Source organism: Malus domestica, chromosome 10 (genome assembly GCF_042453785.1).
Source record: "Malus domestica chromosome 10, GDT2T_hap1".
Classification (NCBI taxonomy): domain Eukaryota; kingdom Viridiplantae; phylum Streptophyta; class Magnoliopsida; order Rosales; family Rosaceae; genus Malus; species Malus domestica.
In genome coordinates, this window is record NC_091670.1 from 20,451,658 (window position 1) to 20,512,605 (window position 60,948).

Here is a 60,948-nt window from a genome sequence, read left to right on the forward strand (position 1 = left end):
TTGGAAAACATGTTGTCCCATGATTGGCTATGGCCTTGATAACCCCAAGCATCTTCATTCGCGGCGAATTGAGAATATTGCTGAGTTGGATATCCTTGCCCATAGGACACACCACATGTAGGGACACTTTGCATTATGGTCCTTTCGGCATATTGTGACAATTGAGAAGTAAGTTCTGCCAATTGAGCTTGAATGGTAGCAAAATCCATGTCTTACTTCTCTAGTACCTGAAATCAAGGAAACAAAACCAAATCAAATATCAAAAGTAAAACAAACAAAAAAAAAACACAAATAGAAACAAAGTCAGTAACTAAAAACAAAAGACACGAAAATAAACAAAAAGAAATAACAAGGGATTAGCAAAGTTGCTAATCCTCGGCAACGGCGCCAAAAACTTGATGCGAAAATTATCTTAACACACAAATTTAACCCTCTTTTGACAATTGTAGTACAAGTATAAGTAGGGATCGTTCTGGACCGGGGATTAGGAGGGCTTGCTAATAACCTCTAAACTGACTCAAAAACATAAAACTAAACTTAAAAACACTTAACAATACTCACAAGACTCAAAGCAAACTTAAAATACTCAAACCAGCTTAAAACAACTAAATAAACTTAAACTAGACACTAGGAATGACTTTGGACGAAAATTGACTTTTACTTGAATCAAAACACTTAAAAACAAAAATTAAAACAGATTCTAACTAATTAGACACACTAAAGTAAGGGGGGATTGTAAAACAAATTTGAGAAATAAGATGATGATGGGATAGCTAGAGGCTTTTTCTCCACACATGACATGTATGCAAATAACTCGATTTCCAGTTACTACTTCATTGAATTATGAACGACAATGCTCCAAATTAACCGTGACATCACTAGTTAACTCTCAGATTTTCCTTATTTTATTAGATTGGATGACATCATTCGACAACCCAAAACATTCTTCTAAAGTTGCCTACATGACATCATAATAAAGATACAATAAAAGATCATTACGTTTAATGAAAATCATAAGCATTGACAAAGCACTTGCAACTATGACATCATGTCACTCATGCTAGGAATTGAACTTAACGCAATCGTTTATAAGCAACCTTCACTACATGTGAATATAAGTTTGTAACGATTATGTGAAACTTCCTTATATTCTAGCAACGGATTTATGCATGCCAATTAAGTGTCGACCCTTAATTAACAAATACAAATAAGTTATCAATCAAATAGTTAAGCCAACTGCATTCACGATTCAAAAGTTCATAACTGGAATTTATCAAATTATATTGCACACATAATCATGGCTTTGAAATTACCCCTAGCCAAGAGGGGTTTAGCCACTCATATTCACAACAAAACAAAAGAAAATGAATTTAAACATTGGAAACAAAAGAAAGAAAACACCTAAATGCTCCAACGATCCAAATTGGACAGCAAGCACGTCCAAGCACTTTCCTTCCCTTCCTTTGCTACGGCACAAGGTGTTAGTAAGTGTTTGAAGGTTTGTTTGTATGGAGGAATGGATGTGAAGATGAATGGATGTGTTTGGATGAAGGTTGTATTGAATGCGGCAAAGAGTGGAGAATTGTGTAGATGATGTGTGTGTGTTTTGGATGGATTTTTTCTCCCTTGTTATGGTGAAGGGTAGATGTAATGGGTGTAGTGGATGGATGTTTGTAGTTGTAGGTCAACACACTTGCACACATACATGCTGATTTCTAGCCTTCAAATCTTCAAAAACGTCCATCCTCGTATCTCCATGCTTGCACTATCCAATCTTGGCCTAAAAATGCTCCAAAATGCTCCAAATAGCACTTTGTTGCTAACTTTGTTATTTGAACCTACAAACACACGAAAATAGCTTAAAGTACTAAAATAACTAGAATTAAACTAAGTAAATGCCAAGAAACAAGCTAACTAAGTTGCATAAATATGCTCCTATCAATAGGGCCCCTATCAGAGGCATAAGGTGACATTAGCAGTTTGTATGAAGTTGTTGTGATTGTTGTATTGTTATTGTGGTTCCAGGAATTATGGACAGGACGTGGATACAGAACCCGAATTGATGCGCAGACGAGTACTTGGATGGAATCGAGGATTTTATTGACTTTGCAAGTACACACAACTCGGGTGCAACTCGAATCCGGTGTCCTTGTAGGAGGTGTAACAACACGTTAAGGGACACAATAGAAAATGTTCGATTTCATTTAGTAAGGAATGGAATGATTGAGACATATAATACTTGGAACCATCATGGGGAACAATTAGACAATGCTTCGTCTTCAAATGCCACAAGAGTGGATAATGTTGAACCTATTGTTGATCCTAATGAACAAGTCATGGATATTATAAATGATGCTTTTCCATTTGCATCGACAAACACCAATCACGAAAGGGAAGATGACATGCCTACACTAATGGACAGTGTAGAGTTCGAACAATATGAAAAACTATTAAAATATGCCAACCAAGAGTTATACTTGGGGTGCGAAAGCTTTTTGGTTCTCACGGCCATTATGGAATTGATGCATGGAAAAATAAAGTATCGTATGTCAAACAAGTGTTTCGATTACTTTTTGGCGGTTTTCAAGAGAATGCTTCCGAAGGACAATTGTTTGCCGAAAGACCATAGAGACGCGCAAAAGGTGTTGAAAGGTCTTGGATTGGGTTATGAAAAAATTCATGCTTGCAAAAACAATTGTATTTTATTCTACGAAGAGTATAAAACATTGGATAAATGCCCTGTATGCAATGAGTCAAGGTTCAAAATGACATCTCATAATAAAACCACTAAGACCCACAAAACGTCATGCGTTATCTGCTCCTGAAACCTAGGTTGCAACAATTGTATATGTCGTTGCATACTGCCACAGACATGAGATGGCATAAGGAAAAACGGGTAGATGACGATGTGATGTGACATCCTGCAGATGGGAAGGCATGAAAGAGTTCAATCGAACGTTCCCCGAGTTTGCTGCTGATTCTCATAATGTTAGATTGGGACTTGCCACTGATGGATTTAATCCGTTTAGGGTTTTAAACCAACACCACAGTACTTGGCCAATTTTTGTATTTCCGTATAATTTTCCACCATGGAAATGTATGAAAAAAGAATACATGATGATGACTCTATTGATAACTGAGGATCCTGGTATGTCAATCGATGTATACTTACAACCGTTGGTGGATGAGCTAAAAGATTTATGGACACACAGTGTGTGCACATATGATAAATGTATTGGCAAGATGTTCACTTTGCGGGCTGCAGTGATGTGGACTGTGAACGATTTCCCCGCATATGTAATGGTTTCCAGGTGTTATATGGCATGCCCTATATGCAAGGAAGACATAACATCTAGTTGGCACGCTGGAAAAGTTTGTTACCTTGGTCATCGAAGATGGCTGCCTTGGGACCATGAATGGCTTGCCTTGGGACCACGAGTGGCGAGAGAAGGATAAAGAGTTTGACGGGGAGAAAGAGCATCGCCTCAGACCCAGAGAATGGTCCGGTGCTCAGATTTTGGAACAGCTTAACCGTTTGGATTTTGCTCATTTCGGGACCAATGTCACTAGGACAAGACCTACTACACATATGAACTGGACGCACAAGTCTATTTTTTTTTAGCTCCCGTATTGGTCTAAACTAAAAGTGAGACACAACCTCAATGTTATGCATGTTGAGAAAAATGTATTTGACACATTGGTCGGCACAATTATAGATATTGAAGGCAAGACAAAGGACACAATCAAAGCTCGTCTTGATTTGGAATGAATGGGAATAAGACGGGGTTTATGGATGAATAGGGACAATGATAAAGCCATAAGGGATCTTGCATTTTTTTTCAATGAAACCGAATGACAAGAAAGAATTTTTAAAGTTTTTATCATCTGTAAAGTTTCCCAATGGGTATGCTTCAAATATCGCGTGTTGCATGAACGTTGATGAGGGTAAGTTAACTGGCTTAAAGAGTCATTACTGCCATGTGGTTCTGCAACGCCTACTTCCTGTGGGTATTCGACATCTCTTGCCACCCGATGTAATAAAAGCAATCATGTTGTTGTCCAGTTTTTTTTTTTTGCAATTGACGTCAAAAACGTTATGAAGAACAAACTTTAATCAGTTGCGCCATGACATTGTGCAAGTTCTATGCAAGTTTGAGATGGTATTTCCTCCAACCTTCTTCACAAGTATGATAGACGTGTTGGTTCGCTTACCAGATGAGGCATTGCTTTCTAGACCAGTCAATTTTCGATGGATGTATCCAATAGAAAGGTATATATTCCTCATCTTTTTTATTAATCGATATTAAATATATTACGATTAGTAATATGTGTATCGTATCATTTTCTTTTGGCAGGTTTCTCGGAGACTTGAAGAAAAGTGTACGAAACAAAGTGAAGCCCGAAGGATCCATTATACAAGCTTGGGTGTCATATGAGGCACTTACATTTTGTGGAATGTATTTAAAAGATGTTGAGACAACTTTCAATCGTCCTCCTCGCAATAATGACAGGGGTGTGAGAAAGGAGAAACTTTCAGTTTTTGCCCAGGTCGCTCGACCATTCAGAGATCTGATTTGTGGCAAGTCGTTTTCCAAGAAGGACATGGATGTAGCACATTGGTTCATACTCAAAAATTGTGACGAGACACTGTCACACCTAGACGAGCATGAAAATATGATGAAGTAGGCACATCCTTCACATTTATATGCCAAGAAACACCGCGAATTGTTTCCGCAGTGGTTTCTCGAATATGTAAGTTTGAAGTGTTTTGTATTGGACATATATATTGTACCAATTAAGTTGCTCGAACTAACAAATTTAAATGTTTGTCTAATATTAGGTGAATCAACTGAAAGCATCGAATTCCCCCACGTACAGTGAAGAGTTATATAACTTAGTGTTCGAACCAATTCGTGTTGAATTGTACTCGGGCTGCCATGTCAACGGCGTCAAGTTCTTAGCGGGTGCACAAGATAACAAGTTGTGTACCCAAAACAACGGTGTTCATGTCCCCGGAGGAGGTGAAAGTACAGACATTGAATTTTATGGCAAACTAACAAGTGTCATGCAATTGCTTTATAAAGACCGGTGCTAAGTGATCCTATTTAAGTGTCGATGGTTTGATACACACCCAAATAGGCATGGAAGTGTGAAAACAGATCATGGATTACTATCAGTGAACACTACCAAAACTTGGTACGCTGATGACCCTTACATATTAGCAACCATGGCAAAACAAATTGTGTATCTAGATGACCCTAAATCTGGAAGGGGTTGGAAAGTTGTTCAGAAGATGGATCATAGAAACGTGTATGCTATACCAGAACAAGACCATACTGACGATGACATCAACAATGTTGCTAACCAACGTCTTGAATCTTTCATGGAAAGTGGTGCGGAAACACTCCGAGATACTAATCTTATCCAAGAACCATTTCAGATAGATAGAGTATCTTCAATTAAAATACCGATTCAGTCCATCACGATTGACCTCAGTAATATTCCACAATACGATGGTCCAGTGCGCACGAACGACGATGGTGACGTACCTATCGATGATAAGGAATGGGACACTAAAAATGATGATAGCGACGAAAGTGAAAGTTATTATAGTTCGGATTAAGATTAAGGCAATTTATTTGTAATTTTTTTGTAAAACACATGAAATGTTTAATGCATTATATAGAGTGATGGAAAGAAAAAAATGGTATGAATGATTCCCATTTTATATGTGAATTACTTTGTAAATAAAGTTGTTTTATTTATATTTTATAATAAATTGTAAACAAAATTAAAAAATTAAAAAAAACCAATTTAAAAAACAATTGCGCGACACATAAAATTTTTTTGGTCGCGTAAATATACTTTGCGCGACGAAATATATGTATTCGTCGCCCACGTGTATGAAAATTCAATTAAAGCGCTTTTTTTGCGGTCATTTTAAGGACCCGACATATGTGGTGCGTTTTTAATGACGAACAAGATCAATCGAGAGAAGAAGACTCTTCTCCACCATTCGAGTTCGAAGCCTTTCTCCTATAGGATGGAGGCGCGACGAAAGGTATATATTACAACTTTCATTTCCAATTTTAAAACGTTGCTAATAATTTTTTTTTCGTACTAACATTTTCCTTATCTTTTTCGATTTTAGGAGGGTTCAAAATTTCAGAAGATCGACGTCTTTGCTGACGTTTATGTTCGGCCTGGGAATGAGTTGACCCAGTCCCTTCATGTAAGTAATTTCTTATGCATTAAACATTTATACTAATTCTTTCAAATTGTTTTCTATTAATAATCCATGGATTTTTTTCACAGGCAACTATGGTGGAGAAGCGACAGGTAGTGCTTCAGGAGTCCGCCTCCCACCTTCCCTTGGACATGCCAATCGAGTCTGTGGATCCCCCTGAGGATGCAGGGTTTCACATCATCACAGAGACGTTGGACCAAACTTTCGGTCGGAGGCCAGGGACATATTGTCGGGGGATGGGAAATGTCAGGCATTGGGAGACTGGAGCCTCGCCATCCTCGCAGTCAAAGACCAAGGTTACGACTTTGATGTAGGAAGTCACTGGGCTGAGGAGTGAGCTGGCATCGTACAAGTCTCGAATGTCAATGCTTGTACAAGCCTTCAGTTCCTCCGGAATACATATCCCCGGTTTTTCTACACCATCGCCCTCACAGCCCTTCCACACCGAGCAAGCACAGCAATCAGGCCCATCGACCTCCAACCCTGTCCCTAACCTGCAGCAAGATTACCAAGCAACTCTGAATGACATGCCTATAGATTTTGCCTCTTTATTTTCGTAGTTTTGTTCCCTTTTTTTTTAAACTTTATATTTGTACGTACATTATGATTTATATTATAAATAAAAAAATTATTCATTAATTTTCTTTTTTTTTCTTTCTCATTAGTATGAAATCTGTTTTTTTTTTTTCCTTTTATTCTATTTTTTTTAATTAAAAATTACATGTTTGTGACGATGAAATGTCGTGGCGCAAAATTAAGCGCGTCTTACTCTTCGTCGCGCATTACCACGCGCCTACTATAGATTTCGTACAAAAAGTTTTGAGACAAATTACCCACAAACGCACTTGTACTTGTTTATATCGTACAACAAAAACCTTTGTCCGTATAACTTTCGTGCGACGACTAGTAAAGTGTCGCGCAATTGTTAAGACGCACGACAAATTTGAAGATGTTCATCGCGCAATGTCTTTTTTCACGAGCTTTGCACGACAAAATATGCGCGACGATTTTCTGGTCGCCATAGTTTATGTACGACCAAATAATTCTTTGCGCGACAAAATGTCCCTAGTCGCGCAAACTATTTAATTTAGAAGTGTTAGGGTAGAAATTGAATTCTTGATTATTAATTAATTAATTAATTAATTATTGATATTGATTGAATTCTTGTTTTTTTAATATAATTATTGGTATTGATTAATTGAATTATTGGTTTAGTAATCATATAGTATATTTTACTCTAGGATTAAGAGTATTAAGACTTTTTTTTTCCCATTATGCAATTACGTAATGAAATGATACATAAGAAACAGTGCTTAAACTCTCCTTCAAATATTCTGGGTAGTCCTCCTTCGAATATTCCGCCTTCCCATTATTAGTATTGGTAAATTATGGACGACATTACTCTCTAAAAGAATTTGGTTGTTGCCATTTTTTACCCTTACACTCTTTTAATTTTACCCCTCTCCTCGAAAATTCCTTGCTTCGCCACTAATCATAGCCTCAACTTTGACGGATTTCGGAGCATCACACTGAAAGATGATAAAAGCATCTTGGTATAAAAGACTCAGAAATAAGTATACAAAATAAAAAAGAATTTGATTGGGCTAGGACTGAAGAAGATTGAGAAGATGTAGTGTTGGTGGGTGATTCAAAGTAAGGGAGAAAGAAAGGAGTTGAGGGGAAAAGAAAGAAAGGGGAAGAGATAGCAGTGAAAAGAGAGCCTTGTTTGACGTGAAATAATTTGACCGTTGAATTTGTCTCAACGATGATATTAAGTTGTCCCTGAGATCCTCATGGGACTAATTTGGAAAGGATCCACATCCAAAAAAGAGGGTCAAGAAGAGAGTACCCATTTCAAAGTAACCAAATTTGGTCAAGACCCATAGAATAATCTAGGGTGATACAGCCTTACAATAAAATTGAGAAAAACAAAACTCTTTACAACAAACGGGGACGCCAACTCTCTACAACGAACGGGGAGAGAGACTCCATAAAGTAAAAGTCCTTATTTCCAAAAATCTAAGAAAATAATAAGAGAAGCAATTCCAAACATGCCCCAATTCTCATCGCAAAAGACCAAGCAAGGAAAAAAGCTAGGTCCCCTTTGGGTGAGGCAAGCAAATAGTGTACAAGCAACATTTTCTTCGATGTCTTGCTATTGAATCCGATTAATGCTATTTTGTTTCGCTTGTATCACATTTGCAAAGTGAAAATAGTTAGCAGCTTTTTGTTTCTTTTATCAATTGACAATTATATATATTGATGCACAAAACCGGAGGTCTTGGAACAACGTAAATCCGACCGTGAATCTGCAAGAAATGTAAATAACACAAGATGTATCATGGTTCACCCCAAGGTTTGGGCTACGTTCACACTGGTTATGTATTTATCTGAGGTAGAGAGAGCTTTGAGAGGGGGTGAGGAGCCTTAGGAATTGGCCTTTCCTAATTGTGAGGGTGAGGGGTCCTTTTATAGAACAAGGACTCCTCTCTTATTACATATTTGCCCCTTCCTTTATTACATAATTACATTTAAGTCCCTCGAGTATTTATACGAGGTTTAAATACGAAGGCCCTAAATATGGTATAAACAGTAGTCCCCCAAGTCTTCAGTCAAGAAAGTCTTTTGGCTGGAGACTTGAAATTCAGTCCATGTGTGGGCCGAAGTAACTAGATGTTGTCTTGAACTGATGCTCGATATGAGGCGGTGCTCAATCTGAAATAATGCTTAACTAGAAGTAGCATATGCTGCGACGCTGCTCGGCTCATGGCTTATGTTGCCTTGGTTGGCTCGGCTTGTGGCGTTGAAGGTCAGGGAGTCCCTTTTATAGAATAAGGGCTCGCTCTTCAATACATGAATAATGGGTTAGGAGTGATGCTCGCGGCGAGGCAGTTGCTTAGCTGGCGGCGATGCTTTCTAATGATAGTGAGGGAGTCCTTTTTATAGAATAAGGGCTCGCTCTTCAATACATGAATAATGGGCTAGGGTTGATGCTCTCTAATGATGGTGAGGGAGTCCTTTTTATAGAACAAGGGCTCACTCCTCAATACATGAATAATGGGCTAGAGTTGATGCTGCTCTAATGATGGTGAGGGAGTCCCTTTTATAAAATAAGGGCTCGCTCCTCAATACATAAGTGATGGGCTAAGTCCCCCAACTATTTTTCATGAGTGCTCTCTAATGAAAGTGAGGGAGTCCCTTTTATAGAATAAGGGCTCGCTCCTCAGTACATAGATAACGGGCTAAGTCCCCCAAGCATTTTCCATAAGGCCCTATATATGGTACATAATGTAGTCCCCCAAGTTTTCAGTCAATAGAGTCTATTGGCTGGAGACTTTAAATTGAATCCATGTATGGGCCAAAGTTGCGGTTGTTCAGAAATGATATTTGTATACCCTGCACTGAAGCTTTGTAGGCGAAGCTTTGCAAGTGAAGCTTTGAAGCTGAAGCTCTGTAAATGAAGCTTTTGAAGCTAAAGCTATTGTAAATGAAGCTTTTGAAGCTGGAGCTCTGTAAATGAAGCTTTTGAAGCTAAAGCTTTTGTAAATGAAGCTTTTGAAGCTAGAGCTCTATAGATGAAGCTTTTAAAGCTATAGCTTTTGTAAATGAAGCTTTTGAAGCTAGAGCTCTTGTAAATGAAGCTTTTGAAGCTGATTGACATGAGTGATGCTCATGAATGTTTATCTTTATTGACTTGAGTAATCCTCATGGATGTTGACATGAGTGATGCTCATGAATGTTTATGTATGATTGATATGAGTGATGCTCATGAATGTTTATGTATGATTGACATGAGTAGTGCTCATTGTTGAGGTAAAAAAAAAAAAAAGGCTATTCCTTAATTCAAGGAAAGTGGGAACGTGAGTGGCAAACAAATCAATGGTACAGATTATTTTTAAGAAATCTACACCATTTATTGTAAAATAAAAATAAATTTTAATTTTATAATGAGAAACAGTTCCTCCATTTCCCTGGACGTGCAAAAGAAGTTGGTGAAAAACTACCCATTTTCTCACCCTACTCTTCCCGTCACCCTAAGTCTATAAAAGGGGGAGAGATGACCAGAAAAAGAAGAGGAAAGACGCTGCAGAAATTGAGAGACGACGGTGAAGAACGGACGACAAAGAAGAACAAAGCAAGAAAGTAAGGGGAAAAGTACACAATAGCAGAAAACAAAAAAAGCAAGAAAGGAGGAAGGTGTACACACGGCAAAGAACATCAAAGTGTGCACACAACAAGAACATCAAAATACCCAAAGGTATCAATCTTTATCTTTAATTTGTTCTTGGTTTTGTGTATTGGATGGAGCTTTTTGCAGGATGAATGAAAGAAGAGCTTGGCTTTTCCTCTTTCACCAAAGCCAGAAAGATGGATGGGCAAATTTCCCCATGGCAGCCAAAAGAAAAGAGAAGAACATAATCTATTCTCCTTCCCCCTCAATCTTACCAACAACAGGTAAAGCAATCCACTCCTTTTAATAGGGGCGTTGCTTTGAAAAAAAACCCCAATCATCACCCTTATTTCAAGTTCCCCGTGACACCTTCTCTCTCTTTCTCGGCCAAGCAGCGCCGAGTCACTGACTACCAGTTTATTCTTTTCCGGCGGTTCCAAACTAGAGTATAAAGTCGTAGGCCTCTGGAGATCTGCAACTAAAAAAAAGAAACAATTGCTTGGGTGCCCAAAAAGGTTTCGAAACCGGTTATTTCGTCGTCAACCCAGCGCGCCCAATGATGGTTCTGAGGCTCGCCAACAGCGCGAAGATAGACATACTAGCAACGGCCATGCCGTGATCTCTGCCCAGCAAGTTCGTCCACGCCAAGAAGAAAAAAAATAAGCAGTTTGTGCCGCTACAGTTAGTCCCATGAATTTCTTCAGGGTGGTTTAAATCACCCCGTGAAGTTCCAATCAAACCTAAAAGCTCCGTAAGAGCCCCGACGCCATGTTCTGTCTTCTCAAAGTTGAAGATGTCACGGCAGCAACAAGCACGAATATGGAAAAGCAACAAGAGGCATGGACCAGCAGCGATGAAATCAGCCGAAGTCTTCCTACATTAAAAAGGGTGCCAGAACGACGCCAACTTCAAGCACCAACGGGAATGAAGATTGCTCCCAGGTCACTAATGGATGAAAGAACACAAAGGGCTGCTCAGGCATCTAGAAGTTTTGCAAAGGAAAAGATGGTTTGCAAAGGAAAAGTGAGTAAAAATTGACAGATGCTGCAAGACAAAAGGGAAAAGAAAGAGAACGTATTGTTCAATAGTTCCACCAAAGTCTTTTGAGCTAAGAATTCTAAAGATAAGAAAAAAATGGAAAATATGGTTTGCAAAGGAAAAGTAAGTAAAACTGACAGATGCTACAAGACAAAAGGGAAAAGAAGAGAACGTATTGTTCAAGAGTTCCACTCAAAGTCTTTTGTGTCAGAGATTCAAAAGATAAGGAAAAAATGGAGATTGCAAAGTCTGCAAAGGAAAGCTGCAGTAGAGAAGAAGAGAAAGAAACTTGTCTTCTAAGTCATGCATGTGTTCACTTAGAAAAAAAAAATGGTCAGTTGTCTTCCATGCAAATTCAAAATAAATGAAAAGGGAAAATATGGTTTTCCTCTCCAAACATCACCACTTGAAAGCCCTATTTGGACTTAGAAAATTCGAAGTCTTCAAGTAGAAGAAGAAAGAAGCTGGGTACAAAACCTTAAATAGGTGCAGAAGAAAAAAAATGAGTTTAAAACTCGAAAGGAAGAGGAGCTCCAGCCAAAAGAAATTAAATAAAATACAAAAGTTGCTTTTGTCAAATCAAAAGTAATGTGAAGGTGGTCTTCTTTTCTTAGTTGCATGGGAAGTCCTACTTAAACTTGTGAAGTTCAAAGTCTTCAAAGAAAAGAAAGTGAATAAAGTCTAAGGTTGCTCACGTGGAGAGCAAAAAAGAAAGCCAAGCCACGGCTCCTTGCCTAAATTATGGGGCTTTGTAACTTTAGAATATTAATCAAAAGCATGGAGAAAAAGTTACAGGTCAAAAGTAAAGGGAATGAGGCAATCACATGATGGTTAAAGGATGAAAGACCCAACAATTAAAAAATGGTGTTTATCTGTTCAAAAAACCAAAAAGAAAAAGCTATTTCTACCAAGACTTAGCAGTACTCCCAAGCAACAAATACAAGACCACCAAGGAGTTACTAATGAAATTGGTAGAGAACTCTTGCGGAATAAAAATCTAAAGCAAAGCTTTCCAATACGAAGCAAGTTGACCTCATAAAGCAAAGTTGCCAGTCAAAGGGGGTTTATACTGATTAACAATTAATTGGTATAATTTTCCAAGTGAAGTCAATGGACATGATCTCCAAAGTAAATTTGTCCATTGTATCAGTTGGCATATAATTGATACAAAATTTCTACAAAGCCAAATCCAAATCAAAATGGCACAAAGCCGCTTCAAATAGCACAAAGTCATTTCATAATTAACGAACTACGCCGGTTTGATTCCGTTAAGGATACGTAGGCAGTCTAATATCAAGTTTTAGACACAACCCTAAAACTGAAACGAATCCCTGGTTTATATAAACTAAATTCACTCCTGCTATCAAATACCAAAATGGCACGAAGCCGAAGAAAAGTTTCAAAGGGCACGAAGCCGTATCAAAGTTTCAAATGGCACAAAGCCAAAGAAAAGTCTCAAATGGCATGAACCCATATCAAATTTTCAAATGCTCCTCGCCCGCATGAGCTAAAACTACACAAGGCATCAAAATGCTCCAATGGCTTAAAGTCCTCGCCCGCACGAGCTGAAACTGCACAAGGCATCAAAACCCCAACACCATGAACTACGAGTGACTTGATCCCTCAAGAGGGTACGTAGGCAATCTAGGGTTCGACCTAGGTGCAGTCACAAAATCAAACAAACATCAAAATCCTCAAGTTACATTTTATTTGAATTGGAATCAAAGGGTATTTCTTTCCTAAAAGAAAGGTTGTAATTAATAGGCGCGTAGCCTAGAATGGGTCAAACTCGAATTAATAAAACCCTCTTCGGAAAAATGAACGAGGGTGAAATTGGGTCGAGTGAATTATTAGTTTACATATTATGTACAATTTTTGCTCAACACTCATGTATAATTTTGAAATACTGGGCGTACTTTTAATCACCTGGTTAGTGGCATGAAGGAGAGTACGGGTTGTACATTTCATCACCTAGTTGGTGGCATGAATGGCTAGTTGCCAAATGATACTAGAGTACGGGTTGTAAATTTGATCACCTGGTTGGCGATAATAGCGGGGGGTTGCCGAATAATTGTGGAGTACTGGACGTACTTTTAATCACCTGGTTGGTGGTAACAGTGGCAGGTTGTCGAATAATTATGTAGTACTGGGCGTACTTTTGATCGCCTGGTTGGAGCTATTTTGGGCTTATGGGCCTTCGCCCTCTGCACAACATTCCAGCCCATTTATTTTTGGCTTTGCCGTTTTTTTTTTTTTTTTTTTTACTATTATTACCCTCTGATGGGGTTTATACATATGTCTCCGAAAGATAAGAAAAATAAATTACATCATACAAAAACAAAGGTTTCGGCACAAAAGCTTCGACAGTTGCAAATCGTTGGTGCGTTGCTTTTTCTTTTGCTTTTGTTTTCTGCTTTTCCTTTTCTTTCATTTTCTGTTTTGCTTTTGTTTTTTCCACCACTCTCTCTGTCTCTTCACCTGGCAAACAAAATGAATCGTAATCATAGGAAAATTTTTGCTTTGCTTCTTTTTTCTTTTCCTTTTCCTTTTCACTTTTGCTTTGCACCTCTGTCTTTGCTTTTCTCCAAATTTTGAGCGTTTTGAGTGATGTCCCATCTCTCTTTGTCTAATCACTCAAAAAATATGAACAGATAGGAGAAAAATGGATGCATGACCTGAAAGCGTATGCAGTGAAGGTGGTGGACCCAGAAACAGCAACAGCATGCAACACTTTAAATATGGCCTTTTCAACATATTTAATCTCAGTGTCGGTGAGCTTGATGCCCTTACCGTCAGCATCATCCTTGAGCGACAGCAACGTCGTCAGCATGTCCACATGCTTCTCTCTAAATTCTTGAGGCCTTGAGTTTCTTTCTCCTCGTCATTTGATTAAGAAGAAGACCCAGAAACTGGCCGGCTTCGAGGCAGTGGTGAGGGTTAGGATCCGCAGCATGAGCAGGTATAAACAAGTTGAAAAAATGAACCTGAAGCAAAATTTTCAGTCGTTCCAATGGAGCAACAGCCGTGCGTGACACTACACCAGCTACTCCGCCAGTAACGAGAGACTTGCAGACGTTGAGCAATGCGAGGTTTGGAGCTTTGACCACGCCCTCCTTGGCCATCTTCGCCTCCTCAACCAGGTTGACGATCGTTAAGACCGTCGATTTGCTCGGTTTCTTAAGCCGATCAAAAAGAGGGTGATGCCAGTACGAAGCGTCTGGAGGAGGTGGCGGACTAGGAAGCCATGCATGTGCATGAACTGGTGGAGGAGGTGGTAGTACTGGAGATGGGAAATGGTGGGGAAGATGATGCTTTGGCGGCCATATGTGCATCATGGATTGGTCCATGATGGGGTGACCTCACACATGTAAGGGTCTGATCAACCGGAAAATCAATGAGGACTTTGGTACAACAGAAAATGTTAAGTTTATAACCTTCGCTAGATTGCTCCGGTCATTAGTGTGGATAAGTATGTAAATGGATAGAGACAGGGAAGCAAACACAAAATGTACGTGGTTCACCCAGAATGTCATTTGTACTAAATCATTCACTTGTACTCACTAAAGGAGAGCTTGAACCTATGTACTTGTGTAAGCTCTTCACAATTAATGAGAACTCCTCTACTTCGTGGACATAGCCAATCTGGGTGAACCACGTACATCTTGTGTTTGCTTCCCTGTCTCTATCCATTTACATACTTATCCACACTAATGACCGAAGCAATCTAGCGAAGGTCACAAACTTAACATTTTCTGTTGTACCAAAGTCCTCACTGATTTTCTAGTTGATCAGACCCTTACATTTTTTGGGTCACCCCACCATGGACCAATCCATGATGCACATATGGCCGCCAAAGCATCATTTTCCCCACCATTTCCCATCTCCAGTACTACCACCTCCTCCACCAGCTCCTGCACATGCATGGCCTCCTAGTCCGCCATCTCCTCCAGACGCTTCGTACTGGCACCACCCTCTCTCTGATCGACTTGAGAAACCAAGCGAATCGACGGTCTCAACGATCGTCAACCTAGCTGAGGAGGCGAAGATGGCGAGGGAGGGCGTGGTCAAAGCTCTGAAACTCGCGTTTCTCAGCGTCTACAAGTCTCTCGTTACTGGCGGAGTAGCCGGTGGAGTGTCACGCACGGCTGTTGCTCCATTAGAACGACTGAAAATTTTGCTTCAGGTTCATTTTTTCAACTTGTTTATACCTGCTCATGGTGCGAATCCCAACCCTCACCACTACCTCAAAGCCGGTAAGTTTCTAGGTCTTCTTCTTGATCAAATGACAAGGAGAGAGAAACTCAAGGCCTCAAGAATTCAGAGGGAAGCACGTGAACATGTTGACGACGTTGTTGTCGCTCAAGGATGATGTTGACGATAAGGGCATCAAGCTTACCGACACTGAGATTAAACATGTTGAAGAGGCCATATTCAAAGTGTTGCATGCTGTTGCTGTTTCTGGGTCCACCACCTCCACTGCATACACTTTTAGGTCATGCATCCATTTTTCTCCTATCTATTCATATTTTCTAAGTGATCAGACAAAGAGAGATGGGACATCACTCAAAACGCTCAAAATCTGGAGAAAAGCAAAGACAGAGGTGCAAAGCAAAAGTGAAAAGGAAAAGGAAAAGAAAAAAGAAGAAAAGCAAAAATTTTCCTATGCATTTTGAGTACTTCCAGTTAAAGATACCACCCCTGGATGGAGGAAGAGTACTTCCAGAGAAGATGCCACATCTACCTATGAGACAGATAAGGCAAGTCAAGACGACACCACACTCCGATACTTAGAAGTTTCGTGATTACGAGATCATTCTCCCACAATATTTCCTAATGTCATTTGTACTAAATCATTCACTCGTACTCACTAAAGGAGAGCTTGAACCTATGTACTTGTGTAAACCCTTCACAATTAATGAGAACTCTTCTATTCCGTGGACGTAGCCAATCTGGGTGAACCACGTACATCTTGTGTTTGCTTTCCTATCTCTATCCATTTATATACTTATCCACACTAATGACCGGAGCAATCTAGCGAAGATCACAAAAAGCGACCGTTTTCGTTACCTAGGATCTATCTTGCAAGAGAACGGAGAATTAGATGGAGATCTCAACCATAGAATACGAGCTGGATGGAAAGAGTGCATCCGGCGTGTTGTGTGACCGTCGTAGGCCACTGAAGCTCAAGGGAAAATTTTATAGGACGGCAATAAGGCCAGCGATGGTGTATGGCAGAGAATGTTGGGTGGTGAAGCATCAACACGTACACAAAATGGGTGTAGCGGAGATGAGGATGCTTCGTGGGATGTGTGGGCACACGAGAAAGGATAAGATTGGGAATGAGGATATCCGAGGTAAAGTAGGAGTAGCCGAAATTGTAGGAAAGATGAGAGAAAATCGGCTCTGGTGATTTGGACATGTGCAAAGAAGGCCGACTGACGCTCCGGTTCGAAGATGTGACTACGGGACAGAGGTTCAGGGCCGAAGGGGTAGAGGAAGACCTAGGAAAACTTTGGAAGAGACTCTAAGAAAAGACTTAGAGTACTTGGATCGAACGGAGGACATGACACAAAACCGAGCGCAATGGCGTTTTAGGATTCATATAGCCGACCCCACTTAGTGGGAAAAGGCTTTGTTGCTGTTGTTGTTGTTGTTGTATTACGATTCATTTTGTCTGCCAGGTGAAGAGACAGAGAGAGTGGTGGAAAAAACAAAAGCAAAACAGAAAACGAAAGAAAAGGCAAAGCAGAAAACAAATGCAAAAGCAAAAGCAACACACCAACGATCTGCAACTGTCGAAGCTTTTATGCCAAAACGTTTGTTTTTGTATGATGTAATTTATTTTTCTTATCTTTCGGAGACATATGAATAAACCCCATCAGATGGTAATAATAGTAAAAAAATAAAAATAAAAATAAATATTAAAAAAAAGGGCAAAGCCCAAAATAAATGGGCTGGAATGTTGTGTAGAGGGCGAAGGCCCATAAGCCCAAAATAGCTCCAACCAGGCGATCAAAAGTACGCTCAGTACTCCACAATTATTCGACAACCTACCGCTGTTACCACCAACTAGGTGATTAAAAGTACGCCTAGTACTCCATAATTATTCGGCAACCCGCCGCTATTATCGCCAACCAGGTGATCAAATGTACAACCCGTACTCTAATATCATTTGGCAACTAGCCATTCATGCCACCAACCAGGTGATGAAATGTATAACCCGCACTCTCCTTCATGCCACCAACTAGGTGATTAAAAGTACGCCCAGTACTTCAAAATTATATATGAGCACTACTCATATCAATCATACATAAACATACATGAGCACTACTCATGTTAATCATATTCATGAACATCACTTATATCAATCATACATAAACATTCATGAGCATCACTCATGTCAACATTCATGAGCATCACTCATGTCAACATCCATGAGCATCACTCATGTCAATCAACATAAACATTTATGAGCATCACTCATGTCAATCAGCTTCAAAAGCTTCATTTACAAAAGCTCTAGCTTTAAAAGCTTCATTTACAAAAGCTCTAGCTTCAAAAGCTTCATCTATAGAGCTCTAGCTTCAAAAGCTCTAGCTTCAAAAGCTTCATTTACAGAGCTCCAGCTTCAAAGCTTCACTTGCAAAGCTTCACCTATAAAGCTTCAGTGCAGGGTATACAAATACCGCCTCCGAACAACCACCACTTCGGCCCATACATGGATTCAATTTAAAGTCTCCAGCCAACAGACTCTATTGACCAAAGACTTGGGGGACTACATTATGTACCAAATATTAGGCCTTATGGAAAATGCTTGGGGGATTTAGCTCGTTATCTATGTACTGAGGAGTGAGCCCTTATTCTATAAAAAGGACTCCCTCACTTTCATTAGAGAGCACTCATGAAAAATACTTAGGGGACTTAGCCCATCACTTATGTATTGAGGAGCGAGCCCTTATGTTATAAAAGAGACTTCCTCACCATCATTAGAGTAGCATCAACTCTAGCCCATTATTCATGTATTGAGGAGCGAGCCCTTGTTCTATAAAAGGGACTCCCTCACCACCATTAAAGAGCATCAACCCTAGCCCATTATTCATGTATTGAGGAGCGAGCCCTTATTCTATAAAAGGGACTCCCTCACTATCATTAGAGAGCATAGCCGCCAGCTGAGCAACCGCCTCGCCGCGAGCATCACTCCTAACCCATTATTCATGTATTGAGGAGCGAGCTCTTATTCTATAAAAGGGACTCTCTCACCTTCAACACTACAAGCCGATCCAACCAAGGCAACATAAGCCACGAGCCAAGCAGCCTCGCAACATATGCTACTTCTAGTTGAGCATCATTTCAGACTGAGCACCGCCTCATATCGAGTATCAATTCAAGACAACATCTAGTTACTTCGGCCCACACATGAACTGAATTTCAAGTTTCCAGCCAAAAGACTCTCTTGACTGAAAACTTGGGGGACTACTATTTATACCATATTTAAGGCCTCCGTATTTAGACCTCGTATAAATACTCGGAGGACTTAAATGTAATTATGTAATAAAGGAAGGGGCAAATATGTAATAAGTGAGGAGTCCTTATTCTATAAAAGGACCCTTCACCCTCATAATTAGGGGAGGCCAATTCCTAAGGCTCCTCACCCCCTCTCAAAGCTCTCACTCTCAGAGCTCTCTCTCCCTCAGATAAATACATAACCAGTGTGGACGTAGCCCAAACCTTGGGGTGAACCACGATACATCTTGTGTTATTTACATTTCTTGCAAATTCACGGTCGAATTTACGTTGTTCCAAGACATCCGGTTTTGTGCATCAACAATATATGTTGCTTTTGATGAAATTGAGGTTCAACCATAAAACCAATTGGCAATATGGGAAATAGCCCAAGACCATATAAGCACATAGCAAACCTTGTCCCTCACCAATGTTGGACAACTCTCAACACGCCCCCGCACGTGTGGCGGATTTTCAAGCCTACACGTGGACAACAACTAGGTGACATGGAGCGCGTGTGGCCGTTTGGCTTCACACGAAGACAACCCGCTCTGATACCATGATGAAATTGGGGTTCCACCATAAAACCAATTGGCAATATGGGGAGTAGCCCAAGACCATATAAGCACATAACAAATCTTGTCTTTCACTGATGTGGGACAACTCTCAACAGCTTTAACTAGAATATTGTTGGGTTTATGTCATTTTCCCCTTAAGTTTGGTGCTAGTTCGAGCTATATATTTCAGCAACTCCAGCTCAAAGATACCCCATATATTGATGGAGGCATTAAATTCTATGTTCCATATATAAGATAATGATTGATACCCAAATCACTTTCCTTCGTTATATTATTATATATATCCAGAAATTCCAGCACAAAAGGATTCCATATACATGCTAGGGTTCTAAAGTCTATCTTCTTTTTAGCTAGGAATATTGTCTACTTTTTCCACAAGTTAATCATACCATTCGGAATCCATACAGCTAGGGCTAGTCCATATTTTCCTCTTACGATTCTTTGTTGTCTGTATCATTCCCATGCATGCATGTGTTCGAGTTAACATGCATTATCACGAGGGGACGACTAAGCAAACGCGTCCACACCACGGATATGTCCCAAGGGAAAAGGATCCTCGCCAGATCTTTTTCCTAGGTATTCCATGATCGTGATTGTTCATCGTATATCGTGCGATCAGTTTTCGTTAGGTACTATTTATATTTAATTTTAAATTTTAAATTTTGAAATATTTCTGACCGCACAATATACGATAAACGATTATGACCATAGGATCCTTTTCCTGTCCCAAGTGAACATGAAATTAAAAACAAGCGAGGCACGTGAAAATTGTGTTGCTTTTTCCATGCATGATTCAAGACTAATTTGGTTCATTGTGTTACTATAGCTTCATTCAACTATGTACTCCTGTGGAGTTTATTGATTCGAATGTAGGTAAATGTAGTTGATCATTAAGTATAATACATGCATCACTACTACTGTTGTGCGGAAGCACACACAACAACGGGTTGCCAACGGGTCCCACACCCACAAGTCGAATTGCCGATATTCCCTTCACTTTAGCCATCCGAGAGCAACGGGTGTGGAATTTTTATCAAAAGGCACTACTACAATATTAGCTTTAGGTGGCGGATAATAGAAAATTTTATCGGATAAATTATATCTGACACATCATTTAATTACTGGCGAATATTAGAAAAATTCTGTCGGATATATCCAACATAAATTCCTAACGGATATTTACTGGCGGATATCAAGAAAATACTGGCGGATATTTACTAGCGGTATTTTTGAATCTTTTTTTTAATATTTTTTACATATTCTGGCGGTTTTTAAGTTAATGGTGACGGTTATAACCGACAAAAATTGACTATTTTACTTTATGGCGGTTATTATTTTAGTATTCTGGCGATTATAACCGACATAAATGAAAATTTTATTATTTTAAAATGTTATATTGATTAAAAATAAATAAATAAACACATATTTTAATATATTTTTTTTCACTCATGACCCTAAAGTCTAATGAACCCAATTCCCACAAGCCATAAATTTTCTTAGAGAATAATAACAACAGACTACAATCTAAAGCTCTATTATTTTTGTAATAAGGATTATGCTCCCTCACAGGCAAGCAACAAGATACAAAGAAATTTAAACAATTTTTTCCAATGCGTCACAATGCACATTGTCTGACACATAAACACACATGAACATCTGGTGTAATTTATCATGTCTGATTTTATTATTTTAAAATGTTATATTGATTATAAATAAATAAATACATGTTTTAAATATTATATTTTTTGCAATTTTTTACACATGCTATCTATAGTATATACGAACATATTTGACGGTTGGATTGTTGAAACTAGTTTTGTTGAATGCATATCCTATCAAATTGATAGATGATCGGATCATATTTATATATATTTTTACTTCGAATTCACTCATCTTTTCTTAGTTAGTTCCTTATATTTTTGAGCTATTTACGTTATTTTTGTGTTTATAGGATTTGTTATGCAAAGAAAATAAAAATGGCACAAATGAGTTTTTAATTATTATCTAGTTCTTAATTACTTGAATCTTGGCTAAATTCGTCTTTTTAAATTATTAATTGTCTGCTTCCCATCAATGAAAATCACTTATTTGTTTCTTTAATGGATTAATTAATTTGTGTAATGTCACAGACTAAACAAAAAGTGAGGAGCTGCCTTTGCAGCTAGGAGGAAAACGTGAGCCTTGGCAGTGACAAAAAGATGGAAAGCTTGCATGGACAACACATGTGGAAATATGTTGGGGCAAAGCGTGAAGTGGAAGGCAGCAAGGCTGCCAAAAAGAAAACAGAAAAATAATAGAGGGAGTTGGTGGAGGCGGCAAGCTTGAAAAATGGAGTGGAAGGAATAAGAAAATAAAGAAATGGGAAGGTATGGGAATAATGGAGAAATAAAGAAGTGCAGTGAATGGAATAGGGTTGGTGAAGTTAAATTGCAGCCTTGAAGAGAGGTTACGGGAGAACGCTGCCCTTTGGCAGCGAGGTCAGAGAGGAGAGGAGAAAGGCTGCCTTTGGCAGCGTGAAAGAGAGTCAGAACGGAAAGAAAAAATAAATAAAAAGAAGGAGAAGGCTGCTTGGGCAGCGGAAGCACAGGGACAGCCAAGAGGCGCGGAACAGAAAAATAATAGAGGGAGAGGGGAGAGACGGGCAGAGGACAAAGGGGGCAGGAGGAATAAAAGGCTTGGCTGCCTTGGGCAGCGAGGAAAGCAGAAACCGAAGGTGAGGACAGCAGAGAAAGGTGAGGACAGCAGGGGGAAGTGAGGACATGCGGAGAGATCAAGAAAAGGCACGGACAGAGCACTCTCCTCTTTCGGTTAAATCTTTCCAACTTATGTTTTACTTTTGGTTTAATTTGATAATAATGTGTAACTAAATTTATTTTGGCTAGAGGTTAATTCAAAGCCATGAATATATTTGTAATATGAATTGATTACCTTCAGTTGTGATTTCTGAGTTGTGATTTAATTTGCTTAACTGCTTGATTGATAACTTATTTTTGTATGTCGATTAAGGATGCATACTTAATTTACATGCATGAATTTGATGCTAGAATATAAGTGAATTTCACCTAATCGTTATGAACTTATATTCACAAGTAGTAAAGGTTGCTAGTCACAATCACGTTAAGTAAATTCTTAGCATAAGTTTCATGCAAATCATAGTAACGAGTGTCTCGTCAATGCTTATATTTTTCATAGAACTTAATGATTCTTGCTTGTATCTCTATTATGCAATTCATGTAGGGAACTTGTAGGAAATGTTTTGGGTTGTCGTATGCAATCATCCAACCCAATAACTTGTGGAAAAATTAAGGGTTAATTAGTGCAATTTACGGTTAATTTGGGGCGTTGAGATTTACAATTTATTGAAAGAACAACTGAAAATCAATTTAGGTTGCATATGTGTCATGTGTGGAGAATAACCCTCTAGCTAGTCCGTCATCTATCCTTTCACCTTAATTTCATGTTTTTGTCAATTCTGTAATTTATTTAAGTTTAATTTACGTCTCGTCAAAACCAAACCCCCCTCATTATTAAATTATATTATTTAGTTAGTTTTCATTGTTTTTAGTCTTTTAATTCAATTTCCGTCCATTTCAATTCCTAGTGTCTAATTTGATTGTTTTCATTATTTTGAGTCATTTTAAGTGTGTTTCGAGTTATTAGAGTTTTTAGCCTAGTTTTGTGTCCTTGAGTCTTGTTTAATATTTTTAAATTAATTTAGAATAGATTAGCAATCCCTCCTAATCCCCGGCCTAGAACGATACCCTACTTACATCTATACTACAATTGTCAAAAAGAGGGTTTAATTTGTGTGTCAAGTAATTCTCACATCAATAGATTTAACAAACACTTAAGAGTTAATGTTATACTTTCATTAAGTATAAAATAAGATTTATCCACTAGTGTAAATATTTTAAATTTAAGATCGAATTCATTCATTGCATTCTTATAGGGTCGAGGAGTGTAGTTGTAAAAAATCATTAAAATCGAAGCTAAAATAACCGTTAAATTGTGATTTTTCGTTTATAACCGTCGAAAGCATTTGTTCCGTTACGTAATCTGTGAATGTTTGTTTTTTACGATTTTTTACGTATGCAATTTTGGAGTGTGTACAAATAAGTTTGACGGTTCGAACGTTGAAAAACGCTTCGTAGAATGTGTATCGCATCAAAACGGTAGATTAAACAAACACTTATAGTTAATGTTATACTTCCATTAAGTATAAAATAAGATTTATCCACTAGTGTAAATATTTTAAATTGAAGATCAAATTCATTCAATGCATTCTTATAAGGTTGAGGAGTGTAGCTGTAAAAAAATCATCAAAATCGGAGCTAAAATAACCGTTAAATTGTGATTTTTCGTTTATAACCGTCGAAAACTTTTGTTTTGTTACCTAATCTCTAAATGTTTGTTTTTTGTGATTTTTTACATATGTGATCTCGGAGTATGTACAAACAAGTTTAACGGTTAGATCATTGAAAAACGTTTCGTAGAATGTGTATTGCGTCAAAATGGTAGATTAAATAAACACTTAAAAGTTAATGTTATACTTCTATTAAGCATAAAATAAGATTTTGTGGTATCCACTAGTGTAAATATTTTAAATTGATGATCAAATTCATTCATTACATTCTTATAGGGTCGAGGAGTGTAGCTGTAAAAAATCATTAAAATCGGAGCTAAAATAACCGTTAAATTGTGATTTTTCGTTTATAACCGTCGAAAACATTTGTTCCGTTACGTAATCTGTGAATGTTTGTTTTTATGATTTTTTACGTATACAATCTCAGAGTGTGTACAAAAAAGTTTGACAGTTCGATCGTTGAAAAACGCTTCGTAGAATGCATATCACATCAAAACGGTAGATTAAACAAACACTTAGAGTTAATGTTATACTTCGATTAAGTATAAAATAAGATTTATCCACTAGTGTAAATATTTTAAATTGAAAATCGAATTCATTCAATGCATTCTTATAGGGTCAAGGAGTGTAGCTGTAAAAAATCATCAAAATCGGAGCTAAAATAACCGTTAAATTGTGATTTTTCGTTTATAACCGTCGAAAACTTTTGTTCCGTTGCATAATCTTTGAACGTTTGTTTTTTACGATTTTTTACGTATGCAATCTTAGAGTGTGTACAAATAAGTTTGACGATTGGATCGTTGAAAAAAGTTTCGTAGAATGTATATCGTGTCAAAACGGTAGATTAAACAAACACTTAGAGTTAATATTATACTTCCATTAAGTATAAAATCTAGTGTAAATATTTCAAATTGAAGATTGAATTCGTTCATTGCATTCTTATAGGGTTGAGGAGTGTAGCTGTAAAAAAATCATCAAAACCGGAGCTAAAATAACCGTTAAATTGTGATTTTTTGTTTATAACCGTCGAAAACTTTTGTTCCGTTACGTAATCTTTGAATGTTTGTTTTTTACGATTTTTTACGTATACAATCTCGGAGTGTGTACAAATAAGTTTGACAGTTGGATCGTTGAAAAAAGTTTCGTAGAAGGCATATCACGTCAAAATGATAGATTAAACAAACACTTAGAGTTACTATTATATTTCAATTAAGTATAAAATAAGATTTTGTGGAATACACTAGTGTAAATATTTCAAATTGAAGATTGAATTCGTTCATTGCATTCTTATTTAAGTTTTTCAAGTATTGATTAGACAATATTTTGTTTGTGTGATGACATTTTCCGTGTACAATTATCTTTTTGTTTCTTTATTGCATATTTTACATAGGTTATTATCTATTAAACCAAACAATTATTTATTTTCGACCAAAAAAAATTTATTTATTTAATTTTTAAAAGCGTATTCTACGTAAATACATATTATTTATTTATTTATTAAACCAAACAATTATTATTTTATTTTTTTAAATCGTAACAAAATTTTGGGGGAATTTAAAATTTTGGAGGGAATAAAAATTTTGGGAGGGAATTAAAATTTTGGGACGGAATTTTGTGGGGTGAATTTTTCCGCCATTTTTGTTCTGTCGGTTATAACCGACAGGAATGAAATTTTTTGGTCGGTTTATATTTTAAAAAATGTTTCTGTCGGTTTTAACCGACAGTACCTAAACCCTTTCTTATACCTACATCCGGCCCCCACTCCTCTCCTTCATTTTTCTGAAACATAACTCTTTAACTCTCGACATTCTCTCTCTCTCTAAGCTCCGAGAAGGAACCCCCACCATTCCTCTCAATTCTAACCAAATCAACCCTTAAAAATCTGAACCTCGAACCCTTGGGACATAGGGAATCAACCTGCAGCGTTGCATGTATCATCGATGCATCACCGTGTGCTCTGCCATTAATGTTGAGAGCTTCAGCTCTCTCGAACTCCATCTCAGGTATGAATTATTTTCCCCTCTTGGTTGTGTGGGTTCTAATCCATCTGTGATGAGTATTATGGCAAAAATCTCTGGGGTTTAATCTTTGTTTTGAATCTGTCGAGATGCCCTGCTACTGCTCTGCCGAGATGCCTTGGCCGGGCCCGAGGCCGTATGAGTGTGTCCGGCGAGCTTGGCATAGTGATAGGCACCAACCCATGAGAAGTGCCATCATTCAGCAGATTTTCCAGCACTGGGTCATCTTTGTTTCCATGGATTTCTTGGTAAAGGTGTCTGTTTTTCACATTTTGCTGACCGCCCACCACCTGTTTGATTAGGGTCGTCAATGAGGTTCACATCTCTGTAACGTAGAAGAACAAGGAGTGGCAAAAGAAGTTGCCTTTGGTGGTTTTAAGAGCAGAGGAAATTATGTATTCCAAAGCCAATTCTGAGGGTTTTCTCGTTTCCTTTTCGGTTTTGCATTTGCTCTTTTTGGTTGTTCCGTCGGTCATTTTTTGCTTTGTTTTGTTGAAGGTTGAGTACATGAATCTCGACACGCTATGGGACAGCAAATGACGCGATTAACACGATTATCCGGCGAGATGAGGACACTGAAACCGGGGAGCTTCTGTCGCCATGTGTCGAAGGTAACATTGTACTGATTTCTTTGCAGTCTGTTGAATTGAACCTTGAAATTATGCTACTGGGTTGTTCTCATTTTCAATGTATATTAGCTCATTGCTCAAGCTTAGGTTAGTTCGTTGTGTAGAATGAATACACTAGAGGTGTGATTTGTATGTGTTTTGGTTCCTCCTCTGTAGTTCGTAAGAAGAGATTATTGCACAGAAAGTCGTTGTTTATATTTTTTTTAATTATTAATATATTGTCTGTCGGTTTCAGCCGATAAGAATGCTTTTATTTATTGTTATTGATAAATTTTCTGTCGGTCATAGTCGACAGAATTCCTGGAGGTTTTAGATTTTCTGTCGGTTTTATCCGACAGAAATTCTCTTATTTATTTATTATAAATATATATCCTGTCGGTTATAACCGACAGTATTTCTGTCAGTTTTAGAGTATTTTCTGTCGGAAAATTCATTTCCTAACGCAAGCAATTCTGTCGCTTATTATATCCGCCACTGCATCCATTTTCTGTCGGATTTTGCCTAAAATCCGACAGTAATATACGTTTTTTGTCCGTTTTTGAACCGCCAGTTATAGATAATTTTGTAGTAGTGAGGCCTCGGCAATATGTGTGTGGAACCATTCTTTATAACCCACTAGATGACTCTCCTCATGGCCGATGTGGGACAAATTTGTGGCTCTAATCAAAAGCCACCAAAGCCTCCACCTGAGTCATCTTGAAATTGACCTCCATCTCTAAATTGACGTCTCACGATCCAAATTCATACTCGTGTAAATTTTGTAACCTCAAGTATAGCTAAAGATAATTTATCCCCGCGTCTAATGCTAAAGTTCAAGTCATGCCCTCTCCATTCTCAGGTCTCTTAGTTAATAGTCAAGATGGAGCCACTCGGAACAATATTGCAACCAAATATCAACGTCATATTAACAACGTTATATTGACGTATAGGTATCAAATATAGATGTATATATCAACAATTTCTACCAATTAAATATCCACTAAAAATGAACGTTGTTAACATGGTGTTGATATGACGTTGATATTTGATTACAGTATAATTGTTGACGTCATTACCCAATACCGAGTCATCTCGCTGTGCATGAGGGGAAAAACCGCCTAGTTTATACCAAAAACGAAAATTCATTGAAGTTGCATCAGTCGTAACCAAGGACGAATGAATACTCCAATTGGGGTTGTCGTCTTGACTTGGACATGGTGACAGACGACGACTGAAGAAATCAATATCTAAACAAGGCCTCACAGTACTGATCGTCTTATCTCATGCATAATATTAATTAATTCATTCACTATAAAATGCTAGCTAGCTAAATAAAGTTGTCTTGTGCCACTCAGAAATGCGATCTAGTGGTATTCCTCTTCATTTGTAAGTGAGTGGTCTTAGATTCAATTCTTGTCAAAGGCGAATTTGAACCACATTATTGCTAACCTATTGTCAGGCTAAGCCCACTCCCTCCTCCTTAATGTAGATAATATCGTTTGTTCAAAAATAAAATAAAATAAAGTTGTCTTGTGCTGCTAGTGGTGCATAAATATATATAAACATACATACATACATACATATATACAGAGTACATATCCTCTCCGAATCTAAAAAAAGGGAGCCTAAGGATCAAATGATTTGAGCCGTTGAAATTTGATCCAACGACTACAAACATGATGCTTCTCTAAAATTATAATAATTATAGTCGTTTGATCAAATTTCAACGGTCTTGATCATTTGATATTTGGGCTTCCTTTTTTTAGATCTGGAGAAGATCTATGCTCTTATATATATATATATAACATTGATATTAACAACCCTGCAGTGGACTTGTTTTTGCTAGTAGATGGCTTTCGGTACAAGTAAACCATATTGATAAGCAAACAGAATATTTGTGACAGCCAAACTAAGTTTAAAAGCATCTAATCTAATCCAAGTGCAAAAGATTAATTATTAGCGGAATTTTTCATCGATCAGTGATCACTATTTAACTTTTTCATACAAGTTTAAGTTCGAACTGTGTAAGTATTTTCATAACAAATTGGCATCTCTACCCCTATATATATCGAGTTTACTTTTTGTCTCAATAGAGTAGACGACTGTCATTTGTTGATATACACGACATACATAAATGGCCAACAATTATTTTCATGTGTCTGTGAATGACCATTAATATTTACCTATATGAATATACAAGCCCTTTATGCAAAGAAATTTCCATTTAAAAAAAATGGGGATTAGGTGTGGGGCCCACACCACATCGAACTTTAATGATCTGAACAGTCTATTTTATAAGTCTCGATTCATAAATCATCCTTGCAAAAATTCAATTCAACACGAATCCATTTGCCTATTTAATTATCAAGATAAAATTTCATTGTTTCTTATATAACAAAGTATTCGTTAATTTCTTTGAACTCAATTAAGTGTCTTAAACATTTCCGATTTGGGTAATATTTTGCAAGGATAATCTATGAGGTACAACTTGAAAAATAGATGGTTCGGATCGTTAAAGTTCGATGTGGTATGGACTTTACAACTAATCTCCATTTTTATAAAAAAAATAATTATAATTAATAAATAAATAAATTTAAAAAAAAGATCCGTTCTCTTTAAAGGTTTCCTATGAATATAACTAATAACAAGAAACATCTAACGACGGATGACCAATTTTTCAGTATTGTCATTTCGGCAAATGGAGAAAACAAACAAGAAAAAAAATAAAAAATGATGATGCTCACGTTTGGGATTAAGATAAGTAGGCCTAACTCCGAGCATATCGTCTGCCTCTTTTGCAAAGAGTATATTCCTCCTTCCTAAAAAAACATTTTGTCAATGATATGATATTTTGTAACCTCAAGGGCCAATTCCGCGGTTATGATTTCCCATGCACCTTGGCTCGAGATTACCATGCATGCAAACTCTCCCATCCCCTAAATAATAGTAATTAAAAAAAATAAAAAATAAAAAATAAATAAATAACTTTTTGATGTTGTGAATAATATGTGGATGGCCCACATGAATGGTTTGTTACTATTTATGCACAATATTTTTATTGTTCATTTGTGGAAAATTTGTAAAGTAAATAGTGTTGCATCATGTGAATGAATAAGAAAAACAAATAATAAAGGTAAGGTTTTTGGATGGTGTTGCACCACCTGAAAAGAAAGAAGAAAAAATATATATTTATTTATGTGAATGGTGTTGGTTTAAAACACTTTCACAAGTTCTATTTACTTTAAAGCAATTTATTTACCATGGACGGTTTTACTGCCTAAGTTTTGATTTATGTGAATGGTGCTAAATTAAAGCCTTTGTCACAAGTTTTATTTACTTAAATGCAATTTATTCACTATGGCTGAAATTACCATTTATTGCTTTAATTTATTTATTGTACTTATCTTTTGTTACGATGAGTATATAACAAGGACCCGAAGTTCCTTGAACAGATCATAACCTACAGTTTCTTGATCCTCATCATATAAAATGATTGGACCCGAAGTTCCATCATACAGAAAGATCAGGCATGAAGTCCCTTGATCCTAAAGATCAGGACATGAAGTTACTTGATGAGCACCATAAGTTTGAAGTGCAGCAGTGCCTCAACTTAATTGTAATAAAGGTCATAAGAGTCTCAGTCTACAAACTATTAAATAAGGACCAGAAGTTCCTTATGTCCATACTCAAAATGGTTTAGCAGAAGCCTTTATTAAGCAGATGAAATTGATTACCCGCGCTCTGCTCATGAAAACAAAATTGCCAGTTTTTACATGGGTACATGCTATTTTGCATGATGCATTATTCATTCGGTTGAGACATGTTACCAACCATCAATAGTTCTCAGTACAACTCGTGTTTGGGAACTAGCCAAACATTATACATTTACGAGTTTTTAGTTGTGTTATCTATGTGCCTATTGCACTGCCACAACGTACTGAAATGAGGCATCATCGCGGATTAGGCATTGATGTTGAACACCATCTATCATTCAATGTTTGGAACTCTTTACTGGGGATATGTTTACCGCGTGGTTTGCGGACTATCATTTTGATACGACAATTTTTCCGCCGTTAGGGGGAGAAAATAACATTGTTCCAGAAGAACGATGAGAAAATATCATTCAAGAAGAATGATGAGAAAATACCGTTCCAGAAGAACGAAGAGAATTTGTCTTATTTTGATTCAAGAAACAATCTACATGAAAATGAAGACAAAATAATTGAATGATGCTACGATATACCAATCAAATGCCAGATGCATTTAATCATGCAAGAAAGTGATGAAATCACATATATTTGCTGCAAATGTGCCTACAAGAATTGATGTCCTTGTTGGACAAAAATAATGAGGCAGCAAATGATTTATCTGTTGCACGCCTAAAGAGTGGCAGACCCTCAGACTCAAAAAAGATTCAGTCTTCCGAAAGAGGAAGAATATGGCACTCCTAAACTATTGCATTCCCGAAGCATAACTGTTGCATGCCAGAAGCATGACAGTCGCCGCATGGATATACGACAATCCGTAGACATGGGAATGTTGATGTCTCAATCATGAAGCATAATAGATGTATAGGTTTCAAATGACTCAACTCCTAGAAGTGGAGATTAAAATCCAAGCTCTATAACGCTCAAGAGGAGGTTATGATCCACATTCTCTAAATTACAACTATTCTTGAAGAGATAGTGTTGCCCTTAAAGAGGCAATGGGTATCCAAAAGAAATGAAAAGTTTTTATGCATGCGCATGCACATGAGAATATGGATCACAGATTTATGATAACCAATGGTAATGTTGGTTTTTATAAATAGCTACTAAACTCATCAATGAACTGTATTGATATTGAGTCCCGTTCTTTTTCGTCAACAAAATTATTGCCCAAAATGGAGAAAGGCAATTCCATTACAATTTTGTAAGAACGTGGAAAAATGGACCTATATATTTGAATAGAATACAAATAGCCAAACAAATGTTGAACCAAGGAGGTTACATTGGACATTTGTAATACAGTGAAATGCTCACATGATATGACACAAGGTATTGAAACCTGAAATTATACTCTTGTAAATGAGTTCATATGAATGGAGAATTATATACGAAGGGTTGTGAGTCGCCCACATCATATCTTCATAAGTAAATCCCTCAATTATATATGGGAGCAAGTTGCTCTGTATAAATTCCAAAGGAAAATGTGTCATGAAGTGTAGAAAATCCTTGAAGGATTCAAATTGCTTGAAGTAAGCCCCGGAAGGGTAAAGCATAAAATATGTACTCAATACCAATGGATGGTATAAATTGCCTTAGTGAGTACTATCATTATGATATTGTTGTGACGTACTAAAATCTCTTGCAAGAGTCAATGACATTAAATTAGAACTCCTGAAGAGTTGATGATATTAAATTAACACTCCCTAAGAGTCTAGAAAGAATATAAAGTGTTGAGAGAAATATTGTCTCGAACTGCAGATCGAACAATATGCCAACACAAATCTTATCCATAATGTTTATGATATTAAAGAATCATATGGATTGAAGATTATGAGTTAAATACTCAAATAATGTCGACACTAAGAATGATCATTTATCTTCGTGAGGGTAAAGATAAATTGATATTTGGTCCAGAAGTACCACATCTTAGTGAAGTATATGCTTTATTGTATTTAGCACAATACATTGAATGAAATAAATCTTATCTATTAATATCTTCGAGAAATTACAGATATGTGCATACACATAAGTTAAAACAAACAAACAGGATGAAACCTTCACAAAGGTTGCTCATGTGAAGTCTCAGTGCTCGACAGTACCCCAGCAGGATGAGGCATTGGAGATTGATCATGTGGCACCCCAATACTTGGCAAAACACCATAAGGGGAAGGCATCAATTGCTTTCGGAATCTAGCAACGAACCTCTGGTGATCACTTTGAATCCGACTTTCGAATTCCTGCAGCTGGTCGAACTTTCTTTTCATGCTCGTTGAGTAATTATTTGCAAGCACGTGTAACACTCTATTCTCATGCTTGAGCCCTCTAATCTCTTATTTAAGACTTGCCACCTCAACTATCAATTATTCAACTTGGCGAGTTTGAGCAAGTAGGCGTTGACCCATATTGGATACAGAGCCCGCACATTGAACACTGAGACCCAAAGAGTCTTGAATGGCCGACTCATCAGACTGTTTTGAAAGTATTATGTTATCCTTTGGAGTGAGAAGATTCCTAGCTACCACAGTAGCAGTTATGTTATTCTTCATCACAGAGTCCCCAAATGTAAGAGCACCATTAGAAGATAAGAAGGCTGGGCGCCATATATTATCCTGACGCTGCTCGTCTATATCACTTCTAGGACTCAAATCTAAGCAAATGTTAGATGGGCAAGCCATTTTTAGAAATGATGAAGGAAAATGAGGTCAAATAAAATCTCAGAAGTGCAAGAAGGGAAAAAATTTTACAAGCAACAACTTTTTTAGCATACTCTTGAACACAATTGATGTCTCTATAAAAGAAGAGGCATCAGAGCCACTTGTTCAGAGAACGAAGAGGCACCGTTCTCCGAATTTCAAAAGCTAAATTTTCCTGAATAAAGTTTGTTGGCATTTTTCATACGCAATCTCAACTTTTCGAATATCGCGTGCAACTTTGTCGAACATCTCTGACAAAATTGAAAACGTGCAAATCTTACCGTTCTAATTACACCACATTTGCTGACTGATAGGAGCATATTTATACGACTTAGTTAGCTTGTTCTTGTGCATTTGTGTTGTTATTTCTTAGTTAATTATGTATTTTAAGCTATTTTCGTGTGTTTGTAGGTTCAAATAACAAAGTTGGCAACAAAGTGCTATGTGGAGCACTTTGGAGCATTTTTGGGCCAAGATTGGATAGTGCAAGCATGGAGACATGAGGATGGACGTTTTTGAAGATTTGAAGGCTAGAAATCAGCATGTGTGTGTGCAAGTGTGTTGACCTACAACTCCAAACATCTATCCACTACACCCATTACATCCACTCATTACCAAACATCCATCCACTACACTCATTACATCAACTCATTACCAAACATCCATCCACTACACCCATTACATCCACTCATTACCAAACATCCACCCACTACACCCATTACATCCACTCATTACCAAACACTCATCCACTACACCCATTACATCCACTCATTACCAAACATCCATCCACTACACCTATTACATCCACTCATTACCAAACATTCACCCACTACACCCATTACATCCACTCATTACCACAACATACACCACTACCACCTTAATTAGATGGTGGTCATCTCCCTAGCCTATAAATACATCCACCCTTCACCATAACAAGGGAGAGGAGAAAAGATCCATCAAAAGACACTACATTCACATCTCACGACTCCATACACTTACACTTTCATTCCTTGGCCGGGAGAACACAATCGACCCATCCACCCTTCACCATAACTCACCTATATCCATCCACCACCATAATTTACCACTCATCCATCAAACCACACATTGTGCCGCAACAAAGAGAAGAAGGAGGACCCTTGGACGTGCTTGCCATTCAAGTTGGATTGTTGGAGCGTTTTTAGGTGTTTTCATTCTTTTGTTTTCAATGTCTAAATTTGTTTATCTTTGCTTTGTGAGTATGAGGAACTAAACCCCCCTTAGCTAGGGGGGAATTCAAAACCATGTTCATGCTTGCAATATGATTTGATTACCTTCAATTGTGATTTTATAAGTTGTGAATTCAATTTGTTTAACTGCGTGATTGATAACTTATTTGTGTATGTTTATTAAGAGTGCACACATAGTTTGCATGCATGAATATGATGCTAGAGTATAAGGGAGTTTCACCTAATAGTTACAAACTTATATTCACGAGTAGTGGAGGTCGCTTATAAACGATCGTGTTAAATAAATTCTTGGCAGGAGTTTCATGCTCATCATAGTAACGAATACCTCGTCAATACTTATAGTTTTCATAATGCTTAATGATCTTTGATTGTATCTTTATTGTGCTATTCACGTAAAGAACTTTTGAAGAATGCTTGAATTGTTGTATGCGCTTTCCCATCCAATTCAATAACTTAAGGAGAACTTGAAGGTTAATTTAAGCAGACTTAATTAACCTGGGGTGTTGAGTTTCATGATTGATCGAAAGAACAACTGAAAATTGGTTTATGTGCAAGTATGTCATGTGTGGAAAAGAACCTCCTAGCTAGCCTTCCATCCATTCAATTTACTTAAATTCGTGCAGATTTCATTAGTTCTTTAATTTACTTGTTTTGTTTCCAAATTCGTCAAAACCAAAACCCCCTTTACTTTAAAGTGTTTTATTAGTCAAAATATGTTTTGATTTGTGTTTTTGAGTGTTTTGATTCAAACCAAAACACTAAATTCGTCCACAATTGTGTTAGAGTCAAATCTGCCCAGTTTGTGTTTTTAGGCAGTTTTGAGTCTTTAGAATCTGTTTTGAGTCCCTTGAGTCTATTCAAACGTTTTTAACTTTGTTTTTATGTTTTTGAGTAAGTTTAGAGGTTTTAGCAAGCCCTCCTAATCCCCGGTTTAGAATGATCCCTACTTGCATTTATACTACAATTTGACAACAAGAGGGTTTAATTTGTGTGTTAAGTTAATTTTCGCATCACTGACAAGAGTAAAGGCACATCACCACTATTTGCTATTGAAAAATCTCTATATATGTCGACCTCCGTTCTCCATAACAAGGCAGACATAACCTTCGTTCTCCATAATAAGGCAGACCTGCAAGAATGTCTAACTCTTCCTCATCTCCGAGAATGCATATTCAACACAGCATCTCGAAATATTCAGTTTTCTTCCTGTCCAAGAATACCTCTTCAAACAAATCACATCATAGCAAGAGTATCTCATATCATCAGGGTCGAAAGCAAAAGTATCTCATATCATGCTTTCTCCCTGTCTTTTCCTTTATCCTTGTTCTTACTTGCAAAGACAAGGATAAAGAAAGTAATATGTCAGAACCTCCAATCAAACTTCCGCTGCTACACATGGATGAGTCACCAAGAAGTGATGAACCATTCAAATGCAAAGGTTGAATTCCACTCCTGCATCAGTGGACAAATACTACAAGAGAAGATGTCACACATGCATTGGGGAAAACAAGGGAAAATAACACTTATGCAAAGGGAACAGATAAGGCAAGCAAAAATGATACATTGAAGCATGTGGAGACAAGCGCAACAAACACGTGTTGATTCACCCCCGACAAAGCCAAAGATCACTTACCACGTGAAGCTCCTCATGGTTCAATTTCATTCACGATCAAGACTCTAAGGTCCTTGAAGAAATCACAAGTCTGATTCAAGATCAAGTGTCCACCACCCTTGAATCAAATTTAGCTCCAGATAAATGAAGTAAATTTAGACTTTTGGAGGAAGTCAGAAGACCCTTCAGCCCAGTTCAAGAACAAGCCTGTGGAAAATTCACAACAAGTAAATTACCTTTTTCGGCAACTCTTCTTGCTAAGGGACTGAAGCATAATGATCAACGATCAGCCTAAATGATTTGAAATCAGGGGGAGATATTCATCAGGGGAAGCATCCAAAACAGATCAAGATATTAACGAGTCAATCAAAGACTTGTGGCCATCTAAGGAAGAGTGTTATGAATAATATATGGATAGCCCACATGAATGGTTTGTTACTATTTATGCACAGTATTTTCACTATTCATTTGTGGAAAATTTGTAAAGTGAATAGAGTTCTTTTTGCTTATAAAATGAATGAGATGTGAAGAAGGATGAGAGATACAAATGAGGATAGAAGCAACATGGCTGAAAAAGAGAGGAAGAATAGAAAGATACTACGGAGAGCTATCTTTGTACTCCTATTATTCCAAATTATAATGAAAGCACCACTGCTGCCCCGAGGACATACTCCAGTCACACTGACTGTAGAGAAACTTCGTAAATTTTGTGTCTTGTTTCATTTATTCCACTGCACACACCGTCGATTTTAAAACACTTGAGCAATAATTGCAGTACATGCACAACATGTATAAGAGTGCTAGTAGTACATACACATGTTAAGTAGTTAAACAAGAACATTTATTATTTTACTTTATAAGATAAGATCCGAGCGTTCAAGAGAAAAAATGCATACACACAACATATTTATATAACATAATGGTTAAAATGTCATAGATTCAACAGTTAAAGTGAAGAAATGCTTACAAGCAATTTACATGTTTTCTCCTAAAATTAAAATATTGAATATTTTGTGTTTGTACCATACTTGACCAATCCTCGAAACTACTGAGCACCGGTCAACGTTATACCGTCAAGGACCCAGAAGAGTTTCCCTCCAACCAGGAGGCCAATCACAACGCGACACGTGTCGACATCAGAAGCCAATCATAGCGTGACACGTGTCAACATCAGAAGCCAATCACAACACGACACGTGTCAAAGTCAGAATGAAACTAGAAACTCTCTTCTCTAAATAGAGATCATTCTCTCACAATATTTTCTAATGTCATTTGTACTAAATCATTCACTATTACTCACTAAAGGAGAGCTTGAACCTATGTACTTGTGTAAACCTTTCACAATTAATGAAAACTCATCTACTCCGTGGACGTAGCCAATCTGGGTGAACCACATACATCTTGTGTTTGCTTCCCTGTCCCTATCCATTTACTTACTTATCCACACTAGTGACTGAAGCAATCTAGCGAAGGTCACAACCTTAACACTTTCTGTTGTACCAAAGTCCTCGCTGATTTTGTGCATCAACATTCGGCGTCGTCTGTGGGAACGACACTTCTTCCCACTCTCTTCAGCTTTGTCAAGACTCTCTTTTGACCAGGCATCCCTCTCCAACATGGGGAGCAAAGGAAGCCACAGCACACAGAATGACACCCCTCTTGCACCTAGTGCGAAGCAACGAAAGAAGGAAGGAAAGAGGGTTGCTCTTCAAGCTAAAGTCGATGACCTAGAAGCTCAAAACAACAAGATAGCAATGAAGAATGAGGTCATCCAGGAGCAGTATGAGACGCTCCACGAAACTATGCGTACTCAAACACGTGAGCTTGTTGCCCCTGTGAACATCAACCATCATCTAGGTGCCCCCCAACACGGAGGGTCACCTTACTTCGACATGGGTATCTCTGATGAGGAGTGAGCTAATCATCAAAACATTGAACAACATAAGACTTCTCTCAACCCAGCTGCTTTGACCCGAAGCAGGAGAAGTGGAGGAAGACACCTCCTTGCAGAAGGGTTGGAAGGATCGAAAGCCGTTTATCGTGACTGCCGAGACTTCCTAAAGTAACGTCGAGAGAATCCCCTCCATATATACATAAAGATCAATGACCCAAGGGTTTCTGAAAGACACGGTCCCCTCTCACGACCCAGGTCAGCTGCCAATCCAGGGAATGAACGACATGTCCTAGAGGAACATGAAGGTACAGAGGACTCTGAGGTATTCCGACAGACTCGCCCTAGAAGTCAGTACGGCGAGTCCAAGGAAAAATCACACGCCCTTGCTCAAACTTTCCTACTTCCAAGAGGTGATGGAGACTTACGAAAGAAAATCCCAGTGGTATATGACTCCACTCAAGACCCCCTTGTCCTATAGCTCCTTGAGGAAGTAAACAAGTTGAAGGCCGAACGTCAGGCCGAGATACCTGATTAGAACTAACCCAGGCTTGGCCTTCTCACAAAGAGGATCTTCGACACCCATCTTCAAGCGAAAACAAAACACAAGCTTGGTGTATAACTCTATATTGGAAGGGATGACCCAATTAAACACCTTAACCTCTTTGAGTCCACCATGGCATATCGGATGCACACCGATGAAGAGCGATGTCTTCTCTTCCCCTCCACCCTTTCTGGCGAAGCTCTAAACTGATGACTTGTACACTATTCGCCAGAAGCCGAACGAGTCACTACGAGAGTATGTTGGTCGTTTCAGCCATGAGTATTCTCGCTGCGCTGAGGTAGATGACAAGACCGCCCTCAAGGCCTTCACGGCAGGCCTACGTGATTGTTTCTTCAAGTACATGATCAATGCCAACACTTGGAAGACTTACTCTGAGGTGATAGCACAGGCTTACAACCATGCCGCCACCGAGGTAAGGACATATCAAGGGAAACCCCCTACAACCACCCCTTATCATAAAGTAGGGAATGGAAGCCAGATCCAACCAAATGAGAAGACCTCGACCTTCCAAACGTCAGCGATGCCTCCCCCTGCCATACTTAATACTTTGCCAAGTCAACAGACATATCAATCTCAAGGCAAAAGGAAAGATTTCCATCCTCACCAGTCTCATTTTAGTAAAAGGAGTAAGGGACACTACCACGATAACAAACGGTATCGCCATGATAATCCCCGACCCCAGGCAGTCAACACAGTGGGTCAAGCACGTGTCAGGACAGCCCCTATCCCGAGGTATGAGGCATTTACACCTTAAACGCCACATGCGTGACCATTTACCCCACCATAGCACACTTGATACTGAAGTCAAAGTCGAGGCACCCGGATTATAAGCCCACGAAGAACACGAGCACGTTTTGCTGCTACCATGAGCATAACGGCCATGACGGCGAGGAGTGTATCACCCTTTGTGATCATATTGAAGCTTTGGCACGTGAAGGAAAAATTGATCAATTCCTCATTCACCCTCCAAGGGGTAACCATAACCAACGCCAGGTAAATGTGATATATTCCATAAGTGGTGGCACACCAATATCTAAATCTTCCAACAGGACCATGAAAAATAATGAACGAGCTTTAAGATCTGGCCACCAAGTGTTTCACGTGGAAGACATTAGGGGAGGTAAGTATCAAAAGCCATATTGGGATCCAATATGTTTCTACCCTAAGGAAGAAAGAGGTATCATCTACCCTCACAACGACACACTGATCGTGGAAGCTCACATAGCCAACTTTGAAGTACGACGAATCCTGGTAGACACGGGGGCTTCGGTCAATATCATGTTTGCTGAAGCTTTCAGGGCACTTAATGTAGCTGAACACTTGCTCGACCGTTCGATTTCCTCTCTGATAAGTTTCTCCGGTGATATCGTGCAACCTTTGGGGAGCATACACTTACCTTTCACCATCGATACAGGCCCTTACACAGCTACCATTACCACTAACTTCCTGGTGGTTAATTGCTCACCGGCATACAATGTCATCTTCGGACGCACAGGCATCAATGATCTCAAAGCCATGGTATCCACACATATGTTGTTGATGAATTTCCAACCCCCTATGGAAATGGTTACATCAAAGGAGATCAACTTAGTGCACGATCATGTAACTACACTTCGGTCAAGCAACAGCACCTGTCTGTGCCCAAGGAAACCCTTTCTATACATAACCAAGTCATAAAGACCAACCCAGACGAAACCAACTTGGATCTTCACGGTGGCAACAGTCAACCCGACGATCCTCAAGATGACTCTTTCACCCAGCAAGCACAACCCGCTGAAGAGTTAGAGAAGGTCTCTATTTCAAAAGATTATCCGAATCGCATAGTGAAGATTGGTACCACCTTGTCACCACCCATTCGGTTGGCATTGATCTCTTTTTTGCAAGAGAACACTGAGGTCTTCTCCTGGTCATACGATGACATGCGAGGAATCTTCCCCGATATAATCTGTCATCGCTTAAGTATTGACCCCAAGACCAAGCCAGTGAGACAGAAGCGAAGATCTTATGACGTTGAATGGTACGAGGCAATGAAGGCAGAAGTTGAAAAACTCAAAGGCATAGGCTTCATCCGCGAAGTCAATTATCCAACGTGGGTAGCAAATGTTGTCCTTGTTAAGAAGAATCCGACCAAGGAAAGTCTCCTGCTACAAGAGGTCTTGTGGCGAATGTGTGTTGATTACACCGACCTAAACAAAGGATGCCCGAAGGATAGCTTTCCTCTTCCTCTCATAGACAGACTTATAGACTCTACGGCAAGGTGTGAAATTTTGAGCTTCATGGATGCTTACTCAGGATACAACCAAATCCTCATGAACCCTCTAGACCAAGAACACACAGCCTTCACTACTGACAGGGGACTATATTGCTATAAAGTCATGCCCTTCGGCCTAAAGATTGCAAGAGCGACTTATCAGGTCAATTCAATGTTCGCCGAACAGATTGGGAAGAGCATGGAAGTTTACGTTGATGATATGCTAGTCAAGAGCAAACATGCTGACCAACACATCACCAACCTATCTGAAACTTTCACCATTCTGAAGAGGTATCGAATGAGGTTGAACCCCAACAAATGTGCCTTTGGCGTAGGCTCTGTCAAATTCTTAGGCTTCATGATAAGCCAACGAGGCATTGAGGCTAATCCCAAGAAGATCAAAGCAATCCTCGACATGAAGGAACAGGTAACTTCAAAAGACATCCAGAGCCTTACTAGCAAGGTGGCAGCCTTAACTAGGTTCATCTCTAAGGCCACCGACAGATGTGCTCCTTTCTTCAAAGCACTTAAGGGAAGTAAGAAGTACACTACATGGACTGATGAATGTGCTGAGGCATTCAAGAACCTCAAAGACTACATGAGTAAAGCCCCTTTGCTCTCCAAACCTGAGGTTGGTGACACTCTTATTATCTATCTATCGGTATCGACTTCAGCAGTAAGTTCCGTTCTCATTCGAAAGGATGGTAATGTCAAACGGCATATCTACTACGCTAGCAAGGCCATACAAGATGCGGAGACACGATACTCCAACAATGAGAAATTGGCTCTAGCATTGGTCATGTCTGCTTGAAAACTTCGCCCTTACTTCCAAGCACACTCCATTATCGTGCTTACCAATCATCCTCTTTGACCAATACTCCAAAGTCCTGACACTTCCGGGCGAATGATCAAATGGGCGATAGCATTGGGTGAGTTTGACATCTCCTACCAACCAAAGCCAGCTGAGAAGGGCCCAGCAATGGCAGACTTCATCACCGATTTCCCATATCCTGTTGACATTGTTTCTATGCTTAAAAAAGTGATTTCATTACCCTCGGAAGCTTAGAAAATATAACTAACAGCCCCAGCATGGAGTCTATATGTTGATGGCTCGTCCAACCAACAGGGTTGTGGAGCAGGACTAGTCCTTACGACCCCTGACAAAGTGGCGATGGAGTATGCTCTTCGTTTCAAATTCAAGGTGTCGAACAATAAGGCCGAATATGAAGCCCTCCTAGCAGGCTTACGTTTGGCCATACACCTTGGGGTTAAACGAATTGATATCTTCAGTGACTCCCAATTGGTGGTTAACCAGGTCACCAACAACTTTGACGCTAAGGATAGCTCCATGGCAGCATATCTGGCACAAACACAATTGTTGCTCAAGCACTTCCACTACCAGATCACCCAAATTCCTTGAGCGGCAAAAAGTCATGCAGATGCTTTGGCTCGCCTCGCCTTAGTGGTGGAAGATAAGATTTGGAGAAAAATTCAGGTCGAATTGTTTGCAGCACCAAGTACCATGGCTGCGGAAGTGTGCAACTTACAACAAGGGGATAGTTGGATTACCCCGATTTATAGATTCCTTGCTCGTGGCACCCTTCCAAATGACAAAGTCCAAGCTAAGCAGATTCGATACAAGGCTACCCGTTACTTGATCATTAATGACCAACTCTACAAGCGGGGTTTTAACCTACCATACCTAAGATGCCTTACGCCCGCAAAGGCCGAAACTATCCTTCTGGAAATACATGAATGAGTCTACGGAGATCATGCTGGATCTCGATCCCTGGTACATAAGGCTTTTCACCAAGGATATTACTGGCCAACACTCCACCAAGATGCCATCAGAATATCCTGCTCATGTGATAAGTGTCAACGTTACGCAACTATTCCTCACTCCCCTCCCGAGCCGCTCACTCCTATGATCAACCATTGGCCCTTAGCCCAATGGGGACTTGATTTGATCGACCCAATGCCTACAGGGAAGGGCAAGGTTCGCTATGCAATCGTTGCAGTTGACTACTTCACAAAGTGGGCCGAAGTAGAACCCTTGGCAACCATTATTGAGGCAAAAATAGAAGACTTCGTATGGAAGAACATCCTTTGTAGATTCGGCATTCCCAATGTGATAGTCACTGACAACGAGCAGCAGTTCGACAACAATAAGTTCAGGATGTTCTGCTCTAAGTTCAACATCAACTTATGTTTTGCCTCCCCAACTCATCCCCAGTCTAATGGACAAGTTGAAGCCATCAACAAAATAATCAAGCGAACTTTGAAAACCAGCTTGGACAAGGCTAAAGGTTATTGGCCAGAATTTGTACCCCAAGTTCTTTGGTCATACCACACTTCGTATCGGACATCAACAGGAGAAACCCCATTCTCACTTGCCTTTGGTACAGAGGCAGTTGTCCTAGTTGAGCTTGAGCAAGCAACGTTCCGAGTTTAGAAGTATGTGCAAAGTGAAAATGACAAACAACTTACCCTCAACTTAAATCTAGTCGAAGAACACAGAAACCAGGCTCACTTGAGGAATGTCGCCTACAAGCAGCGCATCACTAACTACTATGACTCAAAGGTCAAACCTCGTTCTTTCAAAGTGAGGGACTGGGTATTGAAGAAAAGATTACTTTGCAACAAAGTCTCGAGTGAAGGAACACTTAGTCCAAACTGGGATGGACCGTTTGAAGTTGTTGGCATCCGTCGCCCTGGCTCCTACAAGCTTAGAAGCTCCAATGGCAAGACGTTTGGTCATTCATGGAACGCTGATCACTTGAAGTACTATTACAAGTAAACTCACATTGTACAAGTGTTAAGCTTCAGCCGTTCGGCATCCTATGTAACGAAGACTATTTGGCATGAATTCAATAAAGAGGTGATTTAGACAACTCGATCCTAATCCTCTTACATTCCTAGCAATGAAAGACTCAGGTTCAAAGCTTCAACATGAATGCTTCCAACATGAAACAAAGTCTAAGTATATGTCAACAAGACTATACAAATAAACGAACAGCTTCACAATATATTCGTTCAATCATACATTCCAACACATTCATACATAAGCCAACTGTGCTTTGAAAGGGTTCAACATATTTTGTGCCATTTTGTGCCATTCGACACTTGCTACAATGTACCTAGACATCTTGCCCTTATTCTCACCAACCAGGTGATGAAATGTGAAGAAGGAACTCATCTTCATGCCACCAACCAGGTGATGAAATGTACAACCCATACTTTCTTACATGCCACCAACCAAGTGATGAAATGTACAACCCATACTCTAATATCATTTGGCAACTTGCCACTCATGCCACTAACCAGGTGAAGAAGAAACTCATCTTCATGCCACTAACCAGGTGATAAAATGTACAACCCGTACTCTCCTTCATGCCACCAACCAGGTGATGAAATGTACAACCCGTACTCTAATATCATTTGGCAACTTGCCATTCATGCCACCAACCAGGTGATGAAATGTATAACCCCTACTCTCCTTCATGCCACCAACCAGGTGATGAAATGTACAACCCGTACTCTAATATCATTTGTCAACTTGCCACTCATGCCACCAACTAGGTGAAGAAGGAACTCATCTTCATGCCACCAACCAGGTGATGAAATGTACAACCTGTACTCTCCTTCGTGCCACCAACCATGTGATGAAATGTACAACCCCTACTCTAATATCATTTGGCAACTTGCCATTCATGCCACCAACCAGGGGAAGAAGGAACTCACCTTCGTACCACCAACCAAGTGATGAAAGCAACTCACCATTCATTCCACCTACCAGAAAACGAATGATACAACTTGTACATGTGAACTCCTAGCATTCACAAATAATCAAAAACCCTCAAGCTTGACAACTCAACTAGGGGAGGACTTATGCCCAACAAGAGTTATAGTCACCAACAAATTCTTATTGCAAGCCAACAACAACTTCAGTGCATGGCATACGAAGATCAAGCTATTCAGCTCTCTTGCATCTACTTCAAACATTTCCCCTCTGTAATAATGCAAACACTACAACACGTAGAAAGCTTCACACACTCTTGATCAAGACAGTGTGAAACAAAACCAATTTATGGTGCCAACAAGAGCTTCATCAATAGAGGGCAACCACAATTCTCAAAAGCTTCACACACTCTTGATCAAGACAGTGTGAAGCAAAACCAATTTATGGTGCCAACAAAAGCTTCATCAATGGAGGGCAACTACAATTCTCAAACCTTCGAAGCAAATTCAAAACTGTTCGAAGCAAATTCAATTTATATGGTTTATCCAAACCTTCGATTACTACAAGATGTGGCTTGCATCACAATCTCATGCTCAACAGTGTGGAAGCAAAATTTGTATATGTTGTCTCTCCCACATTTTCAAATTTCTAGTTTCCCAACAAAAAAAAAAGGGAAATTTGTCACAGCCCGTCCCGGATGTGCTTTTGACGGGAATGTGGAATGACTATATTACCCTTGATGAGTACTAAGGTACGTATGTATGTGGCATTATTATGGTTCAATATTGGTTAAGTTTGGAAGGGATAATTATATAATTAAGTTGGTTTAAAAGATTGATTTTTCTTGTTAAACTGGTTAGGATGATTTATGGTTGGTGTGGATTAAGGTGGACCACACAGAAAGGGACCTCTCTCTCTCCCTCTCCCTCCCGTAGCACTCTCTGTCTCTCTCCTTCTCGACCTCGCACACACACACACCCAAATATGTACGGACCACAACCAAAACCCTTCAAATCTTGACGGATCGAGGCAAATAAGGTATGTATCTTCATCCTTTTGACGTCCTGAGTTCATTGGTGCTAGTTTTAGGATGTGAAACCTTCGATTTCACGTGGGATCCGAAACCTCCATTTTTGGGTACTGTTCATACGAACGTAAAATGTTGTGTTTCAGGGAAATTCAAGCTTATAGCAAGCTTAGTGAGGTCCTAAGGAAGCTCGGGGACGTTCGTTTGAAGGATTTGGACGTCGGGATCGTGGGTTTCGAAGTTGGCCGAATCTTTGGATTTTTCTCGGTGAGATTTCTTGATTTTTAGACCCTAAAACTAGTCCAACGTGATTCTACATGTTTGGGGCTTCAATTTGATATAAAATACGAAGAAAATGGGTGAAAAACGAAGGAGAACAAGAGGTTTTAAAATTGGCCGGAATCCGGTCGCCGGAAAAACCAGTCCGGCGACCCAAGGAAGAAGAAGGGCGCGTGGGGGGCGCGTAGGCCCGTGCCACGTGCGACGCGTGGGGGCGCGTGTGTCCTCCAAAATTTTTTCTAAAAATTTCCCCACGCTCGTGACGTCAAGTAGGTCGATGTGGTATATTCATATACCCAAATTGAGCATCGTATGAGAAGTTATTCCGAATTATTGGTGATGTGTTTAAAATTAACGTTTTTATAGTTGTTTCGCATATAGGTGAGACGTATCCCGATGACGACCGCATCCAGGGACGCCACGGGGGTTACGACCCGTCGACTTACCAGTGAGTGGGCAGTTTTATTTTCGTATTACCTTTATACAATCGATTTTTCCCAGAAAATGATTTTATGTGAAAATATGTTTTAGAAAATGCCATGCATAGAATTATTTGAAAAATGTGAACTTCATATGAGTTATATGATTGATATATGATGCATACATGTTGCATGGTGCAGTGGAGGCACAGGTAAGTCAGGTGAGTTCATTTATTCATTGAATTGGTTGTTGTTGAGATGTTTTGAGCTCATAACCTGCACCCTAGGTGTTAGTGCTTATATTATTCACCACACCGCACGCTCGTCTTGGATCCAAGTAGGTGGATGTCGTACAGACCATGTGAGGGTTCCGACATGCTAGTCGTACAGATCACTAGGCGTGATTCCGACTAGTGGGTGACCTTAGTTATGCGCGCTGATGATATGATGAGAGAAGCACTAGAGCGTATTTTTACACCTTTCATCGTATAGACTACCTTACGTAGTTCCGAGTGATGTGCAGAGTAGGGCCGTACAGGTCACGGTGGTGACTCCGGCTTAGTGGGATATTGAGCTGTTGAATTAATCGTATAGGACCAACTGCAGGGTCTCCGATTGATTCCTTATTTCACCTAATTTATATTTGATTTATGGCATGGCATGTTTTTATTGAAAAATGTTGAAGATTTGGGATTCAAGTTTTGAGATTTCATATAGTTGTATTTATATATATATTTTTCTGGGAAAGTATACAGGTTTTACGGTGAGGGGTTAGAAATGTTTTAAATGAAATGTTTTGGAAAAATCTTTGGTTTTACTGACCCACTCATTTTGTTTTGCGCCCCTCCAGGTTCTAATTTAGCGGTTGGTGGCTCTCGAGGTCTTTTCCGGCTTTCTGACAGACTTTCGACATGTAGGATTCACCTGAGGGTGATGTATTTTATTTTAGTCCTACTTGACTGCACTTAAACCTATGCTCTGAACTTATGTGTTTACTTTATAACTCGTCCGGTTATGTACGTAGGTGGTTATGTTGAGTTTGGTTTGAATTTCTGCTGAATTACGTTGTTATTTTGCTTCCGTGTCGCGCCTATGGTTACGTCACGCCCACGTGACGGCCAGCACACCTGGATCCTCCGGATCGGGGTGTGTCAAAATTCAACAAAGCTTCATCAATGGAGGACAACTACAAATTCTCAAAAGCTTCACACTATCTTGATCAAGATAGTTTGAAGCAAAATCAATTCATGGTACCCAACAAAAACTTCAACTCCAAAGTTTCACCTACAAAACCCCAACTCCAAAGCTTCACCTACAAAAGCTTCAACATAAAAGCTTCACCTACAAAAGCTTCAACATAAAAGCTTCACACACAAAAGCTTCACCAACAAAAGCTTCATCAATGGAGGACAACTACAAATTCTCAAAAGATTCATACTATCTTGATCAAGATAGTGTGAAGCAAAATCAATTCATGGTACCCAACAAAAGCTTCAACTCCAAAGCTTCACCTACAAAGCCTCAACTCCAAAGCTTCACCTACAAAAGTTTCAACACAAAAGCTTCACCCATAAAAGCTTCACCCATAAAAACTTCACCAACAAAAGCTTCATCAATGGAGGACAACTACAAATTCTCAAAAGCTTCACACTATCTTGATCAAGATAGTGTGAAGCAAAATCAATTCATGGTACCCAACAAAAGCTTCAACTCCAAAGCTTCACCTACAAAGCCTCAACTCCAAAGCTTCACCTACAAAAGTTTCAACACAAAAGCTTCACCCATAAAAGCTTCACCCATAAAAACTTCACCAACAAAAGCTTCATCAATGGAAGACAACTACAAATTCTCAAAAGCTTCACACTATCTTGATCAAGATAGTGTGAAGCCAAATCAATTCATGGTACCCAACAAAAGCTTCAACTCCAAAGCTTCACCTACAAAGCTTCAACTCCAAAGCTTGACCCACAAAAGCTTCACCCACAAAAGCTTCACCTACAAAATCTTCACCCACAAAAGCTTCACCTACAAAAGCTTGACCCACAAAAGCTTCACCTATAAAAGCTTCACCCACAAAAGCTTGATCCACAAAAGCTTCACCCACAAAAGCTTCACCCACAAAGCTTCAACACAAAAGCTTCACCTACAAAAGCTTCACACTATCTTGATCAAGATAGTGTGAAGCAAATCAATTCATGGTGCCCAACAAAGCTTCAACCTCAAAGCTTCACCTACAAAGCTTCACCTAAAAAGCTTTCAAATATATATATTTTTTTTTTTTCGGAAATTCGAAAATTCGAAAATTTGAAAATTCAAAAATTCAAAATTTCAAAAAAAAATTGCCTAGGCCTCCTCTTCTTTGGGCCTAACAACTTTCATAACAAATATATATGAAGAAGGAGTTTTAGGCTACCACTTAGAAAGGAAATGCCTCATTCGTCAACTCCCTCGACCGAAGACTTGAGGGACTCCTACCATATGCTACTGCACCTTGATACTCAAAAGTCTCACGACCACTCAATGACTTGGATTTTTCAAGTCTCCAAACGAGAAGTTTTCTTCACTCAGGAAATTAAGGGAGCACTACCTCAACCTACATGTTTCACTCATAAAGCTTCCACATTCAAGTTTCAACAAAAGGAAAAATTCAAAGAACTTAGTGAAAAGGGCCTTGGTGTATTTAATACAATATGTTTAAATGAAGCAAAGCTTTGTTTATTGATATCTCTGATAAGTTACAAATATGTACATATACATGAATAAAAATAAACAAACCAGAGGGAGCCTTCACAAATGTTGCTCAGGAGAAGTCTCAGCAGTCGGCAGAGCCCTTGAAAGAGGAGGCACCAGAGGGTGATTATTTGGAGCCTCAGTACTAGGCAGAACCCCAGAAGGAGGAGGCACCAAAGATTGATCATTTGGAGCTTCATTACGCAGTACAACCCCAGAAGACGAAGGCAATAAATGCCTTTGGAACAAACCCACAAACCTCTTATGATCAAGTAAAATCTGACCATCAGATTCCTGCAGCTGGTCAAGCTTCCTCTTCATGTTTGTAACATAGTCATGTGCGAGCCTGTGCAACTATTTATTCTCATGCTGGAGCCCTCTGATCTCCTATTTGAGACTTATCACTTCAGCCGCCAATGATTCAACTTGGCGGGTTCAAGCAAATAGGCGTTGGGCCATAGTAGACACAGAACCTGCACACTGAACACTGAGAGCCAGAGAATCCTTCACAACCAACTCATCAGACCGTTTGGAAAGTAGTCTGTTATCTTTGGGAGTGAGAAGGTTCTTGGCCACCACCGCAGCGGTTATATCATTCTTCATCACAGAGTCCCCAACGGTAAGAGGACCAGTACGGGATAAGAAAGATGGGCACATATGTTGTCTTGAGAAGGCATGGCTGCCTCTTCACCAAAGTTCAAGTCAAAACGACGGTCGGATGGGCCAGACATTCTCAGAAATGATGAAGGATAAATGAGGTGCAATAAATCTCTGAAGTAAGGGGAAAATTCCTACAAGCAATAACTTTCTGAATGTATTCCTTGCACACAATTGGTGGCCTTATAAAAGAAAATGGCAACAGGGCCGTTGGTTCAAAAATCGAAGAGGCACCACTCTCCGGATTCCGATGAGGCACCATTTTCCACACACAACATCAGCTCATCGGGTACCACAGATAACTTTGCCAAAGATCTCTGACAAAGTTTAGACGCATAAATTTTGAAGGTCTAGCTACCTTACTATTACCCACAAGGGTAGAGGAACAGCACCACTGCTTGATAACTAGAAAGTCCCAATATGTGTCAACCTCCGTGCTCAATGGCAAGGCAAACTGGCAAAAATGCCCAACCTTTACTCACATTCGAGAAAACACGCCCAACAAGATTGCATGCTCAAAAATCGAAGAGGCACCGCTCTCCGAATCTCGAAAGCCAGACTCCCAATAGGATTACGTGCTCAAAAATCGAAGAGACACTGCCCTCCAAATCTCGAGAGCCAGACTCCAACAGGATTACTTTCTCAAAAATCGAAGAGACACTGCCCTCTGAATCTCAAGAGCCAGACTCCCAACAGGATTACTTTCTCAAAAATCGAAGAGACACTGCTTTCCGAATCTCAAGAGTCAGACTCCCAACAGGATTGTTTTCTCAAAAATCAAAAAGGCACCGCTATCCGAATCTCGAGAGCCAGACTCCTAACAGGATTACGTGCTAAAAATCGAAGAGGCACCGCACTCCGAATCTGGAGAGTCAGACTCCCAACAGGATTACTTTCTCAAAAATCGAAGAGACACTACTCTCCGAATCTCAAGAGTCAGACCCTCAACAGGATTGCTTTCTCAAAAATCAAAGAGGCACCGTTCTTTGAATCTCGAGAGTCATATCCCCGACAGGATTGCTTGTTCGAAAACCGAAGAGGCACCGCTCTTCGAACTTCGAGTGCCTGATTTCCTTGGATAAAGCTTGTCTGCAATCTTCATACGCAACATCAACTTTTCAAATGCCACAGACCACTTTTTCAAAATGCTCTGACAAAGTTAAAACACGTGAAGCTTGCATCTCCCACTACATTGCTATGACCAAGAAGGATAAAGGAATAGCACTACTACTTGTTGTTAGGGAGACTCCTATATATGTCGACCTTCATCCTCCACAGCCAGACAGACCTGCAAATAAAAAAAATGCTTAACTTTTCTTCACATCTGAGAGAACACTCTCAGCAGAGTCTCTCGAAGTACTCAACTTCTTTTCCTCCCGATAATACCTCTGCAAACAAGCCACACCAGAGCAAGAGTATCTCATATCACCAAGGTTAAAAGCAAGAGTATCCCATATCATGCTTTTTCCCTGTCTTTTCCTTTGGCCTTGTTCTTACCTGCAAGACAAGGAGAAATATAGCAATCAGTCAGCACTTGGAATCAAGCTTCTGCCTCGAACCCCTTGCCTGATTACTTACCTGGCAGTGCTTTCGAGTATTCATCTTCAACATCTTATGCTTCCAGATAAGATACCACATCTGCCTGATGAACAGGTAGGGCAAGTGAGAAGGATACAAGGAAGCATGTGGAGACAAGCGTAACAGAACACGTGTCGATACATCCACTACTTTGTCAATAGCAAAAGTATCCCATATCATCAGGGTCGAACATACTCTAGATTTGGGGGACTTGTTTTGACCCTCAAATTCTTAAGTCGGCCTTATACTCTAGAGGAAACTAGAAAACCCTCCAGCCCAGTTCAAGAATACAATTGTGGAAAGTTACTTCTTCAAAAGCAAAAGTATCTCATATCATCTCTTCTCCATTTGCTTCTCTTTATCCTTGTTGCTGTTTACGACACAAGGAGAAGGAGAACAATCAACCGGAAGTCGAAGTCGAACCTCCGATCCAGGTTGCTTGCTTGGAAGTCTGATTGCTTACCTTGTCTATTACCTCCTTCGGTAAATCTCCTAGCTCGGCGACTTGGGGGACTCCTACTATAGGGTTTTGTATCGCACTTGACCAAGCCCAAAACTACAAGTAAGTTTCAAGTGAAATTGATACATTACCTTGTGCATCTTCTCGGTTAAAGATACCACTCCTGGATGGAGGAAAAGTACTTCCAGAGAAGATGTCACATCTACGTATGAGACAAATAAGGCAAGTGAAAATGATACCACACTTCGGTACTTAGAAGTTTCGTGATTACTCAATGGCTTAGATCTTGCAAGTCCCCAACCGAGGAGCTTCCCTTACTCGGGAACTTAGGGGAGCACTATTTGTACCATACTTGACCAATCCCCGAAACTACTGAGCATCGGTCAACGTTATACCGTCAAGGACCCAGAAGAGTTTCCCTCCAACCAGGAGGTCAATCACAGCGCGACACGTGTCGACATCAGAAGCCAATCATAGCGCAACACGTGTCAAAATCAGAAGCCAATCACAACACGACACATGTCAAAGTCAGAATGAAACTAGAAACTCTCTTCTATAAATAGAGATCATTCTCTCACAATATTTCCTAATGTCATTTGTACTAAATCATTCACTAGTACTCACTAAATGAGAGCTTGAACCTATGTACTTGTGTAAACCTTTCACAATTAATGAGAACTCCTCTACTCCGTGGACATAGCCAATCTGGGTGAACCACGTACATCTTGTGTTTGCTTCGTTGTCCCTATCTATTTACTTACTTATCCACACTAGTGACCGAAGCAATCTAGCGAATGTCACAAACTTAACACTTTCTGTTGTACCAAAGTCCTCGCTGATTTTGTGCATCAACATTTTGCATTAAAGTAAAGCAATTGACATTTAAATATGAATCCGAATTAACTAATCCTACATTTAAATATGAATCTATTCAATTAATGATCATTGGTCACGATAGTAAGTTGTTCCATTCACAAACCATATACAATAACAGATTTCCACCGAGAATCCGATGTTTTGTCGGTTCCTCTGCAAAAGCATAAAAAAAATAAAAAAAATAAAGAGCACTTACAGGGAAAACGAGCGTTTGGCCGATTCCCATAAATCATATTTATTAAATTTTTATTTATATTTAAATATTATAATTATTACAACCACCGTAGAGTGGTCCTGTTGTTAAGGACGAATTTTAGAACACGGCATATTATAAGTTCGTTTTCTAAAGCTAATGATCCGCATGATAATTGTTAAAGGAGTCTGAAATGTTTATATGAATCTTTCCTATTACCAAAAGATAAACTACCGTGACAAACCCACGATTAGGGATGGGCAATGGTTATAGCGGGCAGGTAACCGCAATTATTTACCCATAACCGTTTATGCTCATACCCGCATAACCGTTTACTCGTTGGATAATTGCCTAAATGGTTAAACCCATACCCATAACCGTTTATAAACGGTTAACTATACCCATAACCGCATACCCATTTAACCGTAACCGTTTAATACCCGTTTACCCATTTACCCTTTTTAACCCATTTATTTATTTATTTTTACCATTTCCCCTTTTTCACCCGTCTACATGTTTTTTAACAACTTGAAAATTAAAAAAAAAAATTGTTTTCTTTTTGACAATTATACACCGTTATAGGTATATTCATAATACATTTTCATATTTTAATTTTTTAAGTTCTTATACCTTTCCAATAATTGAAATAAGAGTTTACGGACGATATTTCATGTAAAACCGTGATGGCTATGTCTCGACATATAAGCATATATATGTTACAGACATAATCAATATGCACTTGTAATTACATAGTGTAAAAAATAAAATGATATATGTTGGTGAGTGCCAAACAGTGTGTGGCTTGCCAAAAAGGTTTTATACTTTGTAGGCTTGTATTAAAAATTGGAGCAATAGAAATATAAGTTATTGAGCACATCATATAGGTTTTATGCTACATAAATCATGCATTATAGTTAATAGCATTTATCTAAGTTTTGTCCGATAGTGAATATGGTTTGTGTTAATTTTACATATATAAAATAAATAAGTAAACGATTACCCGTTTATAACCGTTGTTAATACCTATAACCGTCCATTTAAATTTCACGGGTAAACAGTTATACCTATAACCGTAGTTATCCATGACCAATGGGTATTTGCCCATCCCTACCTACTGTTAGTCATCCACTGTTAGTCATTTTCAAAAAGAAGAAATATTATAATTTACGCACACACAGTGAGTGAGTAATGAGGCGTATCTCTCTCGTGTGTCGCCTGCAAATTGAATATTCCCTCGCAATATCCAATCCTTCCTCCTCCATTTCCTCCCTCATTTTACTCTCACTGTAGCACGAACACCATTCCCACAACCCACTCGCGCACGCGCACGCGTCCGCGTGGAGCATCTGATCCGTTCGTTAACTAGTCTCCGCAGTAGGATCCACCTCACACGACGCCATTCGCGCATCTATATATAGTCGCGTGCAGACGCCCATTTTATATATATACAAGAGATAAAACCTTGGTCTGAGACAGGGACAAGCAAACCAATTGTTCCTCACTCCAATCTATCTATATCTGTCCGTCCCTGTTCTTCCCGCTTCCGGATTCGTATTTGGATTTTCATTTCCTGGAAAAGATTGGGAATTTGAAACGCGTGAATCGATTTCTGAATTGGGGTTCTTTCTGATTTTGATTTGGTGCCGAAATGAGGCTGAACGGCGAGCTTCCTCCGTGCTACGACGGAAGAGCGGAGGGGGAGGAGAATGGAGAAAATGAGAGAGAATTGAATTCAATCGGCAGCGTTGGGATTTCTCTGCCGCCAAAACTCGTCGTCGGGTACGCCTTGACCTCCAAGAAGAAGAAGAGCTTCTTGCAGCCCAAACTCGTTGTCTTGGCTAGGTATGTTGTATAAGAACCCACCAATCTTTTTACCAATTGCACACACTACACATTCTTATCATGTGTTTGCATATATATATAACTATATATTTGTATGTATGTGAAATTTTGAAGCTTTGTGAGGTTTTGTTGTGTAGTTTCCTTATGTGTGGGTATCTCTTGTTTTCTAGTTTCAGTTTGTATGTCTTTGATTTTATGAGCATAAAAGAAGAAACAAAGGAAAAAGAAAGTGGCTTTTTTTGGGTTGCAGTGGGTGTGTGATTGGAGGGGGATATGGATGTTTTTGTCTATATTGTTTTAAGCTTTGGCAATATTGATCAAAGGGAAAAGTGTGTTTTGCTTGGCTTTTCCATCCAAGCTTCTTCTCCAGTGGGTTTTGGAATCTTGGTGTTTGGTGTTTCTGACTGAGACAAATGGGGGGAATATTCCATCACATATACCATTTTGGGGGTTAAGAGGAACCCAAAGTCAATTCTTGGTGCTTGCTTCTGTTTTCCAAAAGCTTCTAAAAACAATAATGATTTTCCCACTTCTGTCTTACTTAGAGTACTTATTTACAATCTTGTCCTTCATCCCTATGTAATTGCACATATGAATTTGGGACTAAGTGAGGTGGACAATTTGCCCCTTCTTTTAGGTGCCTTTACATTTGTGGTTGAATGATTTGAAACTTACCTGTTTGTGTAGAGATGAGCTGCACATAAACAGGTTTGCTACTGCAGATTGTTACTTGTGCTTGAGAGTCAGACTCTTGACGAGTAGCAGCCATAAGCTTGACTTGATATTTGTACATTTTCAAACCTTGTAGAAAGTATAGGACTGCAAAGATATTACCTACGTCCTTCAGTTACGTGATAAATTTATCTTAAAGTGTTTGAGTTTTAACTCATAATTTTGGCATCATAATTGAAAGGATTTTCTAGCTGCCTCCTGCCCTTTCACATCTTTGGAATGGTTCTTTGGTGTGTTGGTTTTTTTATTTTTTATTTTGTCATTATTATAATTTTTACGCCGCTGAACCCAAGTTTTGAAACTGGTGCAAACTGATTGGACACTCGATTTAGTAAAACATTTCTGGGGTGCAGGAATAAGGGGATCTTCTTCATTGCAATTGATGTAAACAAGCCACTTTCAGATCAAGGACCCTTTGATGTTGTTTTGCATAAGGTGAGTGCTCATATGTTCTTTTAGACCCTTTGGTTCTCACTTGTGACAGTTTTTCCAAATTTAAAAGCATTTTTTCTAGTTAAAGGCTGCCTCTGGTTGTATGATTTGGATTCGTTGATCATGCCATTCAATATCCCCCTCCCCTTTTGTTTTACTAATTAATTTGTTCGTTGTATTTTGATAAGTATATACCATATTTAATATATCTGACAAAACTTAGTTCCTTCCAGTTGTCGGGAAAAGAGTGGTCCGAGGTTATTGAGGTTTGTCCATACAAACTCCAAAATGCTTTCTTGTCTTCCTTCTCCTTTGTCTTGTATTGGAAATGAACTTGTGGTGCTGCACTTTTTTTGCTGTATGTACTTGTGAATGATATAAAAGGTTGCTTTGTATTAGTGCTGGAATATTGTTTGTGAGATGGTTTAAAAGATGTTATGAATGCAGTGAGTTGGAGACTAGGAACTCCATTGTTGTTTAAAATGCAGGTTCTGGTTAAAATTTGTAGATCCTCAGGCCAAGTACAACATACCAGTTTTCTTTTGGTCTATCCTTTATTCATGAAAAATCAATCTCATCTTCCCCATTAAACCACCTGAGCAAAGTCCTGGGAGTTTATCTGTCTGTCGTTGGTGTTTACTTTCCCAGCCTTTCCTTTGTAGGATTACAGACAAAAACATCCAGAAGTAACTGTTCTTGATCCCCCAAATTCAGTAGAACATCTATACAACCGCCAGTCCATGCTTCAGGAAGTGGCTGATCTAAACTTGTCTGATTGCTATGGTATTTTTTTTCTCGTTTACTCTTTATGAAAACTGTGGATTGTATACAGGAAAAGTTGTGTTTAGATTTTCTGACCAGTTTTCATTTTGGTTCCTATAGGCAAGGTTGGTGTTCCAAAGCAGTTGATTGTCACTAAAGATCCATCATCTATTCCAAATGAAGTTGATAAAGCTGGGCTAAAATTGCCTCTGGGTAGAGTTACTTTATCCTTCTTCTCGTGTGTTTTGGGTATGTTTTCAGGGGCATTGGTTTTTTCTTTTAGTGTTAGGACACAGTTTCCTCCTCTGAATGAAACCGATTATGGTATCTACATACCAACGTGATGGTCGCACAAGGATTTATTGATATAGCCTAGAGATCCTCTGGATTTCCATGGCTAACGTTTTCATGGTATGTATAGTCATAATGATTGGCAGGAGGCAGGCTTCTTTGAACAATTTGGTAGGGGAGCTTTGTTGTCAGCTATTGCAGACTGATGAATCCCGACTTGATACTTCAACTATTGACCTCTGTTTATTTTGTATTTCAGTTGTCAAACCACTGGTTGTGGATGGTAGTGCCAAGTCACATGAACTATTTCTTGCTTACGACCAATGCTCCCTCTCAGAACTCGAACCTCCCTTGGTCCTGCAGGAGTTTGTAAATCACGGTATAATGTGGTAACTGGTACTTGATTACTATTTCTTTTTCAACCACATTGTTAGTTATACTTTTTCTACCTCCTGTTTGCCGCATTGTAGGTGGTGTTCTCTTTAAAGTTTATATCGTTGGGGAAGCCATAAAGGTTGTAAGGCGTTTCTCTCTTCCCAATATCAGTAAACGTGAACTAGAAAAGCTTGCTGGTGTCTTCCGTTTCCCAAGGGTTTCATGTGCTGCGGCTTCAGCAGACGATGCAGACCTTGACCCTAGTGTTGCTGGTAAAACCCTTTAAAAATGTTTAATATATTGGTTGTTATAATAAAAAGCTTTTTCCCTGTTTTCTTCCAACTTGTATGATTTTCCTTGCTGTTTGCAAAATGCTGTTTCAATGATACGTTGCTAAAACTACCTTATTGGTCCTTGGACCCCTTACTTAAAAATGGCATCATTGTTGCAGAACTTCCTCAACGGCCTTTGTTAGAGAACCTTGCAAGGGAGCTCCGCCAACGATTGGTAACCTCTCTCTCTCTCTCTCTCTCTCTCTCTCTCTCTCTCTCTCTCTCTCTCTCTTTGTGCAATGGTAGAAGTTAAGACTCGACTTTTTCTAGGGCCTTCGGCTATTCAATGTTGATATGATTCGAGAGCATGGGACAAAGGATGTTTTTTATGTCATTGACATCAACTACTTTCCAGGCAAGTACAGTTTGTTTGCATTTACTCTATATCCTCGCAAATATCTGTATCACGTCACCTAACCTACTGTATGTTGACCGTTGCAAAGTATCCATGCTGTGTATTGAATGTTTTGAACGAATTACAGGTTACGGCAAAATGCCAGACTACGAGCACATATTTACAGATTTCCTACTAAGCCTTGTGCAGAGCCAGCATAAGAAAAGACTCGCTGCGTAACCAGTGCAAGTACCCACTGTATATGATGTTTCGCGCAGACAGATGTAGGCCTCCTTGGAATTTGAGGACATTCGCATCTTGCTTTGGCGTCTTTAATTACCGATTGGTACGAAATGCCCCTTGCTCAAGTAACACTCCCCTGTACAGAAGGTTCTTGCTGTCCAAGGCCTATAAAAACTTGTGATATTTTATGTTGTTGCTGGGCTTAGAAGTATCAAATGTCTCTCCTGTACGTGTAAAATTCGATTTCATGTGGGGCATTTCTCGTAAAGGATTCGGCCTGGCGACACCACCCCATCTACCGGAACTGTCTGTGTTATAAAGCAAAATTCAATAACAGACGAATAAGAGAAGCTGCGTTGTCATCTCCTTCTACTCTTCGTCCGAAAATTTACTTTCCGATTCGAGTCAATTAATTAGATGTTTTCTCATGCCATTGCCCCTCTTCCCACTCCCACTTCTCTGTCACTAGGTTTCTTACATGAATTTGGTATATAATACTTGTACTTTACTGATTGATTTTTGAAGTGGAAAAGATTTGGAAATTTGATTAACATGATCAGAATTCAATCGAGGTTGTTTGTACCATACTTGATCAATCCCGAAACTACTGAGCACGGTCAACGTTATACCGTCAAACACCCAGAAGAGTTTCCCTCCAACCAAGAGGCCAGGAGGCCAATCACAGCGTGACACGTGTCGACATCAGAAGCCAATCATAGTGAGATAGGTGTCAACATCAGAAGCCAATTACAACACGACACGTGTCAATGTCAGAATGAAACTAGAAACTTTCTTCTATAAATAGAGATCATTCTCTCACAATATTTCCTAATGTCATTTGTACTAAATCATTCACTTGTACTCACTAAAGGAGAGCTTGAACCTATGTACTTGTGTAAACCCTTCACAATTAATGAGAACTCCTCTACTTCGTGGACGTAGCCAATCTGGATGAACCACGTACATCTTGGGCTTGCTTCCCTGTCTCCATCCATTTACATACTTATCCACACTAGTGACCGAAGCAATCTAGCGAAGGTCACAAACTTAACACTTTCTGTTGTACCAAAGTCCTCACTGATTTTGTGCATCAACATTTGGCGACGTCTGTGGGAACGACACTTATTCCCACTCTCTTCAGCTTTGTCAAGCTGGTTTCCACCATTCGTACACTCTCTTTTGACCAGGCATCCCTCTCCAACATGGGGTGTGAAGGAAGCCACAACACACAGAATGACACCCATCTTGCACCTAGTGCGAAGCAACGAAAGAAGGAAGGAAAGAGGGTTGCTCTCCAAGCTAAAGTCGATAAGCTAGAAGCTCAGAACAACAAGATAGCAATGAAGAATGAGGTCCTTCAAAAGCAGTATGAGAAGCTATTTGAGACGTTCCACAAAACTAGGCATACTCAAACACGCGAGCTCGTTGCCCTTGTGGACATCAACCATCATCTGGGTGCCCTCCAACACGGAGGGTCACCTTCCTTCACATGGGTATCCCTGATGAAGAGCGAGCTAATCATCAAAACATTGATCAACATAAGACATCTCTCAACCCAGCTGCTTCGACCTGAAGCAGGAGAAGTGGAGGAAGACATCTCATTGCAGAAGGGTTGGAAGGATCGAAAACCGTTTATCGTGACTGCCGAGACTTCATAAAGCAACGTCAAGAGAATCCCCTCCACATATGCTCGAAGATCAATGACCCAAGGGTTTCTGAAAGACTCAGTCCCTTCCCACGACCCAGGCCAGCTGCCAATCTAAGGAAGGAATGACAGGTCCCAGAAGAACATGAAGGTACAGAGGACTCTGAGGTATTCCGACAGACTCGCCCTAGAAGTCAGTACGGCGAGTCCAAGGAAAAATCACACGCCTTTGCTCAAACTTTCCTACTTCCAAGAGGCGATGGAGACTTACGAAAGAAAATCCCAGTGGTACATGACTTTACTCAGGACCCCATTGTCCTACAGCTCCTTGAGGAAGTAAACAAGTTGAAGGCCTAACGTCAGGCTGAGATACCTGACTGGAACCAACCCAGGCCTGGCCCTCTCACAAGGAGGATCCTCGACACCCCCTTCAAGCAAAGACAAAACAAAAGCTTGGTTTACAACTCTATACTGGAAGGGAAGACCTAATTGAACACATTAACCTCTTTTAGTCCACTATGGCATATCGGATGCACACCGACAAAGAGCGATGTCTTCTCTTCCCCTCCACCTTCTCTGGCGGAGCTCTAAACTGGTATTGTCGTCTTCCACTTGAGACAGTAGACTCATTTGAGGAACTGAGGAAACTGTTTGTCTCTCAACACATCTTCCAGACCGATTGCTTACATTATGCAGATGACTTGTACACTATTCGTCAAAAGCCGAACAAGTCACTACGAGAGTATGCCGGTCGTTTCAGCCATGAGTATTCTCGCTGCGCTGAGACAGATGACAAGACCGCCCTCAAGGTCTTCACGGCAGGCTTACGTGATTGTTTTTTCAAGTACATGATAAATGCCAACACTTGGAAGACTTACTATGAGCCGATGGCACAGGCTTACAACCATGCCTCCGCTGAGGCAAGGACATATCAAGGGAAACCCCCCACAACCACCCTTTATCAGCAAGTAGGGAGTGGAAGCTAGATCCAACCAAATGAGAAGACATCGACCTTCCAAACGGCAACGGCGCCTCCCCATGCCTTACTTAATACTTTGCCAACTCAACAGACATATCAATCTCAGGGTAAAAGGAAAGATTTCCATCCTTACCAGTCTCATTTTAGTAAAAGGAGTAAGGGACACTACCGTGATAACCAAGGGTATCGCCATGATAATCCCCGACCCAAGCAGTCAACAAAGTGGGTCAAGCATGTGTCAGGACAGCCCCTACCCCGAGGTATGAGGCAGACACACCTTTGAACGCCACATGCGTGGCCATTTACCCTAGCATAGCACACCTGATAATGAAGCCAAAGCCGAGGCACTCGGATTACAAGCCCACGAAGAACACGGGCACGTTTTGCTGTTACCACGAGCATAACGGCCATGATGGCGAGAAATGTATCACCCTTCGTGATCATATTAAACCTTTGGCACGTGAAGGAAAAATTGATCAATTCCTTCTTCACCCTCCAAAGGGTAACCGTAACCAATGCTAGGTGAATGTGATATATTCCATAAGTGGG

General features: G+C 39.4%; 1 protein-coding gene across 4 annotated transcripts; it reads left to right on the plus strand.

Moving 5' to 3' along the window:
* Positions 1–53,619: 53,619 nt before the first annotated feature.
* LOC103445688 (inositol-tetrakisphosphate 1-kinase 4-like) lies at positions 53,620–58,326 on the plus strand. 4 transcript variants are annotated; one of them, XM_029098370.2, is made up of 10 exons: positions 53,620–54,274; positions 55,360–55,441; positions 55,672–55,704; positions 56,101–56,221; positions 56,321–56,413; positions 56,751–56,870; positions 56,962–57,138; positions 57,318–57,373; positions 57,469–57,553; positions 57,681–58,326. In XM_029098370.2, exons 1-10 carry the CDS (start codon positions 54,081–54,083, stop codon positions 57,770–57,772), a joined length of 1,053 nt encoding a protein of 350 aa, XP_028954203.1. In that variant the 5' UTR covers positions 53,620–54,080; the 3' UTR covers positions 57,773–58,326. The 4 variants fall into 4 exon arrangements, with proteins under 4 accessions (XP_028954203.1, XP_028954201.1, XP_028954202.1 ...); XM_029098368.2 differs by having other exon boundaries at positions 53,623–54,274; positions 56,321–56,449; XM_029098369.2 differs by lacking the exon at positions 55,672–55,704 and having other exon boundaries at positions 53,641–54,274; positions 56,321–56,449.
* Positions 58,327–60,948: the final 2,622 nt, after the last annotated feature.

Coding starts and splice junctions, on each gene's coding strand:
- LOC103445688 (XM_029098368.2), top strand. CDS start 54,081: ATGAGGCTGAACGGCGAGCTTCCTCCGTGCTACGACGGAAGAGCGGAG. Junction 55,442..55,671: donor TTGATGTTGTTTTGCATAAG/GTGAGTGCTCAT, acceptor AGTTCCTTCCAG/TTGTCGGGAAAAGAGTGGTC. Junction 57,374..57,468: donor GGGAGCTCCGCCAACGATTG/GTAACCTCTCTC, acceptor GACTTTTTCTAG/GGCCTTCGGCTATTCAATGT.